The sequence below is a fragment of the Sminthopsis crassicaudata genome, chromosome 3, assembly GCF_048593235.1.
Source record: "Sminthopsis crassicaudata isolate SCR6 chromosome 3, ASM4859323v1, whole genome shotgun sequence".
Lineage (NCBI taxonomy): Eukaryota > Metazoa > Chordata > Mammalia > Dasyuromorphia > Dasyuridae > Sminthopsis > Sminthopsis crassicaudata.
The window spans coordinates 601813849-601885937 of NC_133619.1; the positions used below are offsets into that span (position 1 = coordinate 601813849).

Sequence of the window (72089 nt, forward strand, 5' to 3'; positions counted from 1 at the left end):
TTAGCACCTTCATTTTTCCTGGAAGCAACATCTGTCTTAATATAACCCAGATCTCATTCATTTCAGTGTGGCTGACATATTTCATCACTGATTCTGATGGAGCTTGATTCACTAACATCCTCAGATTTATCTTGAAACAGCTGTTGATCACCATTCTTCCTAATCTTGAACTTGGGGAAACCATTTTTCCCCTAAAACTTTTCAGAATATTATTAAATTTTGGGATCCTGACTTTGTCATCCTATATGAGCCATCCCTCCCAGTTCAGTGTCACCAGCACTTGATAAGCAGATCATCCATCTATGCCTTTATATAGGCACGGGGCCAAGCCCAGACTCCTGGGACTACAGACCCCATGATTAACTAAGAATCATTCCTATTAGATTGGAAGTTCTTTGAGGGCTGGAACTGGGTTTTTTTGTTTTTTTTTTTTTTTGCCTTTCTTTGAACCTCAGTGCCTGGCCCTGGAATCCCTCTGACTATATTACCATCAAATCTACAGCTCTCCATCTTTTCTACAAGAATAGTATGAGAAATTACCAAATGCTTTACTAAAAATCCAGGAAAACTGTGCTACACACTCCAAATTGCATTCTATGCCTTTAGCCTGAAGATAATTCTTATCATCACCTACACTTGAGAGCACAATCAGCTCTGGACCTACTTCTCCTAGATCCCTCCTATTTCAGGTCACAGGCACAGACTAGTAGGTTTATGTTCTGTGAGAGAACATAGAAAAGAGCCATTTCCAGAAGGAAACACACACACACACACACACACACACACACACACACCCCTTTCTCTCATTTTTTGTTTCTCCTCTATTTCTCTTCCTTTCTTTTTTTCTCTATTTCTCATTTTTCTCTACTCTCTCCCTCCTTCTTTATTCTCCCTTTGTTTCCTCTCTCTCCCCCACTCCTTTTTCTGTCTTTCTCCCCATTCCTCTCATCTCCCTCTCTTCTTTCTCACTTTCTTTTCCTGTCCCCTTTCTCTGTTTCCTATTTCTCTTCCCCTTTCTCCCTCTGTCTCTCCTTCACCTTTCTGTCTTTGTTCTCTCTCCTAATCTCCTCTCTTTCTCCTGTTTCTCTCTTCTCCTCTCTCTCTCTTCTCCCATCTCCCCTTCTCTCCCCCCTTCCCCTTCCTGTCCTCCCTTTTCCTTATTTTGTCTCATCTCCATCTCTTTCTCCATCCCCCTTTCCCTTTCTGTCTCTCCCTCTCCTTTCTGTCTCTGTCCCCTTTCCCTTCTTCTCTCCACCCCTTCATCCTCCAACCCCATCTTAATCCAGGGAGATTATGTGACACTATGTCACTGCTTCAGGGTACGAGGTCTCAAGTCAAATGCACCCAAAATGAACTCCCTCGTGCTATTTCTGTCAGAAGCATAATAACTCCCCAGTGAACTTAATGAATGGCTAGATTAAGAGAGATAATCAGTAGAAGGAAGGAAGCTTCCAGTGCTGGGTTTTAGTCACTAGACAGCTGGGCTCTTCCAGCTCCCTTGGGCATGACCATAGTTATGGAGCATGGCTGGATCATCCCAAGCTCTAAAACAGAATTCTGAATTGCTGCCGAATAGTCCAGCAGTGGACATGACAACTTTCTTTGGGGGTGATGGTGACCCAATGCATCACAATCACCTTTACTAACTCTATACCCCACCACCTGCTTCCCTATATGTGATTGATGGAGATTCATCTCCCGGTGACTTAACCAAGTCTTAGTGGCTTGGAGGAACAAAGTCTCACAAAGGTAAAAGAAGTCTGACTTGAACTTATTCACAGACACTGAAAGGGAACTGTTAGTAGGAAGAAAATAGATACACGTGTACAAGTGCTTAGAAAGAGCAGCCAGGACCAGTTACACACAATAATTACCTCTGATTGAATAGCATGAATGGGAAGCATACAAAAGCCAGCAGCAGAGGCACATCTGGTGCTGGTGAGCAGTTAAACTGGCCATTAGCCTCGGGTAAGCCCGGGCCTTTCACCTAGTTGTTTATTTATTTATTTTTATTTTGAGCTGTGCAATTTATAAGCAGCAGATCTGGGCAAAGTTATAGCCCTTCTGAAAGTCCTTCCACCATGGTGACATTGAGTTGCCAGTCAGGTGGATTTCAGCATCGTCCCAGGGTTTCATCCATGAGATTCAGTGCTCCAGGAGGTTTGTCTTGTCTCTGTCTCCCTAGGAGAGTGATGATCTCTGGATGGGGTTGCTACTAGGCTTTGTCTTTCTGCAAATAGAGAAGAGTTCAAGGAAGTGGCCTAAGCTAGTCAGATTACAAATGGAGGTTGCCACTGATGAGACCCCAGTCCCATACGGTATAGTTCAGAGTGTCTCTTGGAGGTTCCCCAGTTCTCCACACTCAGGAAACAATGATGGGGTTTAAGGGAGAAGCAGTATATGGAAAGAGGGCAGATGAGAGAGTTCCAGTGACTCCCCCAATTCCCTACCCTGCCTCCCACTCTTCTGGCACTCTGCCAATGCCTTCCTGCACCAGCCAGGGTGCTTGGCCCTCTGAGCACCCGAAGGTGAGTGACAGCGCCACAGATACAGAGGGAAAAAAGGCTTTTGTTCCACGGAAATGACTGTTAAGGGGAGAGGAGAAGTGGATTGTTCACATTTTTTTTCTGTTTGAGATAAAAATGTCAATTTACCTCAATTTGTCCCAAAAAAGGAAGAAAATTAAATTTGTTTTTACAAGGATGTCAACTCGACACTTCAACATGAGAGCCCAAGTTAGCGTGACTGAAGGGAGAAGGAGCAGAACAAGGAAGGGGGAGGAGAGGCTCTGGGAAGAGATTCTGTTCTCTGGGGAAAGAGAATCACAGAAGTGAATGTTAGAACATGAAAGGATCATCTAATTCAAACCCCTCATTTTAGTGAAAGGAGAGGTACAGCTTAGAAAGGAAGATTGACTTGCCCAGGATCAAATAGCAAGTTAGGGACAAATGTAAAAATTGTTTCATTAAGTTTTAGACAAAATAAATCAACTCTACTCTGCAGCCAGGGATTTTCCCTCTCCTTTCCCATCTTTCCTGCCATCAGTAATTTAATCATGAAATGAAAGAAATACTCTGGGTAGGATCATGGGGTAAAGATCCCTGATCTTACAGGTTATAGACAGGCAAGCCCAGAAGGAGTGGGCAGGGAGTTCCAAGGAGCAACCAGGTGACTTAGTGAATAGAGTTCTGGGCCTGAACTCAGGAAAATCTGGCCTTAGACACTTACCAACTGAGTGACCCTGGGCAAATCACTTAACCTTTTCTGCTTCAGTTTCCTCATCTGTAAAATAAGCTGGAGAGGGAGATGGCAAAGCACTCCAGTATCTTTGCCAAGAAAATTCCAAATGGAATGACTCACACGGGTGAACAACAAAAAGGAATTCTGAAACTCACTAGGTCTGTCTGTCTCTCCCTCTCCTTACCCCACCCTCAAAAAAAATCCTTTAGGTAAAAGTTACAGACAGGCAGATTTAAATGTGATGTCAGGGAAAAGTCACGTCATCCAGAGCTGTCCCCAGATGGAACGGGCTGCTTTAGGAAGTGGTGAATTCTCCTTCTCTGGAGGCCTTCCAGAAGAAACTGGATGACACCTGTTGGACTCACTGCCACTGGAGAGATTGTTGGCCAGATCCGAGTTGGACTGGATATCTCTCAGGTCCTTTCCATCTCTGCCATTCAGTGATATCCTTGGGTAAGGGGCATCAGTATATGGATGGATGGAAGAGGTGGGAGGGAAAGAACAGGATTTCTCCAGAGTCCGGACGCCGCAAATTATTTTCTCCACATCACAGATAAACCCGCACTAAAGTGAGACACCTAACTCTCTCAGTCAAACGCAACAGATGGAAGCTCTACTAGGATGGGGTACTTTCTCCTTTCTCTCACACACTGTAGGGGTCCTAGTAATTCCAGGGCAGTTAGGATGGACCCGCCTTTAATTAGCTACAGGAAATCCCAAGTCTTGGGGGGTGAGGGGAATGGGGAAGGGGTGAAATAGCAGCCATATCCCCCGGGGTCTCAAAAAAAGCCCCCAGCCCCAATCCTGGGGGACCCCCTGGGGAGTTGTGGCGTGGGGGTGGGGGAGGAGGCAAGGAGGATGGAGACCCTAGGATTTCCTACAGCACGCTGCCGCCTCGGAGCAGCCCCTTCCCACCCCCGCCCACCTAAAACTCTGTAGTGGTGACCTGGGTCACTTCGGAGGTGAGCTCGGCCCCCGGGGCTGCCCGCGAGGCCGGGCCCAGCTCTAGTCAGGCCGGCCTGCTGACGCCGTCGGAGGGAGAGCAGGTGGAGACCCGCTCGCGGACCGTGGCCTCGCGGGCGCGGCTGAAGCTGCTGGGCTCGCGGTGCGGCCCCCGGCGGAAGGGCCGGCAGAACTCGCGGAAGCAGCGCTTGAAGTTCTCGTCCAGGAAGGCGTAAAGCACGGGGTTGAGGCTGCTGTTGGTGTAGCCCAGGGCGATGCAGAGGTGCAGGCTGGCCAGCACCAGCGGGTTCCTCTTGTCGATGTCCACGAGGGTCCACACGATGACGAAGACGTGGATGGGGGCCCAGCAGATGATGAAGGCGGCCACCACCACCAGCACCATGCGCGTGATCCGCCGCAGGTTGCGGTCCTTCTCCTTGGAGCCGGAGAGCAGGCGCACGGTGCGCAGGCGCAGAATCATCAGCCCGTAGCACACGGTGATGACCAGGATGGGTACCACGAAGGCGAAGATGAACACGCAGATCTTGGTCACGGTGTCCCAGTACCAGCTGGGCTTGGGGAACCGGAGCATGCAGACCACGATCCCATCTGCGGGCACAGAGACAGAAGTGGGATCAGAGACTAGCGGAGAGCGGGCAGCTGCGTGGCGCAGGGGATGGAGCATCAGCCCTGGAGTCAGGAGGACCCGGGTCTGCCATCAGACATTTCCTAGCTGTGTGATCCTGGGCAGGTCACTTAATTACCTCAGGAAAAAAAAAAAAAGTAATTGAGCAATGACCCTTCCCCACAACTAGATTAGCCAAAGGCTCCCCTTGGGGCGGGCGAAGGTACCAAGATTATAGACAGCAAAGCCATTAGGCTGAGTCCCTCACTCTCGGTAGTCATTTCCTTCTTTCATGGCCCCGCGGTCCCCAAGCCGGGAGAATGAGAACCGGGCGCCCTCCTCCAGGCCTGTCTGGCGCTAGCACCTGCTTAGCCAGGCTCTCCCGGAGGAGAGGAGTAAGGGAATGACGGCAGAGAGTCCAGGGTCTGAAACGTGGATTTCTCAACTCTCCCAAGGAAGAGAACGGCAGATTGAGTCAATCAGTCAGTCAACCATTTATTAGGCATTTATTATGTGTAGTGTGACAGGAACATGTTGCCTCTGAAATGTTCCTGGTGACTTACTTAAAATAAAACCTTTTTTATATTTTGTCTTTTATATCACCTTCATCAAAAAAAAAAAAAAAAAAAAAAAAAAAAACATTTCCTTCCATGTGCTCTACTCAAGGAACCATTTCTTTTAGCAAGGATGAAAAAGATTGAAAAGAAAGCATTTCAGCAAAAGCAACCAACTCCACAGTGTCTGATAACATACAAGATTCCACACCCATAGTCTTTCACCTTCACCTTCATATTTTTTAATGCAAGTTTTATTTTCAAAACATGCAGGGATAATTTTTCATCAGACACCCTTGCAAAACCTTGTGTTCCATATTTTTCCCTCCCTTCCCCCGAGGCCTCCCCTAAATGGAAAATAATCCAATATATGTTAAACGTTAAATATATATGTTAAATCTAATTTACATATATATTTTATACAATTGTCATTCTACACAAGAAAAAATTAGATCAAAAAGGGGGAAATAAGAAAGAAAACAAAATGCAAGCAAATTAAAAAAAAAAAAAAAAGTGAAAATGCCATGTTGTGATCCACACTCAGTTCCCACAGTCCTGTCTGGGTATATATCCTCACCTCTTAAAAAAAAAAAGGGAGGTGCATTTTTCCTCATTTATGCAAGGAAGCTAGGGATTCTAAGATGTGGATGTGAAGACACAGAAAATTCTAAGCACTGGCAGGGTTGGGGGAATGAGAGACAGAGTGTGTAGAAACCCTAAGATGAGAACATGCAGGCAGGAACAGCAGGAAAGCCAGTTTGGTGGAGTGCATAAAGGGGAATAAAATGTAATGAGGCTTGAAAGGTCAGTTGGAGCCAGGTCATAATGGGTTTTTGATTTGATATTGGAGATAATATGCAATTCCAGGTGAAAGAGAGCCACTAGAGTTTATTGAGCCAATTTAGTTGCTTTTCAGTAGAATCAACTTGAGGGACAAAAAGAAACTGAAAAGAGTGACCAGTACATGCCTACTTCATCACTCCACAGGGACTAGCTTAGTGCCCACAGGGGGTAGGTACCAAGTGATCAATATACTTTCTACAGGACATACAGATCTGGGGGGAAGGAAGGGCCTGATTTCTGACTGAGGTTGTTCCCAGATGCCACCTTGACCTTCTTCCCTCCCTCCCCCATTATCTTATCCCTTCCCTATCAAGTCAGCAGGGTGGGCAAGGCTTCCTGGCAGCTGATTCATTATCAATGGGAGTTGAGGGAAGGGTGGGCAGCAGCAGCAACAATCAATCCTGCCCCTCCCCTCTTGCTTTCTGAGATGAGCTCTGAAAAGATTCACCCTGAACCATTTTCTGACTCCCTATATTTGGTGAGAACAACAACCTCTGTTTTGGCTTCTTAGCCATAAATGTGGGCATGGAAAAGGGGAGAATCCGGTGATTGTTTTATCTCACTGATTTTCAACAAGAAGGAATAGAGTGGGTCTTCAGTAGGGGGCACTGAGATAATATTAACTAAGGGACATTGTGCAGAGGGACAGGGAACACTGAAATGGGTTATATAGATTCATAGGATCCTGGAGTTGAAAAGGTCTTTGAATGTCATTTAGTCTATCCTGTCCAATGGGAGGATTTCATCCTTTGACATCCACTGCCAACCAATTATCCAGCCTTGACTTAAATACTTCTAGCAACAGGGAACTTATCACATGATAAGACAATGAGTTTCCAAAGAAATATAGGGAATGATCCCTGTGAGGAAACATGTTTATCGGCCCCTCTGTCTATGGTCCATTAGGGTCACTCCTGGCTCTTTGTACCATTGGTTGTTAAACCACTGTGGTCTGATGCTTGCAGTAGGAGCTTAAACACCTCCCCTAGTCTTCCTTAGGTAGGTGAGCACGGGACAGTGACACTGACCTCCCTCTTGTTCCTCAAACAAGATCTTCCATCTCTCAAATCTGGGCATTTTCACTTGCTACCTCTATGCATGGAATGCTCTCCCTCCTCATCTTCCTCCTAATTTCCTTCAAATCCCAGTTAAAATACCAACTTCTGCAAGAAGCCTTTCCCAATCCCTCTAATTCCCTTTATTGATTATCTCTACTTTATTCTGTACGTAGCTTGTTTGTACATAATTATTTATATGTTCTCTCCCCCCTTTAAATTGTAAGCTCTTCAAGCACAGGAACTGTCTTTGGCCTTTTTCTCATATCTCTAGAACTTAGCAAAGTTCCTGGTACACAGTAGGATGCTTAATAAATGGTTACTGACTAACTGGCCAGGACCCTTTCCATTCCCATGTCTCTCTCCAGCCCTGTCCCAAAGGACTTGGCTTGTTCAAAGTTGATGCTATTTGTCCTTCATGTTTGAAGAGGGCCAATGACGTCACGGGTGAAGTCGTGACTTGTGTGTGAATTGGATTTAAATGAGACACAGCTGTGTAATAAATAGCATCAGCCTTACTCTCTCTGAAATGAGAGCATCACAAAAGGTATGGAGAAAGTCACTTGTCAAAAGCTACCCTGAAGAGCCAGTTCGGCAAATGAATATCTGAGTTCAAATTCCAACTCTAATATTTACTAGCTGTCAGAAAGTTAATAAATATTTATTAAGCACTTACTCTGATCCAGGCACTATACTAAGTTCTGGGGATGCAAAGAAAAGGAAAATCACAGTCCCCAAAGAGCTAGTTCACAGTCTATGGGGGAAATAGCATACAAAAAGCTATGTATGAAGTAATGAACTGAACCACCTACACCCAGGGAAAGAACTCTGGGAGATGACTATGAACCACTACGTAGAATTCCCAGTTCCCCTATTTTTGTCCGCTTGCATTTTTGATTTCCTTCACAGGCTAATTGTACACTATCTCAAAGTCTGATTCTTTTTGTATAGCAAAACAACTGTTTGGACATATATACATATATTGTATTTAATTTATACTTTAATATATTTAACATGTATTTGTCAGCCTACCATCTAGGGGTGGGGGAAGGAGGGGAAAAATTAGAACAAAAGGTTTGGCAATTGTCAATGTTGTAAAATTACCCATGCATATATCTGGTAAATAATAAAAACTATTTTTAAAAAAAAAGCTATGTACAAATAAGACATAGGCAGGACAACTTGGAAATAACCAACAGAAGGAATGCACTAGAATTAAATGGTCAGTAATTGTGTACACCTAGGGAAGTCTTAACCTCTTGGAACCTCATCCTCTTATATGTAAAGATGGTATAATAACATCTACTTTACAGGTTTGTCAAGAGAGCAAAATGAAATCATGTATGGAAGGTACTTTGCATGATATCTAAATGCTAATTCATATTGTTCTTCCCTGGAAATGACTCAGAGAGATCTCTCTTCACTTAGGTTTGAGCTCTGACCAGATTTTATAGCTGAATTATTATCAGAAGCAGGATTTGAACCCTGATTTTCCTGTTTCCCAGCCCAATGCTCTCTCTACTTTACACTAATTAATGAATGTGATATTACTTACCTTTTTGTCTTGAAATCGGTCCTCCAGCCCACTAAGTCTACTACCCCAAGCTGGACTTTTCTGGCAACTAGCAGCTTGCCACCTCACCCCAGGTTGTAGGGAAAACAGTCATCCCAGCCAGGGATTCACACATAGGACTAACAAGAGGAGCTTCTCGGTCCTAACCCCATGGGCAAAGGCTGCCTTCCACGTGAGCTCAAGGATAAGACCAGGAGAAAGATACATACAGGCCAGTGTTCTATTTCTCAGAAATTAATACTTATATACTTCCCTGGTCAGTCAACATTGTCCATTGATCAATCAAGCATTTTATTGGTTAAGTCTGACAGCTAGTAATCTAGTAAGAGAATTACAGATTCTCACTAGCCCCAATGTAGAACCATAATGTCTCTGCACCCATTGACTTAGACACTTCTAGCAATTGAGGACTCACTACCTTATAAGGTAGTAAATTTCCAAATGAATCTGGGGAATCAACATACTCACCCTTGGCCTGAGTCACAGCCATGATCATGATAGGCACACCAATGCCAGAGGAAAGGAGCCAGATACAGATGTTGATCAGTTTTGCTTTGGCTGGTGTGCGGAAGTCCAGGGCTTTAACTGGGTGGCAGACGGCAATGTAGCGGTCCACACTCATCATGGTGAGGGTAAAGATGCTGGTGAACATGTTGTAATAATCGATAGAGAGAACCACCTTGCAAAGCAGCTCGCCAAAAGGCCATGTCTCCATCAGGTACTTGGCACTCTGGAAGGGCAGTGTGCTGGTAGCCAAGGCATCAGCCAGGGCCAGGTTGAAGATGTAGATATTAGTTGCTGTCTTCATCTTGGTGTATCTGAAGGGGGAGAAACAAGCAAAGAGAGCTTTCTCACTTTCCATATTTGTCAGGGGCCAATAGGCCATATGCCAGAGAAAGGAAGAAGAAAAGAGAATGAGACAGAGACAGACAGACACACGACAGAAATAGAAAGACAGAGACAGAGAAACAGAAAAAGAAGGCAGACAGAAAGAAAAGAGAGAGGGAAGAGAGACAGAGGAAGAGACAGAGAGAAAAAGAGAGACAGAAAGAGAAAAAGAAACAGACAGAAAGAGAAAGAAGAGGTTTAGAGCTGGAAATTACCCTTCAGTTTCTTGTTTTCCAGTTGAGAAAATGGAAGCCCAGAGGGGTTAACTGATTTGTCAAAGGTCACACAAATAGTGAGAGATGCAAAGAATTTTTTATTCTAGCTGGATGATGGGGGAGGGGAGAAAGTCCGAAACACTTAAACTCTACCATTTGTCTGGACACCTGGGAATGCTCCTGGCTAGCAATCAGGCAAGCAGAGCTAGAAAATGGGTCCCTGGGACCTTTCCTTTATGATGTTACACTACACATGAAAAGCACTCAGCCAATCTTTATGCAGCTAGAGTGGTGCAATGGATAGAGTGCTGTACCTAGATCAGACAGATTCATCTTCCTAAGTTCAAATCTGACCTCAGATACTTCCTAGATCTGCAACCCTGAGCAAGTCACTTAACTTTGTTTGCCTCAATTTCCTCATCTGTTAAAATGAGCTGGAGAAGGAAATGACAAATTACTCCAGAATCTCTGCTAAGAAAATCCAAATGGAGTCACAAAGAATCAGCTATAGCTGAAAAAAGATAAAACAACATATGAATGTCAGGAATTTTCATCATCATCATCATTACAATTCAGTCTCCAACTCAAAATGCAAATCAAAACAACTCTGAGCATCATTATTACTACAGTCTTTAAATCAAAACAATTCTGAGTTATCACCTAATAGCCATAAAACTGGAAAAATTGACAAATGGTGGAAAATTTAAGGGGCTATAGAAAGACAGGCACATTAATATGCTTTTGTTGGAGCTATGAATTTAGTTCAACAATTGTGGAAAGCAGTATGCATATTCTTTGACTGAAAGATTCTAGAGTTATACATATACTCCCAAAGAAAGCAAATGTCATCATAATAGTGAGTATTTATACTTACTTTAAGGTTTGCAAAATACATATATGATCTCAATTTAATCCTTACAACAACCTGAGAGGTAAGTGACACTATTGTCCCTATTTTACAGATAAGGAAACTGAGGCTGAGAGAGGTTAAATGACTTGCCCAAGTTCATACACCTATTAAGTATCGGAGGTAGAATTTGAAACACAGATCTTCCCAAGTTCAAATCCAACACTCCATCCACTGTTGGCTTATAGGAAGCCATAGCAGCACTTCTTGTGGTAGCAAAGAAAATGAAAAAAAAAAAATGGCTATCAATGAGGAGTGGCTAAACAAACTGATACATGAAATGTGATGAAATATTGCTGAACCATTAGCAATAATAATTATTATTATGAATATTTACATAGTGCTTACTATGTGCTAGACACTGTGCTAAATGCTTTACTATTATTTCATTTGCTCCTCACAACAATACGGGGAAAGAGAGTGCTATTATGATTCCCATTTTACAGTTGAGTAAACTAAGGAAGACAAGTTAAGCAACTTAATAAGTTATCTGAGGCTGGATTTGAATACAGGTCTTCTTGATCTCAAGCCTGACCCTTTTGCTATGATGAATATGGAGAAGCAACGACATATTGTATGAAGAGTTTCAGTATGAAATGATCCACACTACTGCAATAATGTAAATGGAAAAATAACAATAAAATTCAAATTGAATAGTAGGTTAATTCATCATCAAGAATCAAGTATGATCCTGAAGAAGAGGCAAGAAAATGTGTTTCCTGCCCTCCTTTGCAGAGGCAGGGAGGGACTGATTGTGGGACGAGACATAGATTATTCAATTCAACTACTGTGTAGATAAATTTCACTCAGCTGCTTTCTCTCATCATCTGTCTCTCTGCTCATTCTTTGTTACAAGGGCCAGCTCTCTGTGGAAAGGGGAGAGGAGGTATATATATATTTGGAAATGAAAGTAATATAAAAACAAAAGATATCATTAAAAAGGTCAAGACAAGTCTTATTTCCCAGACCCTCTCATCTCCCATTTAATAACACCCACACAAAGCAGACTCTGACTTCAGCTCCTCTTCATGTTTAATGGTAGCATAGATGATGACAAGGTGGGGGAGCAATTCACATAAAGGAGGCTGAAGGGGACACAAAGGAAATTGCATTAATTTGGGAATCTGAGACTTTGGGTTTGAATTACAGTCTTTCCATTTACTATCTATCTGTCTGAGGACAAAACCTGTCACCTCTCAATTTTCTTGGCTTCCACAAAATGGGGGGAATTAGCATAGATGGCCTCCTTTCTGACTCCTATAAGTATTTCCACAGTCAGCCTGGGTGGGCCAGTGGGACTGGAAATCTCAAGGGAGGGGGGGTCAAAAAAATCAGGCTTCAGTCCTAGACCCATCATTTTCTTTTCTTTTCTTTTCTTCTCTTTTCTTTTCTTTTTTTTGAGGGAGCATTTGAGTTGAACTTTATTTTTTATTAAAGTTTTTTTCTTTTCAAAACAAATGCATGGATAATTTTTGTTATTCATCCTTGTAAAACCTTGTGTTCCAAATTTTTCCTTCCCTTCCCCCAACCCCCCCCTAGATGGCAAGAAATCCAGTATATGTTAAACATGCAACTCTTTTATATATATTTCCATATATTATGATGCACAAGAAAAATCAGATCAAAAAGGAAAAAATGAGAAAGAAAACAAAATGCAAGCAAACAACAACAAAAAAGTGAAAATACTATGTTGTGATTCACCTTCACTTCCCACAGTGCTCTTTCTGTATAGATGATTCTTTTCAGCCCAAGATCATTGGAACTGCCTTAAATCATTTCATTGTTGAAAAGAGCCATGTCCATCAGAATTGATCATTTTATAATCTCATTGTTGCCGTATACAATGGTCTCTTGATTCTGCTCACTTCACTCAGCATCAATTCATGTAAGCCTCTTCAGGTTTTTCTGAAATCATCCTGCTGATCATTTCTTATAGAACAATAATATTCCATAACATTCATATACCACAATTTATTCAGTCATTCTCCAACTTATGGACATGCACTCAGTTTCCAGTTCTTTACCACTATAAAAAGGGCTGCCACAAACATTTTTGCATGTGTGGGTGATTTTATGATCTCTTTGGGATATCGACCGAATAGAAACACTACTGGATTAAAAGGTACACACAGTTTGATAACCTTTTGGGCATAATGGAACCATAATTTTCAAATTGTAAGTCTGACGATGGACAAGAAAATCAGTCAATCAACAAATATTTGTTAAGCACCTACTAAGTACCACCAAGTGTGACTAAGGGCATCTAGGTGTTGAAGAGGACAGAGCTCTGGGCTCAGAATCAAGAAGACTAATTCTTTATTTCAAAATTTATTTCAAATCTACCCTCAGACACTTACTAGTTGTATGATGCTGAACAAGTCACTTAACCATATTTGCCTCAGTTTCCTTATCTGTATAATTAGGTGGAGAAGGAAATGGCAAACTTCTCCAATATCTTTGCCTTTCCCCCCATAAAACAAATTGGGAGAGGGAGTGTCAAGAAGAATCAAACAAAGACTGAAAAACAACTGAACAACAAAAAATGCTAGATACTATACAAGGTGCTGAAGGGAGGAAAAAGACAAAAATGAAGCACTTCTTGCCCTACAGAGCTTTAAATTCAATACTAGGAAGTCAATATGTACATACATACACATAAACATATATATGCATGTATAAATATATACATACAAAATAAATGCAAATAAATCTTTGAAGTTAAATGAAGCATAGTTAAGAAGGGAAGGCACTCTAACAGGGGGAGGGTAAAAAGAATAAGGAACATTCAGAAGGTGGTACTAGAACTGAGTCTTGTGAGATGATGAGATGATGATGATGATGAGATAGACTCTGGGAGAAAGAAGTGTATTCCAGGCATAGTGGACAGCTAGTGAATGAAAAGACATGGAGATGGGAGACAGAGATCTATGTGGAAGGAACAGAAAGAACAGTTTGACTGAATGAAAGTGTGGGGATTGGGGAGGAATATATATTAAGAGCAGAAAGATGAGTTGAGACAAAGTTTTGAAGGGTCTTAAAAGCTAAACAGGGGAATTTCTATTTCATCTAAGAGGCAATAGGGAGCCATCATAGTTTTTTGAGTAAGGGAGTGATGTGGTCAGATAGTTGTTTAAGAAAAACAACTGAGAGTTATGTGGAGGATGAATTGGAGAGGGAAGAGATTTGATTGCAATGAGATTTCTTAAGCCTCAGTTTTCTCCTCTGCCAAATGGGAGTAACAACACTTCATTAAAATGCCATGGGGCTCAGTTGAGGCAATATATGCCCCTACTCTTTAGATATGAGCTATTTAGAAGGACAGTAGAGAATCTGAATCTGATCATGGAGTTCCTCCTGCTCAGTCACTTACCTTTGATATGTGTGACCTTTGATATGCCAATTAACTATACTGTTCCTCAGTTTCCTAATTTGTAGAAGAGAGCTTATAATACATGGTTGACTCATGAGGCATCTTGAGGATAAAACAAGATGATGTAAGTTAAACAATATCCACATTTCTATTTATAGGACTTCAGATCTAAAGCTGGAAGAGTTCTGAAAGTTCTAACCTCCCCAATTTTCATAGGAGGAAATTGAAGATTGGCAAAATTAAATGGCTTGTCCAAGCTCATACAGATAAATAATAGAGCAAGGACCCAAACCTCTATCCTCCAACTTCAAATCTAAAGCTGTGTCCTACAAATGTGTTCTTTTTGTCTCCTTTGAAAGAATCCATAGCTTCATTAATGTGGGTTTTCCCTGCACCCCTGCTGCCCACAGCCCCTCCATCCCTCAGACAGCCTAACCTTATTGAAAGCTGGATTTTAGAACAGAGATTATGAACCCAGAAGGACTTTAGAAGTAACAGTACCACCTAACTATTTTTTAAAAGCTGTTGTTTTTCTTCGTTCCTAAAGAGAATAACATTATGAGGGTGATGTCTTGACTTGGATTTCAGTGTGGCAGAGTTATGCAAAGTCATCAGCGAAACTCTCTCCTCATGCCATTTTTGTTTTCCATATCACTGTTATCTCTAGAGATAGTACCCAGGCACTGCTTTAAAATCAAAATTTTCTTTGTAATAAAGAAAAGCAGTTTCGACGTTATGATGACAGATTCCAATTCCAGAAGGAAATATTTCATTATCTGATTCAGAAAATTATTCCAACCTCCCTCGTTTCACAAGAGAGATCCAAACAGGTGGAGAGACTTGGTCAAATTCAGTGAACCACAGGTGGACCATGGACACATAGTCAGTCCATCATTAGCCTGTCCCAAAAGGCTCTCCAGTTTGAGACCTTCAAAATTTTATGGACCGATAGCATGGTCTTTGAAAGCTAGATCACCTGCACACTACAAAGAGGCAGAGGAGACTATCATAGAGAATATAAGTGTTAACTTGATTCTACTTCTGTTCCATAGAATCTGACATGAAAGATACTTTGGAGATCATCTACACCAAAGCTCCTTAAACTTTTCCTACTTACAACCCCTTTTGCCCAAGAAATTTTTGCATATATAGGTATATAAAATAGGCATACAAATAAAATATTTACTGATAATAAATCATAGTTTTGCAACTCTCACACCCAGTAATGAGATCCCCATCTGGAGGTGCAAACCACAGTTTAAGAAGCTGGGATATGTACTAACCTGTAACTTAAATGGGATCTCTTATACAACATTAGTAAAATATAAGTCCCTTAAGAACAGGACATTGGTTCTTTGTCAAGTATAATTAACACAGTGAGCAAAATAAATGTTAGTTGAGTTCAAATGAATTGATTATACAAGTAGTCACCCAACTTCTGGTTAAAGACTTCTTTTTAGGGAGAAATCTATTCCTTTCCAAGGCAATTCATTTGACTTTTGTAGAGAATTTGAAAATTTTTTTTACAATTACCATGTGATTAAAATAAACTGAAAACTGAATGTTGAGTAATTGAAATGACCAATCTTTCCCTCCTCCCCCCCCCCCAAAAAAAAGCAGAAGAAAATGCATCTTTTTCGTTTCTTTGTAGATGTGGGTGGGGGACTGTGACTGTGGAACATTGTATATACCATCAGACTCAATCCACATGTTTATTAGCTTTGTGAACTGTTTCATTCTCTCTTTCTCTTTCATGAATGGCTATAGCAGAGTTCAAATCTAGTCTCATACACTTCCTAGATGTGTGACCTTGGGCAAGTCACTTAACCCTGTCTACTTTAGTTTCTTCATCTGTAAAATAAGCTGGAAAGGAATGGCAAATCACTCCAGCATCTTTGCAAAGAAAACTCCACATGGAATCACAAAGAGTTGAAAATGACTGAAAAATAACAAAAACCATAGCAACTGTATCTGTCAGCTCATCAGCACCAAGGTCAGGGCATGGTAAAGCAAGAGCCCATTAAAACTTGTTGAATGAATGACTCCAGATCTGCTGAGCCTTCAGGCTCTTTCTATTTGATGTTTCAAAGGGTATGATTGATTTCAGTTGTTTGTTTAGGTTTGTTGCTTTTTTTTTTTTAAACTAAAATTGACTAACTCAATCCATTGTTGGGCAGGCAGAGCATCTGTCCCATTTCTGTCCCAAAATATCCCTAATTTACTCTCTGGGCTTGCAGAGAAAGGTTTTTGCTCCAAGAAAGATTTTTGCTCAGCGTCTTTCTCAAACGTCTTGGAAAGTTGTCTCCTCTCAGCTGTGCACAGATCACAGCTGTGTGGGATGCGGTCTCAACCCTACAGCTGACTCCTTAAATTTCTTTTCTTTTCTACTGAACAATTAGATGTCTTTCTATTTCTGCTGCTTTGATTCATGCTGGATCTTTCAATTGCCACAGGGGGTTGGATCCTTGGGAATTGTGGGATTCATTTTCTTTAGCTTAAGTCTAATTTGTTGATTTTTTAACATTGCCAACCTCTAAAAAGTAAAGATATGGTTGTTGTTTTTTTTAAGTGTTATCCTTTGGATATGAAGATAATGATCTTAACCTACCACCTAGGTATCAATGCTGTGCAATGGATAGAGAACTGGGTCTGGAATCAAGAAGACCGGCATTCACATCCTCCCTCAGATACTTACTAGTTGTGTGACTGTAGATAAATCACAACTTTTCTATGCTTCAGTTTCTTCATCAGTAAAATTGGAATGATTGGGTCTTATGGGAATCAAATAGGTAGCATAGTGAATAGAGTAACAGGCATGGAGTCAGGAAAACTCATCTTCTTGAGTTCAAATCTGGCCTCAGACACTTACTAGCTATGTGACCCTGGGAAGGTCACTTAACTCTGTGTGCCTCAGTTTCCAAATCTGTAAAATAAGCCAGAGGAGGAAATAGCAAACCATTCCAGTATCTCTGCCAAGGAAACCCCAAAGGAGGTCACAAAGAGTCAGACAGGACTGAACAACAACGATATAGATAAAATGCTTTGAAAACTTTAAAATGCTATAAAAACAGGAATAATGACTTCCTGGGATTTGGGGTTTGTTTGGTTTTTTCCCCAGTACTTCTTTGGACCAATGGTTTAGCAGAGCCGGATTAGCATTAATCCAAAGGTTAATATTCCTCCTCCTCCATCTCATCACTGCTTTGATTAAAGTGATGCTTTAAGTATCCTCTCTTTGCATCGGCCTTCTGTCCCCCAAGCCTGGAATTACTCCCTCCTCACCTCTTCTTCTTAATCACCACCTCCTACACAAGGCCTTTTTCAACTTCTACTTCTACTGTCTCGATCAGTATGATTCTGTTTTTACATGTATTTTTGTATGAAAGATAGCCCAGGCTAATGGGTAGAAAGCAGACCTCAGAATCATGGGCTGCCTCTGATATATACTGCTAGTAGTGTGAACCAAGTCACTTAGCCCTTTTACCCCAGGCAACTCCCTGACCCTATAAATTGTAGGATTGGTTCATATATTCCCGGCTCCATTGAAATCGCAAGTCCAGTAAAAAAAAATACACAAAAAAACCCATTTTGTATATACTTGTTGTTGCTCAGTTGTGTCTAATGTTATATGCCCTATTTGGAATTTTCTTGGCAAAGATACAACAGTGATTTGCCACTTCCTTCTTATTTTACATGGTTAAGTGACTTCTGCAGGGTCACTTGGCTAGCAAGTGTCTGAGGCCAGATTTGAACTCAAAAAGATGAGTTTTCCTGACTCCAGGACAAGGGCTCCAAGCACTATGGTGCCACTTAGGGGACCCCCCCCCATTCATGCCTATCTTTTCTCCCACAATGGGGACAAAGCTCCTTAAAGGGAGGGATTGTTTTATTTTTGTCACTTTGCCCCCAGAACCTAGCAAGACATCCCCATATAGTAAGGATTTAATAAATGTCTACTGATCAGTTAATTCCCATAATCAGCAATTCATCAAATGAGGATGCTGGAGCACCCTCATCACCTCTTGCTTGGACCACTGCATTAGCCAGCTGGTTGGTCTTTCTGCTTCCCATCTCTCCCCACATTGGTCCATCAAATTACCCTTCACTATTTGATCATATCCAGGATTAAACCCAAGAACAAATATAAAATCCTTGTTTGGTTTTTAAAGCCTTTCATAACCTGACCCACTCCTCTCTTTCCAATCTTCTCTTACCTTACTCCTTCCCTCCCTCCCTCTTACCTTACTCAGGGATCCAGTGACACTCTTTTTCCATTTCCCAACTCCAGGCCTTCTCTCCTGGCTTCCCTGGCTTCTGTCACATCCAATTTGAAGTTCCACCTTCAGCAAGAAGCCTTCCCCAATCCTCCCTAATTTTTGTGACTTCCCTCTGAGATGAGCTCTAATTTATCCTGTGTATATCTTCTATGTACACATAGTTGTTTGCATGCTGTCTTTCTCATTAGACTGTGACCTCTTTGAGTGCTTAGAGGTTGGAATTTTGGGTTTGTTTGATTGTTTTGCCTTTTTTATATTCCTAGCACTTAGCACAGTGCCTGCCACACAGTAGGCATTCAGTAAATGCTTAATGACTTGATAGTTTTTGCAACTTTTTATAGACACAGCCAATCTACCAACCATCTCCAGAGGGGGCATGGTTCCTTGGGTATCCAACTGAATTGAATGAAATTCAGGTAAGCACACAGATTTTCCTACAGTGAAGAATAGTAATCTCCTAAAGACATAGGAGTCATCTATCCACATCTCAAGGGAATCTACCTCCCTACCTCATAGAATTTCAGGGTTAGAAGGGACTTCAGCTCAGTTCTTACCTGGACAAAGTATCCTTCCTGACAGGTAGCCAGCCCATAGCCAGATTCTGCTGGAAGAGCACCAATAAGAAAGAATCTGCTTCCTCCCTGCAGCCCTAGCTCCATTTGGGCAGCTCTCATCACAAAGTATTTCCTTAATACACTGAACTCAAATCTTCCCTGCAAATTCCCCCACATTACTAATTCTATCTGTGGAGCCACCAGAACAAAGCTACTCCATTTTATCCATAGGCAATCACAATGTCACCTACTGAAAACTATTACAAAAGAATTATAAGATTATTATAAGAGAAATGACCATGGAAATGGAACCCTAAGTCCAAGCAAAGAGTTTACAATTCAAAAAGAAGTTTATGATAGTACAACAAAGAAGAGAAAAAAAGAAATTTCCACTTGAATAGGGTGTGGCTTGGGAGGAGGAAAGGTTCTGTAAAGATGGGAAAAGGACAAAATCCCCTCCTAAAAAGGAAGTGTATGGCAAGAGCAAAAGCCTCATTTTTTCCCCTTGGGAACTGTTAGACTATGAAGATACATAATATTTTCACCATGTTTGAGTGTTTGGATTTTTTTTTCTTTTTTGTGTTTTTTCCCCTTCCTTTTGGTCTAATTTTTCTTACACAAACATGAAAATATATTTAAATTATTTCATATATTTAATCCGTATCAGACTACTTGCTGTCCTGGGGAAGGGAGAGATAAGGGAAGGAGAAACAAAAATGTAGAACACAAAATCTTATACAAAATGAATGTTGAAAATTATCTTTTACCTTCCAAATACAATTCTTCCTTTGCAACAACAACAACAACAAAATTCGGTTCTGCACATATATATTGTACCTAGGATATACTATAAGATATTTAATACATATGGGAATGCCTGCCATCTAGGGGAAGGGGTGGAGGTAAGAAGGGGAATAATTTGGAACAGAAGGGAGTACAAGGGATAATGTTGCAAAAAAAAAAAAATTACCTATGCATATGTACTGTCAAAAAAATATTATAATTATAAAATTAATAAAAAAGAAAAAAAGAAAATTATCTTTGCACATATTTGGAAAAATAAAATAATTTTTTCGGGAAAAAAGAATGCCCAGTGCCCAAAGTGATAGTGTCTTTTTCTATGAACATCCAGGAGGCCAGTGTCAATGATCAGAGGATACATGTTGGAGAGTAAGGTATAAGAAGACTAGGAAGGTAAGAGAAAGTTAGGCTTTGAATGCCAAACAACATTTTACATTTGATCCTGGATGCAATAGGGAGCCACTAAAGTTTATTGAGTGAGGAAAGTGACAGAATCAGACCTGTGCCTTAGGAAAATCATTTTAGTGGCTGAATAGTTGAGGGATTACAGTGGGGAGAGCCAAGGAGCAGTGATCGTCGTTGTTTGCAAGCGGTCTCCCCATTCAAAGGTGAGCTCTTTGAAGGCAGACTGTCATTTTTGCCTTTCTTTGCAACTCTAGTGGTTAGCACAATGTCTGGCAGACAGTGGAATGTTCTGTTAATGCTTGTTGATTGAATAATCCTGTAGGGGAAACGACTTATTATATTGTCTGGAAAAATCATTATACTGTTTCAATCCAATCTTACCTGATGAAAGGTTGTCCACACCCAGAATGTTGTCATAACTCTCTAGGAATGCTGAAAATAGCTTCAAGGTATCTGGGGATCCTCCAGGCCCCCTATCCACCACATCCAAAACTATGTGACCCATCCACCCACACTTGGGTTTTGGCTTCCTGTGGTTCCTGTGCAGGGTACCCTTGTCTAAATTCTATATAATTGAAACTTTTAGAGTTTTCGAGAGGGAATCAGAGCTCCTTCCCAGCTTTCTCTCCCCTAACAAATGATTTAATAAATTTTTCTAAAATTATTTCAGATTTTGGGGTCTGTTCCCATGAACAATGATCTCCTAGTCCCCTCATCTTCTAGAAACATCCCAAGCTATCTTTTGTGCTCAGCTCACTCAAAGTCCATACACTGCTGCTACAGAATGTGGGGGAGGTGGAAAGAAAATGAATTTTTTTTAATCACCAGCAACTCTCGACTAGCACGTCCCTCTTACATGCCCTGAGAGCAGTCTCTATAGTTACAAAGCTCTTTACATATATTATCTTACTTGAGCCTGACAACAGACTTTCAAGATTGGGAGGCAGATTTTATAAATGAAGAACCAAGGCTCGGATGGATTAAGAGCCTTGCCCACCGACACACAGCTAAAAATGCACTGTTTGGACTGGAATCCAGTTCTTTGGACTCCCAAGTCCAACATGCTTTCCACTGAACTAGATCATTCTCCTTTCCTATAAGGTATTTTCTCTACTATCTGTCCCAACATGAGAAGGCCAAACTAATGGGCTTCTTCTGACTCGTTTAATTAAATTCAACACATTTATTAACCATGTGTGACAAACTATTCAACAAATATTTATTAAGAATCTACAATGTGACAGACACTGGGCAAAGCACTGGGGATATACAGACAGGAAAATAATCCCCTGTGTTTAAGAAGCCTTCTATCAAGGGAGTCAACACGCATATATCTTTTTGTTGTTATATGTAATATATATTCACATAGCTGATAGAAGATAATTTTTAAGGGAGATTCACTAGAATGGGAAGAGGGTAGGTCAAAGTCATGTAAAAATTGCTGCCTGTGCACCTTCTTGAAGGAAATTAGGGATTCTAAGAAGTAGAAGTGAGGAGTGCATTCTAGGGATAGATTCAGGAGACCAAGTGTTTATGAAGAACAGTAAAGGCAGTTTGAATGGACCAAAGAGAACATGGAGGAAGGCAATATATAATAAACATGAAATATTTAATCAGGGCAAGGTTGTGAAGAACTTGGAATGCCAAATAGAGTTTTTTACTTAATCTTAGAGGTGAAAATCACTTAAAGTTTATTGAGAAGTAGAGGACCACGGTTAGACCTGAACTTTTGGGAAATCACTAGTGTCAGCCATGTGGAGGATGCACTGGAGTGGGGAGGGATTTAAGAGAGAGACTACTCAGGAGACAAGATATTAGAGATATAAAGAAAATAAAAATGACACAGTCTCTGCCTTCAAGGAACTTATATTGTCATGTCTATAGAAATTTGTTGTTTTCTCCAAAAAATTGAAAACCTCCTCTCTAATCCAGCCTATCGGCATCGGGACTAATCAGGTCTCTTTCCTGTCGTCTCTTAAACCACAGGGGTATCTCCTTTAGATTTAGACAAAGGTAGATTAAGAATGGGTATGGCCCAGTAGCATATCCAGAAGTATAAGATTGGGGGAGGGGGAGAGGGAAGGGGGTCCTGAGATATTAAAATGCTACCATCCTGAGATATTAAAATAATACCAAAGCAATACACTGTCATATGCAGATCAGACTTAAATGAATTTTCAAACAAAAATAAGATTTTTTTTCTTTTATTCTAGGAAAGGGACTTTTCATTCCCTGAACAATGAAGCTTTGGGACCCCTGGGCCACCATCTCCTTTGCCCTCCCATTCCCTTCCCTCTCCAAATGGCATCTCTGAGTTAGCCCCAGATCCCTCACTCTTCAAAATAAATCTCATCAGCAGGAAGCCTCATCACCACTGCAATTAGTGTTCCTCTAGCTTGTTCTCTCCCTCTTACCTGGAATCTGCTGCTCTCTATGATTGGAGTCTGCCCTTCATGCTTAATTGGCCAAATACAAGAGTCTTCAGGAGAGCTGTATGTGTTTGGGGGCTAAGAGGAAGAGTCTGAGTTATAAGGAGAATGAATGCTGGAACATGCCCTGCTCACTGAACTGGCAATAAAAAAATCTTTCCCCAGGCAAGCCCTGAGCAATTGAACAAGTAGAGATGATAGCTTTATAGACTTTGCTTAGAAGAAGGAAGGAAGGAAGGAAGGAAGGAAGGAAGGAAGGAAGGAAGGAAGGAAGGAAAAGAGGGAGGGAAGAAGGAAGGAAAAGAGGGAAAGAGGAAGGGAGGGAGGGAGGGAGGGAAAGGAAAGAACTGAAAGAAAAGAAGGAAGGAAAGGAGGAAGGGAGGGAAGAAGAGAGAGGGAGGGAGAGAAAGGAAAAAAAAGAAAGGAAGAGAAGGGAGGAAGAGAGATGGAGAGGGAAAGAAGAAAAGAAAGAAGGGAGATAGCAAGAAAAAGAAAGAAGAAAAGGAGGGAGGAAGAAAAGAAGGAAGAAAGGGGGAAAAGTAAGGAAAAGAAGTTAGGAAGGAGGAACAAAAAGGGAAGGAGGAGGGGGGAAAGTTCTGCTATCTGTGCCAAACTGAACAAGTCTGATTCTTTTTCCCTATGAAACTTTCAAATACTTGAACACAGCTATTATGTCCCCTCTAGGTTTTTTTTTTCTTCCCCAGGCTAAGCACTCCTAATTCCTTTAACTGATTAGCATTCGACATGGACATGTCACTTCATCATTCTGGTTACCCTTCTCTGCACATTACCCACTTTAGCAATGTTCTTAAATTATGTTGCTCAGAACTGAACACAATAATCCTGGTGAGACTGTTGAGAGCAGAATACAGGACTTTTCTACTCCTGGTTCCTGGAAGCTATGCCTCTCTTAATGCAACCCAAGATCCATTAGCTTTCTTGGCTACTATATCCCACTGCTGACTCATAGAGCGTCACATCATATCATGGATTTATACTGAATTTGTAGTCCTCTAAAATCTCCAGAAATTTTTCAGATAAAATGCTGTCTGACTAAGCATCTACCATTTTGAAATTGTGAGGTTGATTTCTTGTACTCAGGTGTAAAACTTTACATTGATCCTTATATTCATGCTATTGGATTCAATCCCAAATTCTGGCCTGTCAATATCTTTTGAAATCTTGCCTGTCATGCAGTATATTATTAGCTCCTCCTCCCAGTTTAACATCATTTACAAATTAGATGATTTGAGACAAGTCACTGACCATTACTGCTGGGATATTCCTCTGGAGACTTCCTGTCATGTTGACGTTGAACCATTCATTAGCTGACTATTTTGTCATTCGATTTGAAAAAGAAAAATCTCTTTGCTAAGAAAACTCCAAATGGGGTCACAAAGAATTGAATACTACTGAAATGACAGAACAACAATTTTCATTCAATCTGTTCAACCATTTTAGAATCCGTGTAATTGCATTATTGTCTAGTCTAATAGCTCTCCATTTTCTCCATAACCAAAAGTATGAGATACTTTCATCAACTGCTTTGCAGGGAGAGAAGTTAAATTATAACTGTAGCATTCCCTTCATTTGCCAGTTTAGTAGTCTCATTAGAAAATGAAATAAAGGATTAGTCCAACATAACCTGTTCTTATCGAACCCATTATGGTTCTTTTTAATCTCTACTTCCATAGATATTCTCCAACTGCCAATTGCATTTTTAATAATCCATTTCTAGAATTTTCCCAATGATCAAAACCATGTTCAGTGGCCTATGATTTGAAGACTTCTCTTTTTTGAAAATTAAGGTTTATGCCTTTCTCCAATCTGGTGGTGTTTCCCCCATTTTCAACAACTACACTTTCCAATTCTTTTAAAAATTATTTTTAAAATGTAATTTAAAAATTAAAATAATTTAATTTAATTTGTTTTAATTTTAAAATCAGGTAGTCTACCTGAGTCAAGGGATGCAGAAGGTCAGAGCTGGAAAAAATCCTGGAACCTGGAAAGTCAATGCTAGAAAAGACTTTAGGACTCAGCATGGCAGAACACACAATGTCAGAGTTATAAGTGGCTATCCAATCTAAATTGCTCATTTTGTAGATGACCAAACTCAAAAATGTTTAGTAATTTGCTCTAGCTACAAAGCCAGAAAAAAATATTAAGAGAAGGACTCTAAGCCAGACTTTGGGAAAATAGCCACTCAGGTATGACATAAGAGATAGAATGTATAATTACTGAATAATGTGAGCTCTTTGAAAACAGAGCTTGCTTTGTTTTTGTCTTTGTATCTCTAGGGTCTTGCACAGTCTCTGACACACAGTAGACACTTATTAAATTGCTTGTTGAATTAAGTTGAATAACACTTTGATACTGTAACAGAGCTATTATCTCACCCATGTGGGCCTTTCTCCACAGGTACAAATCTGAACCACCCACATCTTCTCCTATGCTCCCGCAAAAGCTCCACAAGAGGGCAATTCATCAACAAGAATTTATTAAATGTCTATTAGGTAGGGAATACAAGGACAAAAATGAAGCAGTTCTTGTCCTCGAGAACCTTACATTTTAAGAGGAAGAAAAAATATGCACATATAAATAGATATAAAATATACAATGCAGATACAAAGGAGATACAACACATGCACACACACATGATCCACGTAGCCTTGTGGGAGAAAGCATTAGCCATTGGAGGACCAGATCTTTAGCTGAATCTTGAAGGAGATTCCAAGAAACTTCCTTGACCCTACATGAACTCTAATTTAGCACATGAATTATCCACACTGATTACTCCTCCTTCTTGCTATGAGATATCAATCCAATCAGTTAGCCATTTACTATGTTTAAACTTATGCCAGGTATTGGAAATCCAAAGTGAAAAACTATCCAGCCCTCAAGGAACTTAAGGTCTATGGGAATGATGATGAGGATATTGATACACTTTGAGGTTTACAAAGCACATTTGCACATAGTATCTATCTCATTCAATCTTATATTTATTTTACATCCCTCCCCTCTAATCTTACGTTTTGTTATTGTATTAGTTATATCCAATTTTCATGGCAAATTTTCATGGATTTTCTTGGCAAAGATCCTACTTCTTCAGCTCATTTTACAGATAAGGAAACTGAGGCAGACAGGATTAGGAATAGTTCCAGGCCAGATTTGAACTCAAGGAAATGAATTTTCCTAACTCCAGGCTTGATATCCTATACACTGTGGTACTCCCTCATCTCTTTTTTTTCCCCCCTGAGGCTAGGGTGAAGTGACTTGCCCAGGTCACACAGCTAGGAAGTGTTAAGTGTCTGAGACCAGATTTGAACTCGGGTCCTCCTGAATTCAAGGCTGGTGCTCTATCCACTGCGCCACCTAGCTGCCCCTGGCACTCCCTATAAGCCCTGTTTTACAGATAAGGAAACTAAGCCTCAGGGACTTAATAAATAACTTGGCTAAATCCATAAAGATAGTAAGAGACAAGATTTTTAGTCTTCTCTGATACCAAATTGAGGTCTCTGCCACAAGTCTCTCCCCTCTCCAATTCATTTTTCACACAGCTGTCAAACTAAACAGATTTTCCTTAAGGACAAATCTGATTGTGTCACTCTTCTACTCTATAAGCCCCAATGGCTCCCTGTTACTTCCATGATCAAATATACATTCCTCTGCTTGACTTTTATAGCTCTTCAAAACCTTGTCCCAGCAGACCTTTCCATCCTGATTGGATCATATTCAGAAAGCCAAATTTGTCTTTTTTCTGTTGCTTACATACAATATTCTATCCTCACATCTTTGTCCTGGTAGTATCCCCTCCCTCAAATGCAACCCCTCCTCATCTCTATATTTCAAAACCAATAGTTTCCCTCAAGGCTCAGCTAAAGTGAGACCTCCTACATAAGACTTCTCCTCCAAATCACCTTATTTCAATTCAGTGTAGAACTATATATGTCTATGCTTCCCCTCTCTAGACTATAAGATCCCTAAAGGCAGAAGTTATTTTTCCCTTGTACCCTGAGTGCCTATCCTAGACCTGGCATATAGTAGGTACTCAATTAATACTTGTCAATTATTTCTACTATATTATACATCTTAACCTCTCAGACCCTCAGTATTTTCATCTATGCAATGGAGATAATATAATAATAATATATGACAATAAATAATAAAAGGCAATAATAATAATTATTATTATTATGGATTTTCCACAAGTATTAGATCATATAAAATAATTTTTGTAAAGTATTTTGTAAATCTTATAGTTCCATAGAAATATCTGCTGTTATTATTACCCACTTCAGGACTGAATGAGACAGTATTGACAAAGTACACTGTAAATCACTATAGAAAATGATTTTTATCAATATCCCTATTTTCCAGATATGGAAAATTAAGGCCCAAAAATCAAGTCCAATTTATCTAGAATTAACCAAGAGACAAGATGCTCAAATTTAGAATGGCTTCCAACTAAACAAATAGGGACTCTAAAAGGAAAAAAAAAAAAAAAAGCTTTCATAAACTTTAAAGCAAGCCATACCCTAGGCAAGGCTGTGCCAAGAAACCAGACCCATGGGGTCTACAGAGATTACCCTCTTTAATTCCCTCCCAAGCTCATAAAGATTTCATCTACTTCTCTGGATCCTTCAACACCCATCATCAGTGTTGAAATTATCCCTGGAGCTGTACAAAAAAGCTTTTCAAAGCCTTTAGAGACAGAGAGCTGCCTGGCACTGGGGACATTGAGGCTCTAAGAGACAAACTTCATTTAGGGGAAGCAAACTTTGGCCTGTTGGCTGAGGTATTCTCAGGGGGAAAAGCTGCCTGAAACACACACCCTACTCCAGTCCTTTCCTCCCTCCAAAAACAGGCTCCTATTTGTCTTGACATTAAGAACTGAGTGGTTTTCATGGAATGGGGGTAAGAGGAGGGGAGGAAGAAGAAATCAGATTGTGGGCTCTTCAGAACCTTAGATCCCAGCCCTTCTCAACATCTAAAATTCCTGGATGGAGAGCCACTTCCTTTACAGGGAATGGGACATTTAGCCAACATTCACCTTTATTCTGGTAATTGCTCAGAGGCAAGGAGGCTTTCACATTGATATAGTGGTGAAAAAGGAAAGATTCAGAATCAGAGGCCTGCCTGAGAATCAGTGGTGCCTCTGGAACAAACAGGAGGCCAGAAGGAAGAATGGACTTTGGTTTTGAACAGATAGTTTTCAATATTCACCATTGCAAAACCTTGTGTTCCAAGTTTTTCTCCCTACCTCCCTACTTCCCTCCTCCCCTAGATAGCAGTAATTCAATAATAGGTTAAACAGGGGCAATTATACTAAACATATTTCCTCATATAAATGAATTTATATGGATATCTTGTTTTCACATTCCCTACATGTCTCCGTGTATCCTCCCACCTTTTCCCAGAGTTATTTCTTACAATAAAGAATAAAAAGAGGAAAATAAGCAGTTCAGCAAAAACTAACCAACAAATTGAAAAAAGTCTAATATTATATGCTATATTCTATACCCATAATTCCTCACTTCTGCAAAGAAGAGAATAGGATTGGGAGGAGAATGAAATGAGTGAATGAATCTATAAAACCATAAATGTAACAGATGAAAGGGACCTCAGAGAGCATATTGTTCAAAATCCTCATTTTAAAGATATGGAACTAAAGCTCAGCAAAGAAAAGTCATTTGACCAAGGTCATTTAAGGCACAGAATCCCAAACATTTTCTCTTTCTATCATCCTATGGTTGCCTTCATGAATGGAGGAAAGGAGAGAATTGCATGTAGTGTGTTTTACTCCATTTATACTTAAGAAGGGACCCAAAGCATGGCTACATTCACATTCAGAAAAGCTGACTTCTTATTTCAGTATCCTAGTCATTCAAATGAATTTTTTTGCATTTAGGGTAAGTTACATGGTCCTTTCCCTGGCCTGAGGGGAGGTGATGTGTTCCTTTTCCTTGTAAGAAAGAGAGAAAATAGGGAACAACATGGAATAAGAGCTGTCCAAAAGGAATATCAGAAACCAAAGCTCTGATAGAAGAACAGATAGTCTCCCTATTAAAGACCTTGCCTAGAAGCTGCTGGGATCACTCAGAACCTCTGGTTTGCTCCAGGGAGGCAGGAATCCTCTAGAAATTCAGGGGCTGGTCAGAATTTCAAGCAGCATGATGAGAAAGACTTCTAGACTTGATTCTGACCAACAAGGAATGAATGGAATGGATGGATGAATGATGGCTGGATGAGAAAAAGCAATAATTAAGCAATTGCTATATGCCAGGCTCTGTGCTCTATGATGGGGATACAAATACAAAAGTAAGGCATCCCTTGCCCTCAAGAGGACTGTATTCTAATAGAGAAAGACACACACACACACACACACACACACACACACACACACATATAGGAGAGGTACCAAGGATGAGTATTTTGTTCTAGTAAATCATAAGGATGGTAAGTGCAACAAGAAAGCAGTCAACAGGAATAGGCTTATTCCAGTAGCAGAGTTGATTTGATTACTGTTAGCAGGACAAGAGGTGGAAAATAGGGGAGGGAGGGAAGGAAAAAAAGGAAGGACAATATATTACCATATTACCAATTCCGCACCTGGTGGGCACTTAATAAATATTCATTGTGTTGAAATTGATTCAGATTTATAGGCAAAATAGGAAGGGCTTCACCATGCAAAGAATAGTAGAGAATTGACTATGAGCCTCCTAGGTGTCTCCTTAGAAAGATCTCCTGATGTGGAATCAGCTAGCTAAAGCAATGGACTGGGAAACAGAAAAATTCATGGTCTTGAATTCAAGAAAATGACCAGGGTGAAACATGATCCAATCTTGGGGCTGGCTAAGTCTAGTAGCCCTTCACATGGTGGGACAGCATAACCCCAGAGTGGAAGTCCCAAAGCTGAGCACTGTAGCTCCCCGGAAATCCTTATAATGGCATTGATTCCATTCCAAGATCTGTGTTTTAGCTCTGATCTCTGCAATCCAGCTTTTGCTCAGGTCTCCAAATTTTCCTGCCCAGCTCATGTAACCTTAGTAAGTCCCCTGCTTAAAAATCTTAAATGATACCCCAAGGCCCACAGAATAAAGCAGAAGCAACTCAGTCAAGTTCTTAAGATCACAACCTTCATTGTGTGCTCCTTCTCAAATTTTATGCTCCAACCAAACCAGGTCGCTGACCCTCCTCTGATTCTATCCTACATTCTGTTGCCTTCAGCTGGGTCATTTACTATATCAGGACAGCCTTCCCTTTACATTTCCGTCCAGTGAAAATCTCTTCCTTCAAGGCCCAGCTCAGATACTGAGTCCTCAATCAATCTATTACCTAACCAACAAGGATTTAATAAATGTCTGCCATGTGGCCGACACCATGCTAAGTACTGGGAACATGTTCCCCTCTCCAACTCCCAAAGAAAATTATAATTTTCTCTCTTAAGAGTCATAGAATCTTTTATCTAGACTTTTCCTTTCCCTTATGATCTTTCTTGTAATATACTAATATGCTTATCTCCCCTAATAAATTAGCTAGGTGTCTTAATAGATAGAATGTTGAACTTGGAGTCAGGAAAATGAGTTTCAAATCTTCCTCAGACATTTGCTGACTCTGGGATCCTAGGTACAGCTTCTCTCAGGGTCAGTTTCTTTATCTGTAAAATGAGGATAATAATAGAACCTCCCTCACAAGGTTGCTTTAAGAATCAAATAAGATAATACATTTTTTAAAAACTATTATTGTTTTTCTTTCTTTTTTATTATTTCTTTCTGGTTATACATGTACATTAATTTTTTTTAGTTTTTTTATTTTCAAAATATATGCAAAGATAGTTTTCAACATTCACCCTCCCTTACAAAACTTTGTGTTCCAAATTTTTCCTCCCTCTCTTCCTCTCCTCCCCTTAGACAGCAAGTAATTCAATATTACATTAATTTTTTAAAATTCACATTTCCTTACAAATCATGTTAGGAAAGAAAAATCAGAACTAAAAGGAAAAACCATGAGAGAAAAAAAACTAGAAGAAAAAAAAAAGTGAAAATAGCATGTGATTTATATTCAGTGTCCAAAAAGCTATTATCATTATTAAGTGCTAAATATTGGATTATAAAATCTTTGAGGCCAAAGGCAAGCATTTGTATTTAATCCTCTTTCAATAACTACCACAGGAAAAGAAAGGAACAATAAACTTTAAAGTTCATGTAATTAAGGATAGTGATTAGACATTTCAGATTTAATATTGTAGGAGAGTGGATTTTAGGAAAATCTCATTTGAAAAAAACTAGCTAGGTGGAAAGAGGTAGCATTGGATAGAGTGCCAGGCCTAGAATCAGGAAGATTCCTCTTCTGAATTCAAACCCAGCCTCTGATTAGCTGTGTAGCTTTGGACAAGTCACTTTACCTTGTCTGCTTCAGTTTCCTCATCTGTAAAATGAGCTGGAGAAGGAAATGGCAAACCACTCCATTATCAGCCAAGAAAAACCCAAATGGAGCCATGAAGAGTCAGACACGACTGAAATGACTGGACAAAAAAGGTGAAAAATAAGCTTTTCAAGGACTTTCATTTTTTAATTTGGATGGGTTCCATGTTTCAGTTTTGAATTTGCATCCCCAGTATCCAGCCTATAGCAGGTGTTTGTTCATAGATGGAAGAGACCTTTCTAATCCAATCATTCGTTTTAAATAGGAATAACTGAAGTTCGGGAGGTGTTTAAATGAGTTGTGTGATATCATACAGTTAATAAGTGCCAGAATGAGATTTGAACCTCAGATCTATGGCTCTTCAGCTAATGATCTTTCCACTGTACTGCCTGATCTGTGTCTCTAGAATGGAAATCAAGGGAGCTCAAGAGAGCTGAGAGGCTCTTGAGAATTAAATCTGAGATGCAATCACAAACAACTCAAACTCAGCAGGCTGTCTTGGGAATGTGCTCTCTCAGAGACTGTCCCCCATGTCTAGAATGCTCTGTCTCTCAGAATTCTTCTGAGCACCTGGTGGGCACTTAATATATATTCATTGGGTTGAAATTGATTCTGGTTTACAGGCAAACTAGGAAGGCCTTCACCATGCAAAGAACAGTAGAGAATTTACTGTGAGCCTCCTAGGTATCTCCTTAGAAAGATGTCCTGATGCAATGGACTGGGACTGGGAAACAGGAAGATTCATCTTCTTGAATTCAAATACAAGCCTCAAAAACTTTCTAGGTATGTAACTGTAAACAAATTATTTAATTCTGTTTACCTTAGTTTCCACATTTATAAAATGAGCTGGAGAAGGAAATGTCAAATCACTTTCTTTGCCAAGAAATCCCCAAATCGGGCCACAGAGAGTCCAACATGACAGAACAGCATTATGCTTCGCACTGAACAACATCCTACTTTTTGAAACTCTGAAATTATAAAGGACTATGAATATGCAAGGCATTGTTAAACAGAAGAAACTATGGGTTAGGGGAAAACAAATTTCCCCATGGAAAACCCTGCTTTCTTCGGAACAATGGTAATGCTTGTGCTTCTTGCTGTAATCAATTTCCCATTACTAGTTTGTTTCTCCAAACAGTCCAATGATCAATCTCTCAGTGATTCCATATTATACATCTCCATTATCTTGTACACCTCTCCCAATTCCGAACATCTCCTTTAATCTTGTCAAACGCTCTTGTGATTTTCTTTTTCCTATCAAAGAGTACAAAAATGTTTTGCTTTGTTCAATTATGTGAGAAGCTCCTCCACTGAAATTCTCTGTACAAACTGCTCTCTCCCTTATGGCAGTAAGCAATAAAACTACACTTTCAATCACTGAGAATCTCTTGCTCTGGGCTAATTCGTTGACACTGGACGCCAAGCAGGAAAGAGAAATTTCAAGAGGAAAGAAATGAATTTGAAGAATTTGTTAAGGATCTATTATATACACAATAGCTATTCTAGGTCAAAGGCATGCAAAGATAGAGATTAAAAAAGAAAAATCATCTCCCCTTGCATTCACCTTAGAGCTTATGTTCTATACTCCCTGGAAAACTAACGGATGGGGGTGACTGTAAGGAAATCTGTCCAATTTGGAAATAGAAGCCCAAGGTTTTCATGGCCTTCCCCTAACCCTATGACTCTAAGTGTTAAAGGGATTAAACTAAATGAGCTCTCAGCCTTTTTCTGTTTCTGATGGTCTAGTTAGAAACACAGAAGAACCTGAGACTCCTCATTTACAAAAGCCTCTTAGATTTCTCCTCCAGATCCTTGTCAGGCAGCCCCTCCCCACCCAATGGGAGGCTCCTCTGCAAAACTGCTGTCTCTGCTGCTGCCGTCCATATGGAACCTTCTCTATTTAAAGGCAAAAAGAGCGGGTCCTCTCTCTGTTGGCCCAACAATCCTAGCTTGGCATTGGGAATACCAAGCTGCATCCTTCTGCCTCTGTTCCCTTTCCAGCGGCAGGGGGCCAGAAGCTAATGAGCTGGGCCAGGGTTTGGCAAAGTGAGTTAATGGAAAGCAATTCATTACTCTAAAGTCCACTGGTTACTATAGAAGAGGATAAGAACCAGAGCAGGATAATGTGGTAGGAAGAAAGCTGAGGGTGGAATCAGAGAATGCATTCAAATCCCAGCACTGCCATTTCCTATCAGTGTGATCTTAGGCAAATCATCCCTCTGGCCCTCAGTTTCCAAATCTATAAAATGGGAAGGTTGAAGGAAATGTTCTATGAGGTCTAAAGTTACCATCCCATGAATCTGAAATTTAGGCATAGCTAAACAGAAGAAACTGTGGGTAGAAGAAGAGAGTTTCTCAGAGAAAAATCTTCTTTTCTTCAGAACAATGGAAGTGCACATGTTTCTTGCTATAATAAATTATCCCTTAATAGTTTGCATTGTTCCAAACAGTGCAAAATCAATGCACTTCATGATTCCACATTATACAACTCCACAATCTTGTATATGTCTCCCAATTTCTCCTTCTTTAATCTTATCAAAAGCATCTATGCTCCACTGCCTCTAGGACCATGTTCTGGCACTGGGGTCTGGTATTGCACATGCTCCACCACCAAGCCCTAATTGATCTGTCCAGTCTGACCTGCTATTCCCCAAAATAAGCCTTCCTCTTCAACCAAGTGGGCATATGGATTTCTATTAACATATTCCCAAGACTGAGAATCAAGACTTCAGTTACTGCTTCAAGAAATGAAGGGTGTTGGCTGGATGGTCACAGAGGGCCCTCCTAGCTCTGATCTCCAATGTTCTAAGGGCCCTCCCAGCTCTGATCTCCAATGTTCTAAGGGCCCTCCCAGCTCTGAATCCTGGATTCTAAGGGCCCTCCCAGCTCTGATATTGGGTTCTAAGGACCCTCCCAACTCTGACATTCTAGAATGAATCTGTTTAATAAAACACCAATTCTCCCTAAGCAGCTCCATATCTCTGTCAAGTTTTTTAAAAAGGGCAATGCTTTCTGTGTCAATTGTAGAGAGCTGGAACTCTGGAGAAGTACCCTTGAAACAAGGTGTTAACTCAGTGGAATTGATGAGATGATGTTTCTCTAGTTCACATGTATACTTAATATGGTGATGTAATGGTTCTCCAAGTTCACACACATTCAGTATGCTGTAATGATGTAATTACAATAAGGTGTATAAGGGCTAAGAAGAACTGGAAGATTCTATCTTTGATCAGCCTCATGGTGGCTCTCCTGCCTCCTGCACTAAGATCAAGACTGGGCCAGAATAAAGAATCTAGACTCTATTCCTGACCATTCTCATTGTGTCTATCCTGCTGAGATCAAAGCCCATCCGGAAGATCTCTAGAAAGTTAGCCCGGACATTACATGTCCTCCCTTCCAATTCTGTGAATCCCAAAGATATACATGGCAGAATCAAAGAAAGATTATTAAAAACAAAATGACCAAAATCAGTGCTCTCCTAAAAGAAAGCATAACCAGGGACTGAACCAGCAGAGTACATGCCAGGGACCACCTGGGTAATTTGGATAATGACCAAAGAAAAGTAAAGGATTACTCAATACCCTTACTTTCCATATCTGGAGAAGTGATGTCTCTATATTCTGACCTCCAGATGCATGTTGGGCTCAGAGAACATTCAGAAAACTGGGCATGGGGGTGTCTTGCTATTTTCTCTGGATGCCAAAATTAGCCTACCTGACACCCTCCCCCACCCAACTCCCAGCAGAGGGAAATGGGAATCTGTGTGCACTTCTCCATCATAAACCCAGCTTCCGCTCTGGATGATAAACAAAAATCACTGGATATATAACATTTCCTAGCACCGAGGAATCAAGAGAATGTGTTTATGGTAACCAGGGAAAACCTATCATCTATTTCCAATAGGGAAATCTGGTCTGCTTAGGAGAGGAAGCAGACGTTCCTTGGAATTGAAATGACTTGGTTAAAATTTTCCCCTTGAGGCTGGATCTATCCTCATCGTGCTCAAGTTTGAATTTCAGGCTTCAGTTGGTCTGACATCCATCAGTCAATCAAGATGCACAAGCTTTCTCTCCCACCCATCCCATCTTCCCCTCACCCACACTCCCAAACACCTTGCTTCAGACCCTCCTCCGCTCTCAGCTGGAGAACCATTCCCTCCTGGCTTCCAATCCATCCTCCAAATTGCTGTCAAGAGAATTTTCCCAAAGCGCACGTCCGACCATATTATTTTCTTGATCAAAAACCTGATACAAGGGAAGGAACACCAGTTCTAGAATGAGAAGGCTTTAGTTCAAATCTAACTCAAGCGCTTAAAGCCCTTACTCTTTCAAGGCTTCAGCTTCCCCATTTGTAAAATAGGGAGTGGAGCAGGGGAGACCCCAGCTGTAAATCTACAATCCCTATTACCTCTTGGACAGACTATGAACACTTACCTACCTCAGCCTGGCACTGAAAGCTCCACAGTGACTCCCATCCATCTTTCCAGCCTTCTTCACGAAATATAATCTATATTGCATCCAAACTGGACTACTAGTTTTTTCTATCTAAATTCAGCATACAGCTGGAGTCGGGAGGACCTGAGTACAAATTTGACCTCAGATACTTACTAGTTGTGTGACCCTGGATAAGTCACCTTCACCTGTTTACTTCAGTTTTCTCATCTGTAAAATGAGCTGGAGAAAGAAATGGCAAATTACTCCAGCATCTTTGCCAAGAAAACCCCAAAAGGGTCACAGAAATAGACTAAAATGAAGAAGCAATAAAAATCTCTTCATGCAGTCCCCTGCCTCCATCCATTCACTCAAGTTATCCCCCAAATCCGGGAAAGCATTACCTCTGCAGCCTCACAGAATCCTTCTGAACACAAGGGAAACATTTAATAAATAGTCATTAAAGTGAAATTGAATCAAGTTGCTAGGCCTGAAGCAGGTGTGCATGTATTGTACCACAATAGTAAAAACTCCCTAAACCTCTACAAGCCTATTGATTGTACCCTAAAGGAGGGACTTTTCCAGGACACTGAGGAGTGAAGAGACCGAATCCCAGACTCAATTTGATTCAATTAATATTTATTAAGTACCTATTCTGTGCCAGGTACTTATTAGCTACAGGAACTACAAAGGCAAATAAATTATTTCAGTTGGTGCTCAATAAATATTTGTTGATCAGTTGATGACCATGATCCCTATCCTAAGGGAACTCACATTCTACACCTTTAGACTGAAGAGGAGACTTGGAATACAATTACCCTCTAACAAATAAATCTGAACACACTCACAGAACTGATTTTGGTGGGGGAGGCTTTTTCTTGTTTAGTCTTATCTGATTCTTCATGACCCCAATGATTTAAGGCATGGTCCTTAAAGAAATCTAACAACAACAAGAAGATTGGTAAAGATGCTGGAGCACACCTGGAGTGGTGTGCCATTTCCTTTTCCAATTCATTTTATAGATGAGGAAACAGGGTGGACAGATTTGCCTAGGGTCCCACAGATAATAAGTGTCTGAGAGCAGATTTGAACTCAGGTCTTTTTGATTCCTGACTCTATTTCTGACCACCCAGCTGCTCTCTGAGGATTGGAAGAAACAGGAGAGGACTTTCTTCATCTCCCATTTGCTGATCTTCAAGGAGAGACTGGACAGCTCTTTGTTGAAGATGGTAGACTTGGGATTCTCTTCATGAATGTGTCAGCTAGATTGTTGCTGAAGTAACCTCCAATTTTAAAAATCAGTCTGCTTTCCTCCAATTTTTTAAATAGTCAAAGGAATGGGGCAGCTAGGTGGCGCAGTGGATAGAGCACCAGCCTTGAATTTAGGAGGACCCAAGTTCAAATCTGGTCTCACACACTTAACACTTCCTAGCTGTGTGACCCTGGGCAAGTCACTTAACCCCAGCCTAAAAATAAAAAAATAAATAGTCAAGGGATATAAACTGGCACTTTCCAGAGGGGGAAAAAGCCAAGCTACCTATTGCCATATAGAAAAATGCTTTAAATCACTAATAATTAGAGAAATGCAAAGAAAAACAACTCTGAAGTTTCACTTCAAGTTGGCAAAGTTGACAAAAACAAAAAATGACAAATGCTGGCAGGACTGTAGGAAAACTGGTACATTAATGTGCTATTGGCAGAGCTATGAATAAGCCCAACCACTATGGAAATCATTGCAACTGTGCACCAATTGTTATTAAACTGTGCATACTTTTGACCCAGTGGTATCAACATTACATTTATATCCCAAAGACATAAAAGAAGAAAAAGACTCATATGTGCAGAAATATTTATAGCAGCTCTTTTTGCAGTAGCAAAGAATTGGATCTATCTTCATTGGGCTCAAGTTTGAATTTCAAGCTTCAGTTGTTCTGACATCCAATCAATCAATTAAACTTTGGGTGCCCATTAATTGGGGAATGGCTCACATGTTATCACACCTAAAAGTGATGGAGTACCATTGTGCTCCAAAAAATGGAGAAAGGAGTTGTTTCAGAGAAATTTGTCAAGCTTTATATGAGCTGATGCAGAGAAAAGTGAACTTGGATCAATGAGAAAACTAATCATTATTCCAGAAGACTGGAAACATGAAACATGCTACTTCTTTTCTCAGAGAGGTGATTGAGTGCAAATTGATAGGTTTTTTGATAGTCAATGGGAGAGTGTTTTGTTTGATTATGCATATGTATATGCATATGCAAGAGCTCTGCTGTTCTTTCTTTCTAAATTGGGGAAGGAAGGGAGAAGGAGAATTGAAATGGAATTGAAAAAATTGGAAAAAAATTAATTTAAAATAAATATACTCAAAGGGGAGAAGTCTATCTCCATTTATTGTGTGATCCAGATCAACTTAACCTCACTGAGCCTCAGTTTTCTGGTCTGCAAAATGAAGGGGCTGGACTCTCAGGTCACCTCTAGATCTCAACCTACAAGTCCATGACCTTCCCCATAGAATCAGAGTTGGTTACCTTTGTTGTTTTTACTATTCAGTCATTTCAGTCATATCTGACTCTTTGTGACCACTTTGGGGATTTTCTTGGCAGACATACTGGAGTGGTTTGCCATTTCTTTCTCCAGTTCATTTTACAGATGGGTAAACTGAGGCAAACAGGGCTAAGTGACTTGCCCAAGGTGACAAAACTAGTTAGTGTCTAAGGCTAGATTTTCAGGTCTTCCTGACTCCAGACCCAGCATTTTATCCATTGTGCCACTTACAATGAACTATATCTGTTATCGCAAGAACCACTTTCGGCCTGATGTACTCCAGAGAAGGTGCACCAATTGACCCAAGTAGGAGACATGCTTATTCATCACATTTCCGGGCTTCAGTGCAAACTGCATGGGCCCAGAGCTCCAGAAGAAGCAGAAAGACCTCGTTTTCTTTTAAATGTCCTTACTTACTGCTAGGGGTTCAGGGCATAGATTCAGAGGGGAAAGGGAGCTATCCAAGTGTAGGGAAGTGAGCCACAAGACCCCAGGGGCAGAGCAATGGGCCATGCCCCCTGGATTTCTTTTGAGAGGCCTTGATTTTCACCCACAGTAGCTTGGGGAGGAGATAGAATGGACTCCCTCTGCCCTCCCCTTCTCTTTTCCATTGCTGCAGCTCTCCTAGTTGCCCTTTGGGGCCCAGGAGGCAAGTGAGGAAAGCCTTGATCTAGCCAGGTAGCTAGCCATGGCAGATTTAACTACTCCCTACCCTGGTCCCTGAAGGCTCTTAAGATTGAAACAGCATGGGGCAAAATTAATAATAATCATCCTAACCATTCCACCTCTGACACATATTGGTTATGTGACCTTGAACCAGTTATTTAATCTTGCAGGACCCCAGAGAGCTCACAAAGACCATAAATTGCAGAAATAGCAGTTTATTATTAGTAATAGAGACCATTATTAGTAGAGAAAGTTACTCACCAGGAGTTCCTCATGGTGATAAAAATCATAGGTCTAGTTTAAAAAAAAAAAAAAAAAAAAAAAAAAAAAGCTAAATAACACCTAAATCCTGGGTCTGATAATATACATGTAAGTGTATGACCTAGTTGTTTAATTTCCCTAGACCTAAGTTTCCTCCCTCACTTCTCTAAATCAATGGATTTTATATAATGCTTTAAGGTCAGCAAAATGCTTGACATCCATTTGCTCATTTCACAACAGCCCTGTGAGGAAGGAGCCTGAGGGCCAGAGAGGTTGTAGATATATAGCAAGGCTCCAAAGTGGGATTCAGACTCAGGCCCCCCATAGAGAGCCTGTAGGGCAGAAAAAAGCCATATTTGGAGTCAGAAAAACTGGATTGAGATACTGGATCAATCATTCATTTTCTGCCATTATAAGCTTAACTAAGTCACATTCTCTGACCCTCAGTTTCCTCATCTGTAAAGGGAAAAAGTTAGATTTAATAACCTCTAAGGCTTCTTCCTCAATGAACCTGCTAAATGAGTAATCAGCTCATGCAGTGTCAGGAGTCCTGTACCTCTTCTGGTCTAGTTCCTTCTGGGCTGAGAGCCAGACATTGCCAACTGCTTATGAGATTTTAAGTTTGATATTGGAAAATTTTCTTAACAATTGGAAATGTCCAAAAGTAGAGGGGACTTCCAATTTGGGTAAAATCACCTAATCTGCTGAGGCCTCAGTTTCTCCATCTGTAAAATGAGAAAAGTGGACAAGAAGAGTTTTATGGTCCTGTTCTTCTAAACCAGGAGTGTTCAGAACCTCTCCAATGGAAGGGAGATCTAATAAGGAATGCTTCTGCTGTCTTCCTGAAGCAAGACTGGTACTTTCACTGCTGTGTTGCTAGAGAGAGTTGACAAGTAGACATAGCTTTCATCCAAGTAACTAGGTGGCTCAGTGGATAGTGTTGGGCCTGGAGTCAGGAAAACTCTTCTTGTAGTCAAATCTGATCTCAGATACTTACTAGCCAGATGATCCTGAACAAGTCACTTTATCCTGTTTACTTTTTTTCTCATCTATAAAATGAGCTGAAGGTGTAGCTAGATGGTGCAGTAGATAGAGCATCGACCCTGAAATCAGGAGGACTTGTTCAAATCCAGGCTCTGATGCATAAACAGTTACTAGTTGTGTGACCCTGGGCAAGTCACTTAACTCCCCCCCCCAAAAAAAATGAACAAAATAACCTGAAGAAGGAAATGGCAAAATCATTCCAGGATCTTTGTCAAGAAAACCCCAAATGGGGTCAAGAAGAATGAGACACGACTAAAATAGCTAGATGACCACAAAAATTACCTAGGTATACATGCTTGGAAAATGCACAAACATGTGCATTATTTTGGCACATCAGCACCTCCAGAGGTTGGTCAGTCCCATCCAGGGATAGGACCTAGTGCTCTGTTGAACCTTCTCCCCTTTGTCTTTCAGTCTACTCTTAGAACACTTCTGGTCCTCTTCTCCTACCTCCCCCCCACACACACACATACACAGCCCTTCTTGGCCAGAGACAAGTCTCCACTGATTTCTGCAGCTGTGTTAGCTAGTTCAACCAGAAGTTCAAACAGAGCATCCCTTCCCATCAAGCAGAGGCAGAATTGCTCCAGCCATCTGCATGGTGAATGGCTTGTTTAACCCAGCCTTTCTTCTCTCAGTAACTATTCTCTCTCTTCCTGTGTCCGTTCTGATTTCCTTGGGAGCCAATTTGATTTTGAGGCCCCAGTCCTCAGCAGTAATGAAATCATACTTTGTGCTTGCACAATTCCTTCCTCCCGAGGTGCGGCTGGCTGGAGCTTCACAATATCCTCTGGATGAACAGATGGGTCTGTGGGCTGACACATATTGTTCAAGACTGGACAACAGATAAACTAAATCATGGCCAGCAGTAGGCTAGCCAATCAGGGGTGAGGGAAGAGCAGGAGTAGAACCTGTCAATAGGGAGGAAGACAGATGAATTCTTGTGCATTCACAGACCTTTCTCTTGGCCAAGGTTGCCCTACATTTCTCAGGTCCCTTTAAAGCATCAGAGAATTGGCTCTTGGGTCAGGGGAACCCATGATTGAGTCATGTTTCTGTGGCTCACTCCCAGTAAGACCCTGGGCAAGACATTTAACTTCTGTTGCTCATCAGTTTGATTATCTGTAAAATGTAAAATAATAGTACCTACCTTACAAAGTTAGTATGAGAATCAAGTGAGATAATAATTATAAAATATAAGGGCAGCTAGGTGGCTCAGTGGATAGAGCACCAGCCCTGAAATCAGAAGGATCTGAGTTCAAATCTGGTATCACACACTTAATACTGCCTAGCTGTGTGACCCTGGGCAAGTCACTTCACTCCAATTGTCTCAGAAAAAATAAATTATAAAATATGTGTTAGTTATTACTATTAATTTCTTTTGTTTAAGTCTTCCCAACTGTAAAATGAAAGTATTAGATTAGGTGACCTCTAAATACATGATCCTAGAACTCAGGCACAGAAGGGCCTCAAGACATCACTTGGTCTATTCCTGCTTTCCAATTGAATGCTATGTAGATAGAGTTGGATTTAGGATAAGGAAGATCGGGATTCAAATCCCATCAGCTGTATGAGCCTGGGTAAGTCACATAATTGCTCTAAAATTCAGTTTACTCATCTACAAAACAGGAATAAGAATAGCACTTTCCTCCCAGGGTTGTTATGCAATTAAAAAATTTAAACTATTGTTATTATGGATGCAACTAAGTGGTGCCATAATGGATAGAGTGCTGGACCTGGAGTAAAGAAGGCTCATCTTCTTGAGTTCAAATCTGGCCTCAGACACTTATGAGTTGGGTGACCTTTGGCAAGTCATTCACTCTATTTGCCTCAGTTTCCTCATCTGTAAAATGATCTGGTAAAGAAAATGGAAAAGTACTCTAGCATCTTTGCCAAGGAAACCTCAAATGGGGTCACACAGTGTCCAATAACTGAAAAACAACTGAACAACAACATTGTTATTTTTTAAAGCATTCTGTACACCTTAAAGTACCATAGAAACAAGAGTTCTCATTACTGGGCCATGGTGTCCCCATTTTGTAGCCAGAAAGGTTAGGGAAACTATCCAAGATCATAGAGCTTCATTTCCATTCCTAACACCCCCTCCTTATTCAGCTCCTCACCACCTCATGCTTGGACTATAGCAATAACCAAAGTCCCTTCTTCCAATGTCTTGACTTTCTAAACCATCCTTTACACTAGCATTGTCAAACTCAAATAGGAATAAGGGCTTCAAAAAGGCATCAAAAAGGAATAAGGAATAATTCATTCATAAGGATTCCTGTGGTCCACAACTGATTTCATTTTAAAATGTAATATCATCTATTTTGTATTTATTTTTATTCATTATTAATTATTTTCCAGTTATGTTTTAATCTGGTTTTAGCCACACTTGGGGATCTTGTGGGCCACTTGGTGTGTGTTTGACACCTTTGCTTTACATCGCTGACTCTGCCAAAGTAATCCCTCTCCTCAAAAAAACTTCAAGACTACTTTACTGCCCATTACTGCCCAAACTTTAAAGTTTAGAGTGGCATTCAAGGCCCTTCCTATCAACTTCTTCAGCTTTAGCTTTCCCTACCTTCCCACAAGAATTCTTTTATTGTTCCCTGAATAAACCATAATATTGTCCCCATAAATAAATACTCTTTGAGCCAATAACTCTATTCAGACTGTCTGGCTTTCCTCTTGTCTGACAAAAGCTTAAGATTCAGGGAGGAGTGGGTGGAGAACAGTGGAAAGGAGAAGAGGAGGAGAAGAGGGAGAGGAAAGAGGAGTGCAATTCACCAGTATATTAGAGAGATGAAAGGCACCTTCCAGGCCATGTACTCCAATCCCCTTCATTTTATAGATAAGGAATTGGAACCTGGAGAGGATGCGGCTTCTTACAAGTAGTAGGCAGCAGAGCTGGCATCTGGGCCCACCCCAAAGCCAGTTTACTTCACTATACCTATTTCCCTACTCCTACTTAGTACATTAATTCCATCACATCTCTCTATTCAAACATTAACAAGAATAAGCTCCTTCTATTTAAAAAATCTCCTTTCCCAGAGGGAGATGTATATGAATAGGGTCTAAAGGGAGGGATTCTCCCTTAGTGTGAAGCATGGACTTTGGGTCAGCAAACCGGATGATGTTGGAGCCTCATTCTCAGGATGAGAGCTTTCTCATCCTCTCTCAGCAGAGAAATCAGTGCAGCTCCAGCTCCAGAGGGAATTGACCTGTTCATGTGGCAATGTCAAGAGCAGAAAGAGCTCTCTGCATGCCAGCATGTTAGGGACATAAGGGGATGGTCAGTGAGGATGGTGCTGGAATGTCTGACTTCCTGAATGTCTGCTAAAGAGGCTGGGAAAAGGAGAGAAATATGGGCTTTGTGATTGGTAGAGGACAGAAGATGGGGGTGGGGTGAGCTGAAGAGGAGAGACACACCGACTAAGGGAGAGAAAGAAGCAGAAGGAATTAGGGAGAGACATAGATAGGAAGAAACAAAGAGACCCAGGAAGACAGAAAAACATTGGGAGGGAGAAGAAAGAAAAAGAGGAAGGGGAAGAGCACAAAGTAGAAAATTTATAGAACACAAAGAAGAAAATTTAGGAGAGGAGAAAAATGGAGAGAGATCAAAGGAAACATAGAAAAAGACAAAGGAGGCAGAGAAAGGGGGAGAGATGGAATGGGGGAGAGACTTACAAAAAGATAGATATAGAGATTGAGGGGGATAAGGGAAAAGCAGAGACACAGACAGATGCAGAGAAACCAAAAGAGACAGAAGCAATTCCTGATGTGAGGATCCAATCAACCCCAGGGTTAAACTTCCTTACAAGATAAATCCAGCAGACTTCAAATTCTGGGGAAACCCAACTCTATGGACAGAGGAGCTCTCCAAGGTGATGGCAACCTTCGAAGTCAGAAGCCAGCTTAAAGGCTTTGGATGACTGATGCTCTGTACTGACCAGCCTCCCTCAGCCCTTTACTAGCTCACCTTTCAGAAGAAATTGAGGTTATTTCTCCTCAGCCGGCACTAGTGAATGAGCTTCACAAATTGCTCCTGTCCGAGAAACCCCTATAAGTCTTGGAGAAAGACTTTAAGAGGGCCACGGGAGAGGCAGCTTTAGCATAAGGAAGAGAGAGCCAGAGAATCCAAAAGGTCTTGGTTCATATATTGCCTCTGAAACATAAATGGTTATGTGACACTGGGTGAACCACTGAACCTTTCATATCTCAGATGCTGGTATTAATCTGGAATGGGTAGAATTCCTTATACCAGTTAAGTTAAGAGAGAGACAGAGACAGACAGAGAGACAGAAATAAAGGAAGAGAGACAGAGAGAAAGTGAAGAAGGGAGGGAAGGAGGAAGAGAGGAGAGAGAGAGAAAGAGAGAAGGACGGAGGAAGAGAGGAGAGAGACAGAGAGACAGAGACAGACAGAGAGAGAAGAAGAGAGACAGAGAGAAGAAGAGAGACAGAGAGAGAGCGAAGAAGGGAGGGAAGGAAGAAGAAAGGAGAGAGAGAGAGAAGGGAGGAAGAGAAGAGAGAGAAAGAAAGAGGCATAGATAGATAGACAGAGACAGAAATAGAGAGAGTCAGAGAGATTCCATTTTTAGAATGGTTCTTTGTCAGACTCTCCCCTTTGAAGACAATCATTTAGCATAAAAGCCCCAACTGAGGGCAGTGGGGGGGAAATGAGGGGAAAGAGAGGGGAAAATGAAGAATTGAACATAGAGAACAGTTAGTCTGTTAGTTATGGACAACTTTTTTATTAAAAACCAAATGCTCCTTAACCCTTTGGTGACTTTCCAAGCTTTCTGGCTATTTTTTTCCATTTATGCAACTTAACAAAGAGTAGTTGAGAACTAAAGTCAATTTATTCTGCCCTTGTATCTCTCCCAAATCTTCATATGCAATTCATACTAAGTCCCTTCCAGACTTAGATCTGAAAAGAACCTTTCAGGCCACACTATTTAGTTCACACATCCACACATCTAGTCCATCCTATCATTTGACAAATGTGGAAACTGAGAAAATGGTATGCTAGAGGAAAGGGAGAATTATTTGCCAACACAGCTTTCAAGAAGTTCCATGTACTTCCCATAAGTTAGGTTCTATACTCTTCCTTAAACTTAAGACTCACAGAATGTTAGACCTAGAAAGGATGTTGGATATAATGTAATCCATATTATGTAATCCAATTCTCTGAGATGGAAGACCAGGTTAAGTGACTTGCCTAAAGTCACACAACTAATAAGTGAGAGGGTTGGTCTTCTGATTCTGTGTGTCTCTTCACACCACCAGTTCTTAGAACCTCAGGACAGGTGACTCCAGGTGCAATACAGACCTCTGTTTTTGTGTCCTCATGGCCAGATTATCTCTGGGACATTAAATAGGTTGCCTCAGATGCTCTGGGTCTCCATAAATCAGTGCCTCAGTGAGTATGTCTATGAATATATGCATGTGCATTTTGAGAAACCAGGTTTCTAGCTCCTATTATATGGTTTGTCCATTTGTTCATTGATACTTTGTCTACCCACTATAAGTCACCTGGATAGGACCATCCAGAGCAAACATTGATAACCTGGGATCTATAAACTTGTTTTTAAAAATATATACATATATAGCTACTTCATTATAATTGATTTCCAATAGAATCTTGTGGGTTTTTGCATTTTAAAACATTCAAAGAAGGGATCCAGAGGCATCACCAGTTTGCCAAAAAGATCCATAACACCCCTCCCCAAAGAAGATAACTTCTGATCTAGAGATATCTGCTAGTTGCTCTGGCCTCAAACTTCTCAGAAAGACTGGTGAGACCCCCCCTATGCACCAAATTGGGGGGTTGAATGATAGTAATAATTATGAAGATCAATCAAAGGCAGTTTGAGGGGCAACTGAAGTGACATTGCTAAGTTAAAAGGAGAGAGAAATGACGGCCTGAAGATCAGTTATGACAAAACTCACTAAAAGCTCCGTTGTCCTCCTTTATTGAGTAGGAAAGCTGGTCTGGATAGAGCATTCAACAATCTACAGGTTTCTGAAGAATCAATGCTGACCCCCAGTTTTCAGTTGTAATTGTAGAGAGGTAATTCTCTAACTTGTGAAGCAGGCTGGTATAAATGGGAAAACAAGAGCGGGTTCTGGGGTAGAGATCTCTGTTTTGAGAGATATACTTTGATCTCCTAAACACTGCTATATCCACCATCTGAGGGAAGGTGACATAATGGATTGAGTCAGAAAAACTTGCATTCTAATCCCATCTGAGAAATTTACTAATTTTGTGACCCTGGGAAAGTCATTTCACTTAAGCTAAAATTTTCTCATTTATAAAAATGATAGCACCACTTACTATCCAATTGTTTTTAGTCTCATTAAATAATTATGTAAAAGACTGCTAACTTAAAAAGCAGGGGTGGGAATCAATTTCAGATAATGTTACTATATATATATACATATATATATATAATTAAAATAAAGCTATGATCATAGAAATTACATTATACTTAAATACTAACTATATATTTTTTTCTATCAGAAATGTCATTACAGAAATCCAAAGTGATCACCAGGGATAGTCACTGTGGGGGAATGAGGGAAGATGAGGGCTTAAATGATGAATGGAGGTGAAGAAAAGGCAGGAAGAGGGAGAGAGATTTAAGACTGGGGAAAATCAGAGATAGGGTGCCCAAATTTCCCCTAGCTCATGTACTGCCTCAGGAAATAGGTGCTCCCCCTCATTCTGACAAGCCTTCCTCCAGTTTTTATTTTTAGAAGGGGGTTAGGGAGAGAGAGGTAATGTGACTGGGTCAGGTTGGATCTGAGCATAGGGATAGAGAGTGAGGAAGAGTCTCTAACCCTGGCTCCTGAGGGGATGGGAGGCATACATGGGTGTCTAGTTGACTCAAACGAGGTCACCCCAATACCTCAGGTAGTTGTGGGAGAATGAATTTCTTCCTTCAGCAAAGTCATAGGGTTTTTCCCATCTCTGGTTCTGGGTGGGTGGGTAGTTGCACCATATTTAAGGAGAATAGGAAAATGTGCTAATTACCAATTACAGCAAAGTCATATTTTACTGCGGAGGTGAGGCTTTAAAGTCAGTTCATTTGAAAATCCCTTAAATTACCCATAAAGTTCAGTGTCTTTAAACAGTTACAGCTATAGAGGGGATTATTCTTTTTATCATTTTTATTGGTAGCTTTTGTATTATATCACCATTTCTAAATACATCCCTTACACACACACACACACACACACACACACACACACACACACACACACACACACAGAGAGAGAGAGAGAGAGAGAGAGAGAGAGAGAGAGAGAGAGAGGAATAAGCCATCCCTTGTAACATCCATGCATACATTAATTAATTAAAGACCAAAAAAGAGGAGAAAAATAACAGTTTAGCAGAACTAATCAACCCAAGCAGTGCTCCACAGCCAGGGTCTCTTTAAATGCAATCAGTAGCAGGGAGCAGAAGGCACTGGGATGGTTGCCATGGAAACAACTGAATGTAAATTTTATTTTTCACAGCACCCAGCTAAGCTACTGGTCCAGAGAGAATCAGGAACTAGAACTTATTTTTCAAATAGAAAAAAAAAAAAAAAAAAAAACATAGAAACAGGTAATAACTTAGCTGACTTGAAAACTGCTGATTGGGGGGAAATAATCTTGGAAGGGTTTTAAATAATAGATAATATTAAAGAATGAGCTAACCTGACAAAATTGTTTCTCCCCTTTACCTAGAGGCAAGAAGTGGTGCATCCTTGACAGAATCCTTCTAGCTAACCAGGAATTCTTTGGAAGGCCAAGGGAAGTCCCTTTCATTAACTTCACCCACCTAAGCATACTTCCAGTAGGTGTGACAAAGATGATGCTTTAGAATCTCATTCAGTGCCAAGGAGACATTCACATTTGGAAAGGAAGAATGGAAAGAACTGAGACCAGCTGAAGAAACAGTATATTCAGGTCTCCCATCTCCACTCAGCCCACTCTGGAGCCAATGCTCATTGACTGAAATGGCAGGTGAAGGGTGAAATTTTTCACATTATTAGTATTTTTCCACTTTCTTTTTGCTTAGTGGTAGTAATTTAATTTATTTAAGTTACATACTGTGGGAACTCCATTGCACAGTGATGCCTCATTGATCAGACTGAAGGACTTAGTCATAAAGAACTTAGTTTCAAATCAAGATTTGATGCTTAATTAGCTATGTGACACTGGGCAAGTCACTCAATCCCTGTGCCTCTCAGATGGACTCTAGGGTTATGGCTTGAAATCTGCATTAGCAGAAAGAGTTCTCTGGTGTTCTGTGAACTATGGCATGATCTGGTTGCCTTTAGGCCTGAAGAGGACCTAGAAATCATCTAGTTCAACCCCCTCATCTTTCAGATAAGGAAACTAAAGTCCAGAAAAATAAGATAATAGTATATTTATTACGATTAATCTGAAACATAATTCTCTTCACAAAGATGACTTACAGAATCATAGATTTTGAGTCGGAATGGCCCTTAGAAGAGAGTCCAAGTTGCTCATTAAACAGATGAGAAAACAGAAACAAATAGAGATTATGTGCTTTGCTCAGGGTCACCCAGCTAGTAAATGTTTCAGGCAGAATTTGAATCCAGGTCTCACTGAGTACAAATCCAGTGACCAATTCATGATACCCTTGTGCTTCTCAAAAAGCACCTTTATGGGACTGGAATTGAATTCAGACCTCTGAAATAGCAAGCAGAATTAAACCACTAAACCATCCTTAGAATATAATTTTTTTTTTTAGTGTTCAATCATTTGGGATGGAAACCTTCAAGGAAGATGGTGGCTCAGGGCATAAAGTGCTGGGCTTGGAGTCAGGAAGATCTGAATTCAAATCCAGCCCCCAAAACTTACTAGCTGCATGATCCTAGGCAATTCACTTAACTCTGTTAGCCTTAATTCACTGGAGAAGGAAATGGAAAGTCATTCTAGTATATTTACCAAGAAAACTATGGACAGTATGGTCCATGGGGTCATAACATGACAGAAAAACAATATGGAAACTCTCTTTAAAACTCTTCTCAAAAAAAAAAGAATAACAACCATAGTTTTTTAATGACTTTGGGTCTTGATTATAAGCATTGTTAAGTATCCATTATTCTAGACTATACTAAAGTGATATTGAGGCATAAGGGAGGATTTCATACTATTGACTACCAACTATTTTGCTTTTTGTGTTGTTGGTACTGATTTTTTAAAAAATAATTTTTCTTTCTTTTCTCTAGCCTCTCAAACTATGAGATGCCTTGTCAAAGTACATGCTTCCAGCATCCTTGCTCCACCCTGAATTTTCTATTCACATAAATTAATTAAGCTCGTCAGAACTGTGTCTAAAATAAGAGGCAATAGGCTTTGAGTTAGGACCTGAAGGAGTCTCCAGTGACTGAAGCACATTATGAATTGCTCTGTTTGTGCAGTCTTTTCCCCTTCCCCCATGCTTCTTCCAGGGAATGTGGACAAATAGATAGACAGAGTGATATAAATGTCCACTACATAAAACAGGCATTATTGCCTTACTATTTGTCAGAGTTCTGCTCAGTAGTGATAAGTCTGTGGGGTGGCAGGGCCAGCTCAAAGTAGTGGGAGAGAGCCCATCATATAAGAGAACAGAGCCTATGGGAAGGGAATGTGAGAGAAGGAAGGGTCTCCCTGCTTACAGGAGTGCACTACCTAAAGGGCAAGGTCAATGGCAGGTCATCAGGAAAAGAACACTTTACAAATCTTCTCAAGCACTGCTCCCCAGAGACAGAACAGTTCTTCCAAGCACAGTTAAAAATGATTTCATCTGCCAGGAACCATGTAATCCCCTCAGGAAGCCACAGAATTCGTGCCGCCTTCACACTCTTAAAACAAGTACTTCTCCCTCTTCCTTCTCTTGACAGGACTGGAGTTAGCTCTGCAGGACCTCTTAGAGAAATTACACTCGGGGTGCCATGACACCCTAGGGAATGACAAATGGAGAGAGAGCTCCTTGCCCTTTCCCAGAAGAATCACAGAAGACTGAATCTTATCCTCAGCAAGAGATAAGAGATGGGAGAAGTGGGGTTTAAACCTTTGTTTGTGGGGTTCTTGGGACACAGGCACAAACCTATCCCAGAAAACCAGACTTCCACAGGTGAAGCAAGTTCACAGAATGAAGAAGAAACCTCAAAGGCTATCCACCCAAGCTGGCATCCTCATCACCAACAATCATCTGATCATTTGGTCCTTCGGAAGACCTCCCATGGAGGAGATGGGACTAGCTCCCAAGACTAGTCCCTTCACTTTGGGGTTGCTTTGGGGTTGTTAGGAAGTTCTTCCTGAAATCAATCCTGACTGGCTATCAGCAATATCTAAATTCCTAATAGTTCTGTATTCTGTGCCAAGCCAAACTAGGCAATGGATTATTTTGGAAGGGATCTAAGAAATCAACTGGGCTGTCATTTTTTATACAGAAGGAAACTGAGAGTCAGTCACCTGCTCAAGGTCACCCAAGTACTCAGATACAAGACTGATAGTCAAACCAATTAAAATCTTCTACCTCCAAATTCAAGGCTCTTTCTAGAGTCTTCCAAGACTTCTTTCTCAAGGGGAAAAAAAACCTAATTTCTTTTCCACATGACATCCTTTCAAATATTTGGAAATAATGTCATGTTCATCCCTCACCTACCCTTTACTGACATCATCTCTTCTTTGGATTAAAAATCTCCAGTTCCTTCAAGTGATCTTTCTCTGGGGTGGTCTCCAATCTCTCCATCAATCTGGTTATTTTTCAATTTATCAGTGTTATATCATTTCCTCTCCCACATTGCATTATGGCCTTCTTCAAAAAATAATAGTCATGGGGCAGCTAGGTGGTGCAGTGGATGGAGCACCAGACCTGAAATCAGGAGGACCCGAGTTCAAATGTGACCTCAGACACTTAACACTTCCTGGCTGTGTGACCCTGGGCAAGTCACTTAATCCCAACTGCCTCAGCAAAAAAAAAAAAAAAAAAAAAAAAAAAAAAAAAAAATATATATATATATATATATATATATATATATATATAAATCCATCCCTGCACCTGGGGGTAGGGAAGACCTCATGTGACGGAGGAAAGAGCAATTACTAAGAATAGTCAGAGACTGTCAGACATTCCCGGTCAAGCGGCACCTGGGAAGGAAAGGAGAGCGTTTATGTCTACACAGGTGGCTTGGAAGCCTAGGTTCCCCAAATGCTAAGGGGCCCTGGTTCACACAAATATTGAGCACCCGAGGTCACTAAGAAAGAGGATAAAGGATACAAGAAGACCCACAGAACATAGGAATGTAGACAAGCAGAACACCTGAGATCACCCATAAGAAGGTCCAAGGAGGCAAGGCTATGGGGAAGGTAGTTCAGTTCGATTCAAGCATGTCCAGAGGTAGAATTGCCTGCACACAGATCGCCCCCCTCGCAAAGGCGGCTAAGTGTGGGCGGGCAAGGCACCTGTAGCCACCTGTCAAATTCCAGAGACCTGCTCTGGCGATGTGGATGGACGCAGAGGAACACCGGGCTCCAGCTAACTGCAGCAGCCCCACAAACAAAGCCCGGCGGCGGTGGCGGCACACAGACTGCTTCTGGCACAGTGGGACTGCCGCTATTCCTCCGCATAGCGCCCAAGTATCCATAAGCACCTGGTACACACACACACACACACACACACACACACACACACACACACACACGCACACGGCTCCTGGGCGCTGTCCATCACAACCCAGAGGCCTCGGGACGCCGGGATGCCTCTCCCTCCACCCCAGTCCTGGCGTCCCCGAACCCCCGGAACCCCAGGTCCGGCCTCACCTTACGATCCCATACATGACCAGCACGTTGCCCAGCAGTCCCACCACACAAACCGCCGAGTAGAGAGCCGTGATAGCCACGGCCAGCGCGATGGACGCGGCGCTGCGGCCGCCCCCGGTCAGCTCCGGCTCCGGCTCCGACGCGTTGGCGCCGGAGCTGTTAGAGAGGAAATGGGGCGCCTGCTCAGCGTCTGCCAGAAGGACGGGTTCCATGGCGGGCAGGGTCCGGCTGGGAGAACTGGGACTGACCGGGACGGGACGGAATGGAACGGGACGGTCGCACCGGGTCTCTCCCTCTCCAGCGGACTTGGGCTGCGGCGGCTGGCTGCTGGCTGAGCGATATCCCCAGGCGGCCCCCGGGGGTTGCCGCGCGGTGCTGCGCGCTTAGCGCGTCCGGGCGCAGTCTCTGGCACTTCCCAGCCCCGCTGTGCGGAGAGAGCAGCTCTGCAGTAGCTCCCCGACGCCCGGGATGCAGCCCCCGGTTCCCGGAGAGCTCGCCCGATTCCGGCCGGCCGCAGCGCCGCTTCCTCGGGCTGCCTCTCCCGCGTGCGCCCCAGCCCGGACTCGCCGCCGCTGCTAGCCCGGGCGCGATTTATTAGAAAACCTGCCGGCTCCTCAGACGTGGTGCACCACGTGGGCAGCTGCCAGGCTGCGGGGGCGGACTTTACATCAGCCTGGCAGACCAGACCCCGGCTCCCAACGGGCCCTGGTGCAGCCTCGAGAGCAACCGGGGGCTGCGTTCGATCTATTGATCATCTCCAAATGTTCACATAGACGTCTTGTTTGTAGCCAGTTGTTTGAACGTTTTCTCGCACTGTATGTAGACTCCTCCGGACCAGGGACGATCTTTTTTTTTTTTTTCTTTTTTTCTTTTTTCCCCCTTGCTTTGTATTCCTAGACCTTACGAAGTACTTAGCACAGAGAAGACACGTAATAAAGGCTCATTGACTGATTGGCAAACACTAATTGAACTAAACATCTCGGGGAGCCTGGTGCAAAATCAGCTTTGGAGACAGATATCTCGGTTCGAGTCCTGCTTTGGTGTGTGACCTTGGACAAATCATTCATTTTTACCAAATATATTTATATACAGTTTTCAAAAGATTACTTAAAAAGACAAATTGAGAGATTCTTCTCTATACACCATAAATCAAGGCAGCAAATGGACTGGTATAAAATCAGAAAGAATGAAGAAACCCTGAATCCCAAAGAAGACATCATCCTGTTAGCCAGAGCAAGTCACTGAACCTCTTTGGGTCTCAGTTTCCTCATTTGTAAAATAAGAATAATAATAGCACTTCCCTACCAGGATTCTTGTGGGGATCAAGTGAGATAATGTACATAAATAACTCTATCAATGTGAACTATTATTATCATCCTGTTGCAAGGTTCTGTGCTAAGTAGGTACCGGGGAACCCTATGTGAAGTGAGACAAAAAAAGCCCTCAAGGAGTTTACGGTCTTGGCATAGGGGGAAGGGAGTAATGACAAGTTCACTCCGGAGGTAGTAATGAATAATCACAAATAAGTCCTGTAAGTGCACGGAAAATAGACTAAGAAATTGAAAAGAAGAGATCATTCATTTCAAGAAAGTTGAAAAGAGTGGGGGATGGAGAGATGTGGGACGCCTGAGCCAGACCCTGAAGGAAAGGAAGGAAGTCAGCAGAAGAAGATAAGGGGGAGACCAATTCACGGTTGCAAAGGCACCAGAAGTGGTGAGAAAGGGAAAGTTGAGATAGAGGGGATGGAACAGGTAATCCATCTCCATTGGAAAACAGCAATGTAGGAAATGTAGCAATGTAGCAAAAAGCATTCAGCCAGGATGGAAATAAGGAGGCACAGGAATAGTGAGGGAGATAGGCAGATTTGTTCTTTGAAAATCTCTCTGGTGACTGCATTAACATTGGATCGAAGGGCTGGGGAGTGAAGGGGAAGGATTGAGATCCAAAGAAACGTCCAGAGGTGGTTGCCATCGTACATGCCAGAGGTGTGAAGTAGAAGTAGAAAAGAAAATGCTGTCAATTATGACAGAAACTGGCAACTATCTGGATGTTCAGGACCAAGGAAAGAGTCCAAGATGATTATGAGGTTTTTGAGCCTGGAGGATTGTAGTCAGTCAGATGCTGGGATTAATGAGGCTTTTCAAAAGAATCAGATAAACCATTTGGTGGAAATCAACAAGTCCTTTAATCTGGTATGTTTCAGGCAGTGTTGTTTTGGCTCTTTATTTTTAATAAAAGCTTGTTTTATTTTAAAAAAAAACTTCTAATTTATGTGTAAAAATTTTAACATACTTTTTTTTTTCTTTCTGAGGCAATTGAGATTGAGTGACTTGCCCAGAATCACACAGCAAGGAATCACACTCTTCATAACCTCATGTGGGGTTTTCTTGGCAAAGATACTAGAATGGTTTACCTTTTCCTTCTCCAGCTCATTTTACAGATGAGGAAGCTAAGGCAAACAAGGTAAAGTGACCTGCCCACAGTCACACAGCTAGTAAGTGTCTGAGGCCAGATTTGAACTCAGAAAAACTTTTCCTGATTCTCAGGTAATACTTGAACTCAGGTTTCCTGCTCTATCCACTGTGCTATCTAGCTGATTCCTTAGCATACATTTTTAAACTTTTGAGTTTCAAATCATTTTCCTCCCTCTGTGCTTCTTCCTCCTTGAGAAGTCAAATAATTTGATTGGGATTACTTATACATATGAAGGCATGCAAAACATTTCCACATTAGCCATGTTACAATGGCAACATCAGGGATGTTGCCTTGCACCATACTCTGCAAGGCTATGATAGGAAGAAAATGTTCCTAAAGGCCTAGGACTCCTGCAAGGATCCATATTTTAGAGCACTTCAGACACCATGGGGATCAGAGCAGCTCAGGTGTTTTATGGGGAGAAAAGAATCTATTCTGGCAAGAGTGATTGGTTTCTTATCTCTCTGGTTTTGAGTGAGGAGAGGGGAATCCAATCAGCTAGGAAACTGGAAGTTTTGGGCCCAGAATAGAAGTTTTCAGATACGGGGGATGAGGGAGTTAGGGAAGGAGCAGGATAGGTAGTAAGATTACTAGATAAGAGGAGTCTGGGGAATAAACAGCCTATCAAACAGAAAGATGAGATCAGAAAAATGAAAGGCTTTCCTGCCTATAACATATGGAAAAGTGGTGGTGCCATTAGCAGAGAAGTTCAGGAGTTGGGGAAAGTGATGAAGCCAATTTTGATTGTGATGTAGTTTCAGAAAGGTACCAATAGGCTACTCAGGAACTGTCCAGCAGACAGTTATAGGAGTGGATATGGAACTCAAAGGTAAATATTTAGTCATAGAATCAGCTCCACAGAAATGACCAATGGAGCTATAAAGTGGATGGGACCAGTTTTTCATACATTCTTAGACTGTAAGCTCTTTGAAGACAGGGACTATCTTCTTTATTTTTGCTTTCTTGGAGTTTAACCAAATGCATTTGCCCCATAGTGGGCACTTAAATTTTGAATTAAATTTGTAAATTGAGTAGGAATAAGAATCCTTGAGCTGGAGGAGGATGAAGATATGATGGTTGCTCAGCTAGGTTGCCCTAGCTTTATCCAAGATGCAGCAGAGTTGCTGTGTTGCCCTTTCCCCCAAAACTGACTCCAACAATGAACCAATAAAAGAGGCACCAGAGGAAATGAGCTCCCAGTCCTTGAGTTTGGGGGTGATTTCTGACCCCAGTACTGCCCACATGTAGCCAAATGACTCGTGCAATTAATCCATAGAGATGGCCCCATTGACCAGACATTCATAGGAGTGCTAATCTTGTTATGTGAGTTTGTGACTATACTCATAGACCCATAGTGTTGAACTCAAATAGGAATGTTGCCTATTGACTCTGTTGTTGTTATTCAATCATTTTTCAGTTGTGTTCAACTCTTCATGACCTCATGTGGGGTTTTCTTGGCAAAGATACTAGAATGGTTTACCTTTTCCTTCTCCAGCTCATTTTACAGATGAGGAAGCTAAGGCAAACAAGGTGAAGTGACCTGCCCACAGTCACACAGCTAGTAAGTGTCTGAGGCCAGATTTGAACTCAGAAAAACTTTTCCTGATTCCCAGCCAGTGCTCCATACACTGAGTCATCTAGCTGTTCTACATATTGACTTAGAAAACCACAGATTAACATTGCCTTTATTGTTGTTTGGCCTAAGTTTGATACCTCCGCATAAATTATCTTAGAATCATAGAATCTCAGAATATCAGAGATAAGAGAGGATTCAGAACATGGAATCCCCAAAGAAGAAGGAGCCTTAAAGACAATCTAGTCTTCTCCTCCCTTCATTTGACATTGGAGGAACAAAGAGTAAGTGGTTATTAGAGAATCATGTTTGTTAGCTTTCAAAACATAATTATGAAAATGGTTTCCTGAACTGATCTAGCCATTCTGGAGAGCAATTTGGAACTATGCCCAAAGGGCAATTAAACTTGCATACCCTTTGATCCAACAATACCACTATTAGGACTGCCTCTCAAAGAGACCAAAGGAAAAGGGAAAGTACCTATTTGTACAAAAATATGTATAGCAGCTCTTTTTGTGCTGTCAAAGAATTGGATGTTGAAGGAAGGGCCATTAATTTGGGAATGATTGACAAATTGTGGTATATGATTGTGATGGAATCCTATTATGTTATAGAATGATGAGTGGGGAATTTCAGAAAAATATGGGAAGACTTATGTGAACTGATGAAAAGTGAAGTGAGCTGAACCAGGAGAATAGTGGACATAGTAAGAGCAATATTGTGTGATGATCAGCTGGGAATGACCTAGCTCTTGTCAAGACTATAATGATCTAAGAATTCCAAAGGTCTCATGATGAAACATGCTATTCACCTCTAGAGAAAGAACTGATGGAATCTGAGTACCAATTGAAACATACTATTTTCACTTTGTGTGTGTGTGTTTGATCTGTGCTTTCTTTCACAACATGACTAATATGAAAATATGTTTTACACAACTGCTAATGTATAATCTATCAAATTACTTCCCATCTTAGTATGGAAAGGCAGGTGGAGAGAGGAAGTGGAGAACTTGAGACAAACTTTTTTAAATGAAAGTTTAAAATTGTCTTTACATGTAATTTGGGAAAAATAAAATTCTATCTCAAAAATAAATAAATAGATAGATGGATAGACAGATAAATGAATGAATGAATAAAGAAAGAAAAAAAAAGAAAATAGTTTCCAGTATTAATAAAGGGAAGAAGTGCATTAAACTAGAACTCAATCAGCACATTCCATTCCCAATTTGTGACATGAACAAATCACCCTTCCCTAAGCTTCAATGCTCTCATTTATAAAATAAAAGGGTTAGGCTGATTCAACTCTAAAGTTCCTTTTATCTCCAGTATTATATATCCTCATATATCATAAGATTCCTCCCAGCTCTGACTTTCTGTGTCTTAAAATTCCTCCCAGCTTTGATATTCTGTGTTCTCAGGACCTTCTCAGCTTTGACCTTATATGACCTAAGAGTTTTTCCATCTCTGATACTTTATTTCCCCCTTCAAGCACTGACTTTCTCTGTTCTAACATGGATCTATATTAAAGAAAAAGCTAGAAGGAAAGGAACACATCATTTCTGCTGCTGTATAAGGGTAATATTCACATAGGAATTGATGATGAATCACCAAAAATATGCTGGATTTTTTCATGCTCCATTATGCAGTCCTTCAGTCAGTGGTGTGATTGATATCTTCAGAATTCTCTATTGGGCACCCATTCTCAACTTCTAAAGCAATGAAATGAGAAAAAGCATGAAAAGCAAGATAGCAGAAGTATACAAGAGGCCAAACTCAGCCCCTCCCTCAAACCCAAAACTCATGGGACTCAAAACAAGAGCAAAATCCCTCAGGAAACTATTGAAAATAATGTACATGGGAATGTAGGTCTTGCTTGCCAAGGAGAAGACTGTACATGTGTCTGAGAGTGAATACAGTGACGTTATCAGGCTTAACCAGATATCCCCTTTATATTTCAAATTCCCTTCACCCCATTTAACAGCAGAAACTACAGAAGAAACATAAAATAATGAGACCAACATGAAAGCTACAATAATCCTTTGCATTTGTTTAGGATTTCACATTTCCAAATACATTTACATCTATGCTGTTGTTTTATCTCTGTCGTTCCTACAAAGTAGATAGGGAATGAAAACTCATTTCAGTCCAACCCAGGAGATCTGGTTACATATACTTAATGTGGAAAAAAATTAGCCCATAGAGTCCAAGATTGTCAAAATTAGTAGGACCTTAGAGACCATCTAGGCTTGTTCCTGTCTGAGGTATAAACTAGAACATCCTCATATAATATGAGCTCAAGGCACTATCTAGTTGGTCTCTAGAAAATTTTTATCATTATTATTTCTTCTTAAACTTTGATGCTCAGAACTACACTCCAGATATGACCTAAGACAAAGTTTAGCAAAATGGCCATCTTCCACGCCCTGGAAGTTATTATGCATCTTTTAATGTTTCCTAAGATTTAGGTCCCATCCCAACTCAGACACTTACAAGCTTCAGGAAAGCCTCCTCTCTGTGCCTCAGTTTCCTCCTCTATAAAATGGGGATAATAACACTTGTAGTGACTACCTCGCCAAGTTATTGTGAAAGCACTTGGTGAGCTGGAAATCATCATAGAAATGGAAGATTTTATTACAATATTAACCACAGCAGAGATGTTAAACTTACCAAACTCCCCAATGCTGCCAAACCAGATTAAAATGTTTAATAAAAATAAATAAAAATATAATATAATATAGATAATATTAATTTGTGTTTTTTAAAGTCAATATGCAGCCTATAGGGATCTCTTTGTATTTGTATTAGCTAGCAATGCCCTTCTACTGCAATTAGAAAGCTTTCCAGTTAAAATCTTCCTATCTTCCTATAATTTTCATCCATAGCTAAAAGTCTGGGTTCTCCCTTCTGAAGCCACCCCAAATGAATCTAATCCATGTTAACTCTTCACATACTAGAAGATATCTGTCATATCCTCCATATGTTTTGCCTTCTTCAGAATAAATATTCCCAGTTCTTTCAACTAATCCTTTTATAACAACTTTTTTTTTATTGTTGCTGTGGAATAATATTTTAATTTTTCTAATTACATGTAAAAAATAGTTTTAACATTCATTTTTTAAATTTTTGAGTTCCAAATTCTTTCCCTCTTGCTCTTTCCCCCTCCCTGAGATGGCAAACACTTTGATATAGGTTATAGAGGTGTAATCATGTAAAATATATTTCCATATTAGTCATGTTTTAAAAGAAAATGCACACACAAACATCAGGAAAAAATGAAGTGAAAAATAGTATGCTTTGACCTGCATTCAGACTCCATCAGTTCTTTCTCTGGAGGCGATAGCATTTTTTCATCATAAGTCCTTTGGAATTGCCTTGGATCATTGTATTACTGAGAATAGCTAAACCATTTACAATTGATCATTGTATAATAATGCTGTTATTGTGTACAATGTTCTCTTAGATCTGCTCACTTCATTCGGCATCAGTTTATGTAAGTCTTTCAGGTTGTTTTTTTTTTTGGAAGATGGGGGAAGGCAATCAGGGTTAAGTGACTCGTCCAGGGTCACACAGCTAGTATCAAGTGTCTAAGGCTATATTTGAGTCTAGCTACACCATCTAGCTGCCCTTGTCCAGGTTTTCTGAAAGCATCCTACTCATTATTTCCTTCAGCACCATAGTAAAGGTATCATTGGGGCAGTTAGATGGCACAGTGGAGAGTACTGGAGTTCCCAACTCAGATACTTAATACTTACTACTTGTGACATCCTAGACAACTCATTTAATCCCAATTGTCTCACCACAGACAAATAGTATCTGCATTCTTTCCACACATGGTTTCAATATGATAGGCAAAGGCCAGCAGACAACACACAGCCTATACCAAATACTTAACACAAATTTTACAATAGGGACTGTAAACACCGCCCCCCCCCCAAAAAAAAAAAAAAGAAAAGAAAAAAGGTCAGACTTCTTCTCTGGTATGAAGGGAGGGCCTAAAATTCTATGTAGATTTTCCAAATTGCAGAGGATAAAGACCTTATTTTTCAAATATGTAGAGAAGTGAGTCAAATTTGTAAGAATTCAAGTCATTCCCCAATTGGTAAATGATCAAAGATCTGAACAGGCAGTTCTCAGACAAAGAAATCAAAATATCTATAGTTATAGGGAAAAAAATGCTCCAATTCTTTATTGATCAGAGAAATGAAAAGTTAAAATAATTCTGAGGTATCACCTAACACCTATCAGATTGGCTACCATGACAGAAAAAAAAAATGACAAATATTGGAGGGATATGGGAAAATTAGGAAACTAATGCATTGTTGATAAAATTATGAAATGAGATCTTTATCACAAATACTTGTTAACATTTTTCTTAGCTTTCTGCTATTCTTCTAATCTTGGCTGCATCAGTTTTGTTTTTGCAAAATCTTTCAAATTTAATATAATCCAATCCATTTTATATCTTGGAAAGCTCTCTATCTCTTGTTTGGTCATAAATTCTTTCCTTCTTCAAAGAACTAACAGATAAATTATTCCATGATTTCCTAATTTGCTTAAGGTATCACACTTTATGTTTAAACCATAAACAAACTTATCTTTATATATGATGTGAAATGTTGCTCTATACTTAGTTTATGTCAAATTGTTTTACAATTTTCCCAGCAATTTTTGTCAAATATTAAGTTCTTGTCCCAAAAGCTTGGGTTTTTGGATTTATTAATACTATGATCATTTATTACTATGTATTATATACCTAATCTGTTCCATTGATCCACCACTATATTTATAAACCAATATCACATGATTTTGATGATTAGTGCTTTATAATACAGTTTGAGATGTGATACACCTATGCCATCTTCCTTCACATTTTAAAAAATTAATTCCCTTAAAAATATTCTTGACCTTTTTGTTCTTTTGGATGAATTTCATGATCATTTTTTCCAAGGTCTTTAAAATAATGTTTGGTAGTTTGATAGACTGAATAAGTAAATTAATTTAGGTACCCATGAATAACATTTTTCAAGTTTTCAGATCTGATTTTATTTGTGTAAAAAGTATTTTGTAATTATGTTGCTATAATTCCTGTGTTTGTCTTGTTAGTTAGACACACAACTATTTTATATTGTCTAGTTATTTTATAGAATTTCTCTTTATATAGCTTGCTGTTGGCTTTGTTGTTAATACATAGAAATGCTGCTTTGTGTGGATTTATTTTATATCCTGTAACTTTGTTAAAGACTCTCTAAGATTCTCTAAGTATACATTGTATCATCTGCAGAGAATTGTAGTTTTGTTTCTTTAGTGCTTATTTTAATTCTTCTCATTTCTTTTTCTTCCCTTATTATTATAATTAACATTTCTAGTACAATATCGAATAATTGTGGTGATGGTTGGCACCCTGATAACCCCTGATCTTATTGGTAAAGCTTCTAGCTTATCCTCATCACAAATAATGCTTGCTGATGATTTTTGATAGATGCTACTTAACATTTCAAGGAAAGTTCCATTGATTCCCATGATTTCTAGTATTTTTAATAGAAAAGGGTGTTGTGGCTTTTTAAAAGTTTTTTTCTGCATTTATTGAGATAATCATATGATTTCTGCCGATTTACTACTGTTATGGGCAATTATGCCAATATCTTCCTAATATTGAAATAGTCCTTCATTCCTAGTACAAATCCCATCTGGTCATAGAGTATGATTTCCCTGCTAGTAATCTCTCTGTTAGTATTTTATTTAAATGTTTCGCATCTATATTCATTAGAGAAATTGGACTATAGTTTTCTTTCTCTTTTTCATCTGTTCCTGATTTAGGTATCAGCACCATATTGTGCTATAAAAGGAATTTAGAAGGGCTTTTTCTTTGTTTTTTTTTTTTTTCAAGTAGTTTACATAGTATTAGAATTAATTATTCTTTAAGTATATAGTAGATACAAGAATGTTTGTGGCAACCCTCTTTGTAGTGGCCAGAAACTGGAAACTGAGTGGATGCCCATCAATTGGAGAATGGCTGAATAAATTATAGTACATGAATGTTATGGAATATTATTGTTCTGTAAGAAATGACCAGCAGGATGATTTCAGAAAGACCTGGAGAGACCTAGCTGAACTGATGCTGAGTGAAATGATCAGGATCAGGAGATTGTTGTATACTTCAACAACAATACTGTATGAGGATCAATTCTGATCAATTTTCAACAATGAGATGAACCAAATCAGTTCCAATAAAGCAGTAATGAACTGAACCAGTTACACCCAGCAAAAGAACTCTGGGAGATAACTATGAATGCCCACATAGAATTCCCAATCCCTCTATTTTTGTCCACCTGCATTTTGGATTTCCTTCACACTATTTCAAAGTCCGATTCTTTCTGTACAGCAAAACAACTATTTGGTCATGTATACATATATTGTATTTAATTTATACTCTAACATATTTAACATGTATTGGTCGACCTACCATCTGGGGACGGGCGGGGGGGGGGTTGGGGGGGGAGGAAGAGGGGGAAAATTGGAACAAAGGGTTTGGCAATTGTCAATATTGTAAAATTATCCATGCATATATCTGGTAAATAAAAACAATCAAAAAAAAAAAAAAAAAGAATTTTGATGCTATATCATTTGGGGTGTGTGTGTCTGTCTGTCTGTCTGTCTGTCTGTCTGTCTCTCTCTCTCTCTCTCTCTATATATATATATATATATGTATACACACATATATAAATGTTTAATATTATTTCATTGTCTATGATATCTTTTAGCAAAATGTAGTTTTCCTGTTTCTCTTTTAATTAGATCAATTTTTGTTTTTGCTTTGTCTAAGATAATGATTGCTACCCCACTTTTTTTTTTTTTAACTTCACTAAAGATTCTCTTCCAATCTTTTACTTTTACTCTTTGTATGTCTCTGCTTCAGATATGTTTCTTGTAAACAGCAGTTTGTTGGATTCTGGTTTTTAATCCCCTCTGCTATACACTTCCTTTTTTATGGGTGAATCCATCCCACTCACATTCACAATTATGATTATTATTTCCTTCCATTCTGCTTCCTCACTTACCCTATTTATCCTTCTTTCCCTTTCTCCTTTTACCCTGTCCCTCAAAATTGTTTTGCTTCTAACCACTGCCTCCCCGTTCTGCTCTCCCTTTTATCAGCCTACTCCACCTTCTCTTATCCTTTTGCCCTCCTACTTTTCAGTAGGGTAAGACAGATTTCTATAAACCAATTAAGTGTACTTGTTATTCCCTCTTTGAGCCAATCCCCCAACTTCCCCTTTACTTTAAAGCTTCTTTTATGTGGGATAAAATATCACATTCTATCTCTCCTTTCCTCTTCCCCTAGTGCATCCCTTTTTTTACCTCTTAATTTTAGGTGTTTTTTTTTTTTTATATCATCCCATCAGAGTCAATTCACATCAATGACATGTCTATGTACACTCCTTCTAACCTCCCTACATATGAAAAAATTTCTTAGAAGTTACAAGGATCATCTTCTCATGTAAGTCAGAAAAAGTTTAACCATATTAAATCTCTTGTGATTTTTCTTAGCTGTTTATATTTTTATGCTTCTCTTGAGTCTTGTATTGGAATGTCACATTTTCTATTCAGCTCTAGTCTTTTCATCAGGAATGCTTGAAAGTCTTCCATTTCATTAAATGTTAATTTTTTTTCCCCTGAAGGATTATACTCAGTTTTGCTGAGTAGGTAACTCTTGGTTGTAATTTTAGCTCTTTTGCCTTCCAGAATATCCTATTCCAATGCTTCTGCTCCATTAAAGTAGAAGTTGCTAAACCTGACTGGGACTCCATGATATTTGAGTTGTTTCCTTCTGGCTACTTGACTTGGTTACTCTGTAACCAATTTAACTGTAATAGTCTTCAGAGTTTGTTTTAGGATGTCTTTTAGGAGGTGATTGGTAAATTCCTTCAAGTTCTATTTTACCCTCTAGTTCAAGAATATCAGGGAAGTTTTCTTTGATACTTTCTTGAAATACAATGTATAGGCTCTCTCCCTCCTCTCTCTCTCTCTCTCTCTCTCTCTCTCTCTCTCTCTCTCTCTCTCTCTCTCTCTCTCTCTCTCTCTCTCTCTTTCTTTTTTCTATCTTTTTTTTAATCATTGCTTCTAGGTACACCAATAAGTCTTAAATTATCTCTCCTTGTTCTATTTTCCAGACCAGTTGTTTTTCTAATAAGATAGTTTACACTGTCTTCTATTTTTTTTCTTTCTTTTGATTTTGTTTTATTGTTTCTTGATATCTCATGAAGTCATTAGTTTCCACTTATCCAATTCTAATTTTAAGTAATTATTTGCTTCAGTAAACTTTTGTACCTCCTTTGCCATTTGCACAATTCTACTTTTGCAAGAACTCTTCTTTTGAGAATTTTTGTATCTGTTTTTCCATTTGGCTAATTCTGCTTTTAAAGGAGTTCTTCTCTTTATTGGATTTTTTTTTTTTGCCTCTTTTGATATTTGACCTATTTTATTTTTAAGTTATTTTCTTCAAAATTTTGGGGTCTCCTTTAGTAATCTATTGACTCTTACTTTCATCACTCTCATTTCTTTTCACCACTTTTCCTTTGCCTCTTTTATTTGATTTTCAAAATGCTCTTTGAGTTCTACCAATTTGAATTTTTCTCTGAGGTTTTATGTTTAGCTGTTTTGATGTTATTGTCTTCTTCTGAATTTGTGTTTCAATAGATTCTTTTCTTAAATGTTTGCTCCTTTTCTAATTTTTTTCTTGATTTTTAACTTTATGTATGGCTCACTACTGGTTAGTTGATGCAGAGGCAAATATAGTTTAACAAAAACATTAGATTGTGAATCTAGAATTAGGAGTTCAAACCTCCTTATATGCCCGAGAAAGTTATAAGAACTGCTACTTCTTGAATCCATGCCTAAACCCATGGCTTTCTTATTTTTAAAGGATAATAGTCATCCATTGGTCTTAGGAACCAAAAATTTTGGTGCAATTCCAAATAAAATGGAGCCTCAATGTTGACTTGCCCTGCATAGCCTTCCCTAGAATGTGCTCCATTCTCACTCCTGTTTTCCTACCAATCTTCTAAGATATTTTAGACTGAAAAATTGGTCACCCCATTCTTTTGTTGATTCTTCTACTCCAGAATTCATGTTATGGTGTTATTTTTAATGCTTTAATGCTATTTTAATTTGGAAGGGAATTTGGGAAAGTTCAGGTGATTCTCTGTTTTAATTACACCATTTTAGCTACACCTCTACAGTGTAGTTTTTTCAGTATCTTTCCTAACATGTAAGAATAGAATAAAAAATTCTAGATGTAGTTTAACTAGAGCAGTAGACAATGGGACAATTTCTTCCTAGTCATGGACATTCTGCTTGCATTATTAAAGCCTGAGAGGGCATTACAGAGCCAAGCATGATTTTTTTTTTTATCATCTGTATTCTTTATTTCTGCCCCCACAATTAGCTTAGATAATTGAGATCTGACTGTTTGCTACCCTTGCCAGGAACTGAATCCAAATTATTCCCAGGGACCTGAGCCTGAGGGATCTCATTAAAATGCATTTCAACCTCTGCAATATCCCACCCATCCACCCACACTTCTTCCTTATTCTTCCCTAGAGTGAGTAGGGAAAGGGAGTTGTATAGAATCACTCATACCTCAGCCCTAGAACAAAAATTCTTGAAAGTTATTAGAAGCAGATCCTCATAGGACTTATTCCCATCCTCAGCTCAGATCTCTACAACCTCCTGCCCTTACCAAGAAAAGCTTTACAGCAACAATCCCTTTATAATCACTTGAAGTGGATTCAGAGATACAATTTAGTTAAGCTATACCCTAGATTTTTCCTAACACATCAAAAACCTAGTCAACCTATGCCCATCCATCCCCAATAATAGTAGAAAGAGCCCTGTGTTTCAGGGCTATAGATATGAGTCCAAATCCTGGCTCTGCCACTTACTCTTAGTGTTAGTCCCCTCTAGGACTCAGTTTCCTCATCTGAAAAAGACCATCACAAAGTTAATGGAAAAAGACAATCACAAAATAATTAAGAGTGAATGTTGCAAAATTACAAACAAACAAAAAAACCCTTGGCCCCTCCAAAAAAGGGATAAAATACCACCCTCCACCTCTAACTGCTTTGTAAAGTTGTAAGGTCCATAGACTGTATATGGCTCAGAAATGATGAGAGATCACCATTTTTTAAAAAGCTGGAGAGATTTCTAGGAGCAAAATAAAAATTTATTGTATGTTCTTGTGAGATCTGGCATCCCACCTGTCCAGCAAGCAATGGGAGGCACCTTTTAGGACAAGTTTTACACTTAAATAGTCCCTGATGCAAGCACCCCTCCTACTACTGATTCTCATCCTCATTGGCTGAGGATCTTACATTCTAAACATAGTTGCCCAGATTTGATTGAAATAAGGAGAAAATGCTGTCATGGGAGGATAGCAGGAAAGGAACTTAAGTATGTCCTTGAATCAATGCTTAAAGACCTTCAGACCTACTCCAACTCTGAAGTAGATGAAGTTTTACTCAATTTTCACAATTGTTTTGAAATATCTCACCTTGATATGGGTTAAAGATTCCTTTCTAATTCTCAGCCCCCATGAATCCCAATGGGAGATATCCTGGCTTTACCAGCTCCCACAGGATCTGAGCTAACTTGGGCTGTCCCAGCCCCCACTCTAATGATGTGCTCAGGTTTCCCCAACCCCCACCTGTAACATGCCCTCCTAGCAGTTACAATTACTAGTCTGTCCTAGGCCCAACAGAGTACCTTTGACCACTGACCTTTGCAGTGTCAACTCTACCCAGCTCGCCTCCTCTGAGGCCTTCAAAGGTCTCTGGCCACGATCTCTTGAATCTATAGTTTAATAACCAGGAGCATGCTCAAGAACAGCCACGTGTAATCTTAAAAGCCTTTATTATACCTACTCACATACTGCCCTGACTTAATGCCCTGACTTGTTAACTCCTTAGTGAACACCTGGTCTGAAGACCCACATGTTCACTACCAAACTCCTCACCTCTCCGCTGTCCATCAGCTTGGCTCAGCTACTCCAGGCTGTCTGCAGTGGGCTTATAAAGGGCCTGTGAGGTCACACACACAGCCAACCAGCGAGAGAGTCATCACCCATTACGAAGCTATCTCAGTATGGCCAAGATCCCACCCACAGGGCAGTCCTATATCCACAGAGATTACTTCTGGGCAACTCAATCTCCTGTTGCGCTGTGGTGCCGCCCATTTAAAGGGCCCTTACAATTCCCTTCTCTTGTTTTGCGGGAACCGCACATCTCACAAACAGTTCCTTATCTAAAAACTCATTGAATTCTATTCAATTCTAACCCTGGCCAAAACCAGCCAGGAGCCAACATGGGACTTCACCCACAGGTCCCTTCACCAAAAGCCCCCCATTATAAAAGAGGGAAACTGGAGTCCACTCTTTGCAGGAGCCCCAAACATGGCATCCTTATGCCAGCCATGCCAAGGGTTTCTGTCCATCCAGTGCCAGCCTGGCCCTGGAGTCTTTCTACCTTTACCCTTGCTTCCAAACCCCAAATAAACTTCTTTTATCAGTCTAGGTTTTCGAGTCTGTAAATTCCTTTATAGGGGACTCTTGCGCCACTACTAGACCTCATTTAACTCTGTATCCTTGCACCAAATCCAAAGGGGTTGCAGGAGCACTCTATTTGACTCCCTGTACCCCAAACCTGCCACTAGATCTCAACTCTAATTTCATCTAGGTACCCCTTACCTAACTCTTATCAATCTCATCTCATTCAACTGGGAATATCAGATGTATTGTACTGTCAGATTTGGGAGAAGAGAGTGACTTTTCCCTTTTCTTCCTCTTTTTTTCTTTTAAAAATACTCTGTAAGGAGGAAGAAAAGTACAAAGGAAAATGTAAGCAATATAAAAACAAAAAATATTTTAAGATATTTTTGAAATGAGATTGTACTAAATGACATCTAGAAAATCTCTAGGGTCACTTAATGATCCCAATGACTCCCTAATCATAAACTCCAATTGGTCGTCATTCTGTAACTGCTGAACAGTATTTGGCTCTTTTGGATCTCAGCCTACTCCCTGCCACCCTTTTGGCTCCTGTAGTTAATTTGCTTCTGGGGCAGTAACTAGAATGGGGCTTTAGAGGTATAAAATGGGAGCTTCCCAAAATTCGTGCCTACATTTCCTCCTTTCTCCACATTCACTCCTACCCCAGCTCATGTAGGATTTATCTAGGGTATAAGCAGGCTGACTATTCACAGCCCGAAGCCTTATTAGAGCTCCTTCTGCTCAGTTAAATAATTCAACAGTCATCTGTTAAGGACTTACTATAGAGTGTAGGCTGTTTTTGTTAAGCTCTGTGAGAGATAATCAAGTTTAGATTAAGACAGAGACCTTGTCTATTATCTGTCTATCTTCTTCTGCTCTGCCTCCTTGACTATCTTCCAGACCAAGGTTTCTTAGGCTTTTTCCACCCATGATCCCTTTTTACTTGACCCTGAGAACAAAATAGTTATATAAATCAAACATTTACTGATTCTAGACTACTATTCTGGGTTATCATCCTAGAGCTTGATTGCACCTAAGCCACACATATAGAAAAGTATTTTAGAGATTTGCAGAACAAAGACAAAAAGGAAGGAAGGAAGGAAGGAAGGGAGGAAGGGAGGGAGGGAGGGAGGGAGGGAGGGAGTGATGATGTTTGGTGCAGGGCAGAGAGTTGTGGGAATCCCTTCTGGTTGGCACAGGTCCTTCATAAAAGAATTTAAGAATCCAAACAATTAGACTGGCAAAAAGAAGTTTATTGGCACTGAGAAATCAGCCTTTGCTAGGAAGACTGACTTCCCTCATGGCAAAGTCCAGACAGAGATAAAGTTCCTAGCAGAGAAATCCCGACAGAGAGGTAAGGAGGCTATGCTAAGGGAGAGAGAGAAGTTTTTTGGCATGATTCCTGCTGCTGGTCCTCTGCAAAGAAGTTCTCTAAGTTGCCCCTATTTGTAATTTGAAACTTTGGCTAGGGGTTGAGGGCAGTTTGAGTTGAAATCAGACCAATATCAGACCAAATACAAGATTTTCAATTGAATGAATTAGTCCCTAGACTAATCTTCAACTCAATAAAGGATGTAATCATCAATGGGGGGTATGCCTGTCTCCTCCAGGATAACAGTATGAAACTACTTATCTTGATTCCCTAGGGTGGGTCTTTCTCAGGAGAGAGCTTCTCCAAGGGTTCAAGGAGTTTCTCAAGCGTTCCCCCCCAAAGTTACAGAGAGACAGTTTCAGGGTTCCCCTGTCAGGAGGAAAGAAGGAAGGGAAGAAAAGAGGGAGGGAGGAAAGAAAGGAGGGATGGAGGCAAGGAGGGAAAAAGGAAAGGAAAGAGGGAGGGAGGAACAGAGGGAGGGAGGAAAGAAAGAAGAAAGTAGGGAGGGAAGGAGGAAGGAAGAAAAGAAGAGAGGAAGAAAGAAAGGGAGGAAGGGAGGGAAGAAAAAAGAGAGGAAGGAAAGGAAGAATGGAGGAAGGAAGGGAGGGAGGAGCAAATGAACAAAGTGAAACATAGTATGCTTCAGTCAGTATTTGAACATCAATTCTTTCTCTGGAGATGGATTAGTGTTTTTCATCCTGAGTACTTTGGGATTGTATTGGAATAGGTAAATCATTTACAATTCTTCATTGTATAGTACTTACTGAATATATTGTTCCTGGTTTTTCTCACTTCCTTTTGCATCAATTCATGTAAATTTTCCCAGGTTTTTCTAAAATCATCCTGCTTGTCAAAGGATAGGAGGTTTTGTTGTTGTAGTAGGATTGGGTTTTTTTGTTTTTTGTTTTTGAGGGGGACTTAATATTTAAGAAAGGAATGGGTGTGAATACATGGGAAGAAGCCAATGTGACCCTCCCGGAAACCATCTCAGCAGATAGCTAAACCAGGTTGAGGGTAACTGAAAGGCCTCCAAACCAGCATTGAATTAGGGAGATGTCTACCCCAAGCATGTAAAGATTTCCCCTAGTGATACTGGGTAAATGACAACAATTGTTCCAAGAAGACTTTAGTGTTTGGTCATCCATTAAAGGTCGTTCATTGCATAGGGGCCATCACCATTGATAGAAGCTGATTAATTAATACAAAGGCACAGAGATGGGAGAAGGGAATTAAATCAGGTGCCTTTGAATTCACTACCTGAGAACCCAAAAAAGCATTTTGCTGATCCTTCCTCATTTCAAGAGAAACTTATGAAGAACCAGATTTCAGCCCAAAATAAGGAAGATGATGTAATTCTTTGTCCTAAACAACAATAAAATGGGCTACTTCAAGAGATGGTAAGTTCTCCATCTCTACAAGTCTATGAGCATATGATTATGTTGTAGAACAAAATCTTGCTTCAGAAAGAAACTGGATTAGCTTCATTCATTCAATAAATATTATTAAGTATCTATTATGTGTTGGGCACTGTGACTGAGGGTCATAGGTTATCACTTTACAGAAGAGAAAATTGAGATAACAGAGGATAAGTGATTTGCTGGGGCTCATACAACTACTAAGTAACAGGCCAAATCTGACTTCAGGCCCAGCACTAAACACCTTGCTGGAGCTAGGAAATCTGGGTTCAAATCTCAGCTCTTTCACTTACTACCTGTATGACCTTTTATAAGTCAGTTAATTTTTTAAACTTCATTTTCCTCTTCTATAAAATGGAAAGCTTAGCTTAATTCATCTCTCAGGCCCCTACTGATTCTGAATTTGTACTCCCTTACTGAGAGGAGGTGCTGTTCAAGATTGGGTGCTAGATGAGGTCTTCAGGGAGAAAAAGTTGGATAGCTATCCGCATGCCCAGGTGAAATAATTTTGCATTCCTCTATTTGCTTTTGAGTTATTCACCTCCTATAGAAACTTGAGAGAAGACTGGCGGAAGCTTCTCAGCAGACATGTCCACAGAGTGACTCCTAGGAGATGTATGTACCACCTAGCTCATGTCAGAGACCCCTTTGGCAGGCTGATGAAAGTGATGGACACCTCTAGAAAATTTTGTTGTTGTGGCTAGTCAGACTCTTCATGACCCTGTAGACCAATATGTAAATCCCTTCTATCCTCTACTATCTTTGGAAATCTGTCCCAGCTCATGTTCATTGTTTCCATGATCTGTTCATCTCATCCTCTGCCATCCCTCTTTTTTTTGCCTTCAAGATTTCCCAACATCAATGTCTTTTCCAATGAGAATAGCTTTTTAGATAACTGAAGAAAATACAGAATTTTAATCAAAGGTTAAGGTTTTTCCCCCAAAGTCTTATGGATCCCCTGAAATCTATTGATAAGGAGATCCACGGACCTCAAAATATGAATTCCTGTTTTATAACCTTTTAGTCTCCCAATGGTCCTATGAGATGAATTGTTAATCTCATTTCTCTAACTTAAAGATGAATAAACAAATGCTGAAGGTGAAAATAATATGTCCAATTGTCACAGTCATCAGAAAAGCTAATACTACATTAATAATAATAATGAAATAATGAATGAATGATTTGGGATGGTAACCAACAAGAGGCATTCCAAGCAACAAACCTTCCTACCACAGTAACAACAAATGACATTTCTACTGAACTTTAAAGAGCCAGAATTTGAAAGTAGGAAGAGAGCTCAACAGTCACTGAGTTCATTGTTTCTGTGAATCATTTCAAACTCTTCGTTACTCTATTGATGTCAAGGTTAATACAGAAAGAAATCTGAGAGATTTTCTCTTGGCCATCAGGAGCTTTATTTACATAAAAGCATACAGACTAGTCCTAAGGGAAAGCCTAGGAGGGTTCTAGCAGGGTCTAGAAAGGGTGGGTGAGTGGGGGCAAGGTTGGAGCTTAAATAGGAAGATGTCTTTATGCAGCAGAGCTTACAATAGAAATAGGGAGATAGATGGTACACATATGAGCAATGACTGAGACAACATGTTGGTCTCTGTGACCTCTTAGATGGTCATGGTATGGGTTATCTGGGAAAGGAATGCTCCTTTGGCTGCTTGTGCAAGGTTATGATAGTAATAGTGGAGAACACATTTCTGGGACAAATTCAGGGGCTTTGGTCAGATGCCTGTCTCATCATTATATGTGGGTTTTCTTGGCAAAGATACTGGAGTGAATTGCCATTTCCTTCTCCAGCTCATTTGACAGATGAGGAAACTGAGGCA

The 72089-nt window shown here is 40.2% G+C and overlaps 1 protein-coding gene across 1 annotated transcript; it reads right to left on the reverse strand.

Moving 5' to 3' along the window:
* Positions 1 to 4249: 4249 nt before the first annotated feature.
* On the reverse strand, positions 4250 to 52105 carry OPRD1 (opioid receptor delta 1). The gene is made up of 3 exons (XM_074297623.1): positions 51876 to 52105; positions 9301 to 9650; positions 4250 to 4791 (listed from the first exon to the last, which is right to left on the reverse strand). The coding sequence occupies exons 1-3, from the start codon at positions 52085 to 52087 to the stop codon at positions 4250 to 4252; spliced, it is 1104 nt and encodes a 367-aa protein (XP_074153724.1). The 5' UTR covers positions 52088 to 52105.
* Positions 52106 to 72089: the final 19984 nt, after the last annotated feature.

Coding starts and splice junctions, on each gene's coding strand:
- OPRD1 (XM_074297623.1), bottom strand. CDS start 52,087: ATGGAACCCGTCCTTCTGGCAGACGCTGAGCAGGCGCCCCATTTCCTC. Junction 9,651..51,875: donor GTCATGTATGGGATCGTAAG/GTGAGGCCGGAC, acceptor CTCCCCCTTCAG/ATACACCAAGATGAAGACAG. Junction 4,792..9,300: donor GGCTGTGACTCAGGCCAAGG/GTGAGTATGTTG, acceptor CTGTGCCCGCAG/ATGGGATCGTGGTCTGCATG.